We start from the raw sequence: 72,089 nt of genomic DNA, 5'->3' as shown, positions 1-72,089 counted from the left end.
AGACGGAACAGAGTTCCACAGGCGTGCAGTTCTAAGAAAGAAGCTTTGTTCATGGAATCCGCGTTTTGATTTAGGCACAGATATAGAGTGGGGGAAATTTTTCACAGTGGATTCGGGTGTTTTTCGTGAAAGATTGGCGAGGGGGGGACCAGAGATTGGAGTTCAGACGAGCACCTGCCATGGAAATAACGATAAAACAAGGATAGGCTTGCAACGTCTCTTCTGTGGGAGAGAGGTTGCAGGGTAGAGAAAAGGGCATCCCCCACTAAGCCATGAAGTCTATTTTGTACTCTGAATGCACACTTCTGTTCAGGATCCTATTTGTTATTTGCCAAAACTGGTGGGAACCAAGCCGCTGATCAGCTACCTTAGATTTAACAGACTGGGCATATAGCTCTCTTGCATTTTTTATTACTCTTTTACAGTGGTTGCTGGCAGTCCTGAAAGCAGCTTTAGTCTCAGTGCATCTATTACGTTGGTAGCTATGGAAAAAGTGATTTCTGTGCGCGATAGCAACAGCACATTCTGGGGAGAACCATGGCTGGCTGTTGGGTTTTTGTTGGAATTTTTTAGATGGTATGAATTGGTCTATGCCTACAATTAACCATTCGGTCAGATCTGATACTATAGAGGACACTTCCTTTTTAAACATGGAGTGCAGAGGTAAATCAGATATGAATGTATGGAAGCTATCCCAGTCAGCCATAGAGTATCAGTATACAGTACGGTGGAGGGGTGCGTCTGGGGGCTTCTTACATTTCGTTTTTATCTTAACTGATGCAACAGAGTGGTCGGAGGATCCTAGAGGAGAATGAACGGAACATGAACATAGCTCAGGGGAAGTTGAGAGAAAAAGGTCTAGGAGGCTTGCATATTGACCGGGTGTATCGGGCATACGGGTGGGTTCGCGAACAATCTGAGTGAGGTCATAAGCAATGGCAAAATCATGACAAAACCTCCCCTCATCATCTGTCTTATTTGAATGGGTCAGCCATTCCACGTTATGGACGTTGAAGTCACCACAGATGTGGATGTTAGCCGAGGGATGTGAAGACAGTATGTGGTCTATTTTCTCAGATATGCTCTTAAAGATAGTATAGAGGGCAAATATAAATGCAGTGGTGTTAGCAAGTGCAACCCTGAAGCACATATAGGGTAAATTAGGATCTTCTCTAGAGATATCCCTGCCACACGGGAAGCCATCCTTAATGTAGGCACATATTCCATGCCCATGGCGATCTTGGGTGTCAGATTTAGCTGTTAAATTTGAGTATCCGTTAATTATGAACTCATCTAGGGAAGTGGTCGGCCCTATTCCAGTTTCACTTAGAAATAATATGTCCGGTTTCGTCTCCTGTAATTGGGTTTCAACCTCTGGAAGGTTGGAATGTAGACCCCTGATGTTGGAGAAGGAGACCTGGTAGTAGGGGTCTATGTTGGAAGATGGGGTTCTATGTTTAATCGAGTTTTTATTCTGGAGATATTTCATGTTGAGGTTTTGGGATTTGTGGAATAGGTCGGCATACTTGGTTAGAGCAGTACAGAGAGGGAAAGTAAGAGAGAAAAAGACAGAAAGATTTTTTTTTTTTTTTTTTTTGTAGCACATGAAAAGGTAAAGCCGTAACAATTACCCACTAGTATGGCATCGAGAGGCCCCACCAGAGACTACTGCATGGTCCAGATTCACTCACCAAATGGCAATACAGCAGTCCCAGTACTTTGCGCCTGCTGATAGGACAGCCTCGTTAGTGGTTAATCCAAGGTTCGGGTCCCTGACTATCAGGCGGATAACGTCAGCCCAGACAAAACATTTACTTCCAGCACCCTTACTAGTGACATGGCCACAAGGACAGACAGAGACAGAAAAATTTCCAACATCTCAGACTACTGGTCACCAAGTACTACCGACCTTTAAGTAGCTTTTTCTTTACCCTTTGTCAGAAAAATAACTCATTGAATGAGGACTGAATGACAAAATAAGAGAAGTGAGAGTTACTGGAGCTGCCAATAACACATCCACTGTATTATCTACTGTCCATAAACAAACACAGATAATGTATCAATATTGTTAAAAAAAATGAGTATTAACTAGTTTTTACAAGTTTATTGATTACTGTACTTGATCATAATAAAAATATTATCATATTAATTTATTACTTCTACTTGATCATAATGAAAAATATTAACATATAAATTTATAACTTCTACTTAATTATAATAAAAATATGGTAAATTTTACTTTTATTTTCCACCTTAACATTTACCTTTAAAATGACGACTTTTGAAGGCTTTCTGGTATGCTGAAAACTAATATCACATTTAAATTTTGTGCAAACAAGTAGTTTTCTGGATATTAAGACATTTTTTGTTATGAATTACTTAATAAATGTCAGTGGCATTCGCCATTCTTAACATGGGAAGGAGGGAGTTCTTTGTAACACACGTGCACATTAATAGTTTTCAGTTGAGGGAAAAACATGGCCACAAGTAGGATATTGGATAATAAATGTCTTAATATCCAATAAATTACTTGCCTGAGTAAATTATAAATGTGATATTCGTTTTCAGCATACACGAAAACTGATCAAAATCGTCCTTTTAAAGGTTAGTGTTGAGATGGAAAGAAAGTAAAAAATACTAAAAATATTAACATATTAAATTGTTACTTCTATCTGTTCATAATACTTGTACTTCATCACAGTAAAAAATATTAATATATTAATTTATTATAGCAGGATAGCAAAAAATATTAATGCACAAAAAATTTATTTTTAAATATTCCTATTAGCAGTGGAAAAAGAAGGAATGTTTTTCATTACTTGCGGCAGGAAGGAAGATAACTTTGTTGTCCATAATGACGAAGCATATTTTCTATTTATTTATTTTTTTTTTTGTTCTGAAATGAAAAAAGTTGTGGAAATTTTATTGTCCATCAAAACACTCGTGATTATTATGTTGACACAAATTTGAGGATTTGGAGTTCATTAAGAAGGACACACAAATAGGGCTGCCTTTTGCCTGCGACATCCTGGTTGAATACTTATCCCTCTCTTCCACCAAAATTAAATTCTAATTTTTGTTGATGCAATTAAGGCTAAGATGTATCACGGTATTCCTGCCTAAAATCTACAGGTTTGAGGTTTTCTTAAAATATCTCCTTGATTATTAAAGTTCCTCTGCCTTTTGGCAAAGAGCAAAGTATAATGTAAAATTTTATATTTTGTACGAATAGATAATGCAAACTTTAGTATGTGTTCTGACACTACACTTCTTTTCTGTCCTCAGACAATGGAGAAATCGTTCTAGACTGAGGCAATTAAAATTTTTTTGCAAACATCTAATTTGATCACTCTAAGAGATTATTTTTAATTTTGTTTTTTTTATTGTTTGCAAATATAATTTTGGATGTTAAAATCAACCCAAAGAAAAAAGTATAGGAAAACTTATTGCTTTAAAGAACTTATATGAAATGTGAATGCAATTAAAAAGAAAGCAAAAGAGTAAACTATACAGACCCGGTCACCGACGCCATTGTTAATGTTTACGAACTTAATACTAAAGTATTTGTTAATCGAAAACTATAGAATGATGAGTGATCAGAATGTAAATGTTTAACTGAAGTGTTGAAATTAAACCTTTAAACTGACGAATACCGTTTCATACAAAAAAGAAAATCTGTCTTTCTTTTCTCTCACTGACACGCAAATTGATTGTACAAAAAAAAATCCATCGTTCTTTTTTCCTCTGACACATAAATAAACCGTATGTGCAAAATAACTCCTAGTGAGCAAAAAACCTTCTCAATAAAAGAAATACCGACTTTTTATATGCTCAAACTCGACTGCGTCTTAATTTGCGTCTGTCACTTTTTCATTTCCTATCAGTCGGGTTTCGAGTTTGAGTGTTGCACATGCCAGCCTTGGATGCTTGTTTCCATGACTTGTCACACTCCTCCCTGATCACATGATGATCACACAGGCTGCAACCCAACTGTGATTGTCTTTGTCGGGTGCTTCTTCGCAATTGTGGGGCCTCTTCAAAACTGTGGGCTTCCTCAGGAGTACACACGTCTTCTACTCCTGCCTCATGACCATTTTCTGAGTGTTCCGTCTTCGGGTACCAGACTTTCCGACCTGCTTTTCAAAGATATTGTGCTGTTGGAATCTTCTTCGAATGAAAGTACATGGTACTGGGAGTGCAGGTCGTTCACAAGTCGGGGCATCCCATCCACCAAGACGGACTGTGGACTGATTATCTCTTAACAGCATAATCTCAAGTTCATGCCCCATTCATCTGCAAACATCCTGAATTCTTTGCTGCAAAAGGCTGTGTCATTATCTATCAGTAATTTGCGATGTGAGCCATGTTAAAAAAAGACCACTTCATTGGCGAATTATAGTTGCCAAGTTCTGCTGTGCTAACTGCCTCCACACTGAAAACCATGACGGCCCACAATCTGTAATAGTTAGGAAATGGTAAGCACCGTAGTGTGTAATGTCCATTCCCAACCATTGCCAATCGCTGCTCACCTCCAGCTTTCCTTTCTCCCAGTGAACTGGTGCTGAATCTATAGATTGGCATTCCACGCACATTCGTATTGCCAATCTGACTGCTGGTTTTATTGTTGCAGGACAAACTATTTGGGGGAAATAAGCAGTGTGTCGCACTCCTGGATATCCACTGTTTCTGTGAATGGACATGATCTGCGCTGCATCCAGCTCAGCGACATGCACTACATCAAATAGTGGCTTGGGTCCTGCATCTTTCTTCATGGCATTGAGGTACATGCATCAACTGATCAGCCATGTTGTGAATTGATGCAACCAATGTCACGTCTACTAAGAGCTCATATTCCTTCATCAATTCTTTGAGGGTATTCAGTCATCTTCTCATAAGCATCTCACTGGCAGCCTTAGTGTAAACTCATGCTTTCCTGCTGAGAGTGTCTGACACTCAGTTGTATACATACACAGAGTCAGTCTTTATGTGCAACACCTTGTCCTGCCACTGGAGTGACAAGTTAATTCCTCTCAACATGGCATCCAATTCAGCCAAATTAATATTTCACAATCAACAAGCGTCTTCCACCACAGTTCTATCTCTTTTTAATGCCACTCTGGTTGCATCAACCCATACGTTCAGTTCCCGGCTATCCATGCACCAGTCCCCACAAACTGGATCATTCCGCTTTACTGCATCCACAGGCTCATACATCATATGCCGGATTAGGAAGTCTGTCACCTTGTCATTCCAGCTGTTTGTGATTGAACAGGCTCTTCTTTTTATTACTCCACATGCACACACAGCCATGTTCATACTGGGAGGTGGCCTACGAGCTTTCCACATAAGGAAAATGCAATCCATCGTGTTATGACATTGAAAATTTCTGGGATTGAGTTCCCTCATTTCCAGTGTAGGACACCATGCTCTCTTAAAACTGTCAGTCGCTAAGCCATGATTAAGTTGTTCCAGGTCCTACACTCTAGTTTGAATCAAACGAAATGTTCCTGGATTTGAGATGCAGGCACAACGTATTCGTCAACAAAGATATCATCAATGTAAGCTGACATTGCGCAGTACACAGGTCCCGCCTGTGATAGCATCCTGCTAATGATAGCCTTTATAATGAGGGGAGCCACATTCAAGCCAAACCCTAAACGTGTCAGATAGTATCTATTTCAATCGCCCTCTACCGTCTGGTATGACCACAATGTCTCATGGACTCATACATGGAGATATGCTCTTCGGAGGTCAAGCAGTGATACGTTTGGCCCTTTTTGCAAACATCTGCATTCACTGTGAATGTATCTATATGATTGTTGAGTTCACAGTAGTCCATCACTGGTCACACCTTTACCTTATTCCGCTGCATCATAGCCATCAATAGAATTAATTTCTTGGGAGGTCCCAGTTTGTATTCCAGGTATGGTACAAGCCAACCCTTGTCCATCCATGCCCAGAATTCTTGATCATAATCTGGTCAAATCTCCACAGCAACTGGATATTCTGGCACTCCATTACGCAGCCCTTCAGGTGGGCAGTTATCTGCCCATTTCCATGCTGCTATTCATGCTCGTTTCTGATGGTCAAACGTAACTAAAGTCCTGTTCACTGATGGAGATGGCCACATACGTGGAAACTGACACCGATCTGGACTGCACCCATAGATCCAACAATGATGCCTCCCACTGCTTTTATCGCATCGATCCCTAACAACAGATCAAATCCCAGAGGTTTACCACGCGTCACCAGAGCATCAATCCTAACATAGTCACTATTGTTTGTTGAAATAATGACTACTCCTCTTCCGCATGCTGCGGAAGAGGAGTAGTCATTATTTCAATAGTCAATAGTCAGGCTGTCCACTTTTGCTGTCTTCCAGGATCAACATATCCGGGATATAGCCTTAAACTATATCCGATGGTGAGGCCCCAGCTTGCGGGCTTTGGGGAGTGTGGAGCCACCCCTTAATTGCCATTACTTCCAGGTCCAATCTGATCCAGAGTGGTAGTACCTGTTAGGGTCCCAACTATGGGTTAAATAGAAACTGATTTGAAAAAAAACAAAAACAAATATAATCTATTAAAACATTTTTCTTCAAAATCACTGGATTCGGCATTAAATAACCTGAAAAGGGTTGATATGCCGTAAAACAAAAACAACCAACCAAATCCAGGATCGACGTCAATTTGCATCTATTATTGTATGAGCACCCTATGTCAATTAATGCTAAACACCGCATTCCATCAACGTAGATGACAATCTTGGTGGGGAAGTAGGCTGGCGCTTATGCTTCCTCCCCTTATTTGTTTTCCTAACAGTGCTGAATCCAGTGTCTAACCTTGCTGCATTGGTAGCAATGGGTTCAACGTCTTCGGCAATTTCTCGCTATGTGACCCTTGCGGCCACATTTCAAGCAGTTTACTCCTGTGCCAGGGCTATTCCTGGTAGGAACAGCAGATTTAGCATTTGATTGACTCATAGCTGCAACTACGTGAAGGCTTTGGTCCCTTTGACATCAACATCCTTGCTTTTGCTATTAAGTCTCCCATGGGTAGGGTCTCAATTTTTGGTGCCTGCTGGAGTTTGATGGAAATGGCATCAGGGAACCCTGTGACAAACACCAGTTGACAAGTTGTTCTAGTCCAACTCCCTCAAAACCAGCCAGTCCAATCCACTGTCTGATATTGTTTGCGTAAACATCCACCAGCTCACCAATCCATTTTATCATGGTTAACTTCCTGTAGACTGTGAATGCATCATCCATGATGTCTTCTTTAATTAAGTCTCTATCCGCTCAACATTCAGTTGGTCAATCTTGCTCATTTTTAAGTAGAGGGCCAATGCATCCACCTCCAGATATAATGGCAGCAGGCTTGCCATATCATCTATCTTTTGGAGTTTGGCTACCAACCTTAACTTCAGCCATGGCACAAAGTCTCCTTCGTTAGTAAATGACTTTATCATGTCACTGCTTAGTCGTACTTTCACCATGATGATTGCCGAAATAGCTTGAAGTGTGGAAATTGAAGTTTTAAACTGCCGAATAGAGTTTCATGCACAAAAAAAAATCTGTCGTTCTTTTCTCCCACTAATACGTGAATTAACCGTACGAGAGCTGAGCAGCAAGATGCCTGTTTACATTACACTTGAACTTCTGCATATCAGTACAGTCAGGGAAATAGGAACCCGGAGAGAATTCCAAATTCTAGCAGTCCTAGGGAAGAAACTATTAGACTAAAAGGTTTTCTTATATCTAGGGATCTCTACTTTGAAGGGGGGGGATTTTGCTGCTTGTTGGGTTTGTCGGGGGTATTTACGTCGAGGGAGCACAAGGGCTTGAAGTTCGTTGGAGCACCCACCATTAAAGTACTTGTAAAACAGGCAGAAGGATGCAACATTTCATCGATGGTAAGTCTATTAGGTTGGTAACTCTCTAAGAGGGAGAGACTAGTAGCAGATGCACCAGCCTAAATGTGGCAACAGTACTCCTTACATCGTCGAATGGTGGCCTTTTAAAATAAAATACAGGATACTCTTAGGTGTAAGTAACTTTCTAGCATGGTAGAGAAAGAGCCCACCTTTGAAGCAGCCATAGCAATGCAGTCAATGTATTTTTTTTTTCATGGACGTCACCACTTATCAAGGCCCGGAAGCCACTCAGGGATAAGGGTTATTGCGTGTGCAGTAATCAATGGGATAGTATCGTAGTAATCGTTAGTATTGGAGATTTGATAAAGTGTCTTACTTAAGGGGGCGGTTCATCAGGAATTTGTTTATGTTGGACTTGAAGACATCCAGGTTGTAGTCAGGTGGGAAACAGGTAAACGGAAGAGAGTTCTACAGGCATGCAGTTCTAAGAAAGAAGCTTTATTCATGGAATCTACGTTTTGATTTAGGCACAGATAAAGAGTGGGGAAAATTATTGACAGTGGCTTCAGCTAAATGGGTGTCTATCATGAAAGATTGGCGAGGGAGGGGCAGAGATTGGAGCTCAGACGAGCACTTGCCATGGAAATAACGCTAAAACAAAGACAGGCTCGCAATGTCTCTTCTGTGGGAGAGAGGTTGCAGGGAAGAGAAAAGACACAAAGTCTATTTTGTACTCTGTCAAAGCAGGATAGGCTGTTTTTAGCAGCTCCTGCTCAGATGTGGCAACAGTACTTCATCCTTGGATGTACTTGGCTTTTATATAGATAGAGAATTGCATCAGTAGTGAGATATTCCAACTTATGTTCCCCATGAACGTTAAGTCGAGGAGTTTGAACAAAGTACTTTCAGGCAAAGTATCATTAGCCATAGCTAATTGTGGTTGGGAAGGTTTAGTTATTAAACAAAAGGAGCTTAGTCTTGGCACCATTGAATGTGACCATCCATTTTTGTCCCCATTCCATCACAGATCAGAGGTCTTGCTCTAGGGTTTCCGCTATTTCTTTGGATACATGTTCATTCATTTTCCCCTCATGTCTGTTATAGAGTGTAGTCTTGTCAGCAAATACACCCATCTCAGAGACAATTTTATCAGGAAGGTCATTTATGAATATCAGGAGTAATAAAGGTCCAAGGACCGACCCCTGAGGTACACCCACATTTATATCATATTGTTTTGACGTGCGACCATTGAGAACAACCTGGATTCTTCTCTTACCTAAGAAGAATTTAATTATGTTAAGTATTCGTCCAGTAATACCATAGAATCTGATTTTCATGAGAAGACCATCATGCCATACCCTGTCAAGAGCCTTAGATATATCAAGGACTACTGCCCTAGCTTCTTCTGCTTTATCCAGTACATTGTATATATGTTCAGAGATTACAGTTAGGATATCTGCTGCAGAACAGGCTTGTCTAAACCCATACTGTTGGTCAAACAGAAGTTTAGTAGCTGTGAGGTAGTAAATTAGAGCTTGATTAATTATGGACTCAAATATTTTGGCAAAAAGAGGGCGGAGGCTAGCCCCAGTCTTAACTGGGATAGTAACAGTAGAAAATATTTAGGGAGTGAGCCATCCACAGTTTGCTATAGCTTGCATTGAATAGTTACTCTCTTCAGAAATAATGTAGCAATTTGTGATAGCAACTAAAATTGAATGATAATAGCTGGAGAACATACATTGAGAGTGGCAGGTAGTGTGACCATTTTTGATTTATATGTAGAAGCAGCATTTGTAAAGCTATACTGCCATTTTGTAAAGGGGAAATAACTTACCTATTTTATTAAGTATATAAGATAATGTGATAATTTTTAGTTATGTTTTATTTAAAACTAGCCTGGGTGCCCGGCATTGTCCAGGTGTTTGGAGGTGTATGTTGAGCAAAAAAAGTGTTAATAGGCAGGCAGGCTTGAACCCATACTGCGAAGGAGGAAAAGAACATGAAAAAAAGAACCTAATGTATTTGCTCTTGCGTCCATCGCCGAACCGGAAGTGACATAGGTTTAAATTAAGACTAGTCAATTGAAAAGAGAGAACGACTTTCGAAAATATTGGTGAAAAAAGCGACCCTGTAGAAAAGTGCCCAGTTAAAGGTGAAGGAATTAATGAACTTCAATCTCTCTTGTGAAAATCCGTCACCTCTGTTGAAAATTTTAGGCAGACATACATACATTTAAACAGACAGGTGAGATTTATATTATAGATAAGAATAGAAAGTCGATAATACAAAAAATATGGTATATAAAACGAAAACGTATTCTGAATTTTTTAGATGAGGACCAATAATATGTATAATTTGGATTTTTCAGACTACTGTTCTCATCTCAAGTTATTATAACTTTCTTTATGTGTATCTTGACAATGACTTATTGGTGAAAAGAATATTTTTGTTTATTTTTTCAGTAAACAATAGTTGGTTATAGTCAGCTAACATACTTCCTAACTTCTGGCATGGCTGCTACCGGAAGTGGTGATAAGGCAAATTAGTTCCTTCACTTTTATTGTTCTTCAGTATTTCTATTGTTAAGCAATTTATTGAAATAAAATAAGAAAAGGACAATATTGAAAAATATGAAATTAACAAATACAGTAAAAAATAACACAATTAGTCTTTATTTGCACTTTTAATAAAAATATTTAAACATAAGTTTTTTTTATTTTATTTGAAATTTTATAAATATGTTTAAGAAATTATCAAAATATGTTTTTGACTTTATATAATAAATATATGTTTATGAAAGTAATAATAAAATAATATAAAATAATAATAAAATTATTGAAATTAAAATAAAATTTCAAACAACATAAAAAAACATATCCAACACATAATATTCCCGAAATAGTTTAAAAAGATTTTAAAGTATTTTCAATAATTCTCTTTTAAAAAACGAGCACAAAAAGTGTTTTCATTAATTCTTTAAAAAATAAAACTTATTTCAATAATTCTAAATCAAAATAAGACCAAAAAGAATTTTCAAGGATTATTAAATAAGAACATAATGATAGGAAAAATGTAATAATAATAATAATAATAATAATAATAATAATAATAATAATAATAATAATAAAAACAGTATATGCACAGGGGACATATAGGTGGGAGAGAAAAAAAAACAAAGAAACTGATTTGCTTTGTCACCACTTCTGGTAACAGCCACGCTGGAAGTTCTGAAGGACAGCTGATTATATAACCCCATAGTCATTAAAATTCAAAATGTTTTTCATACAAACATCACACATTTTGAATTTTAATGATTATGCTTTGTTGAAAGAAAAAACAAAGCATTCTTCCTAACATTCAGCAATAAGAACCATTGTTAAGATATACCTGAAAAAGGTCAGAGGTTGTCAGAATAACTTCCAAGATGAGAACAGTACCTCAAACAGTTATGATATATTTATTTATATTTTTTTTTAAATAATTTTTAAACGGTGATTATTACAAATGGAATAACAAACACATTTTGATGCATTGCAATAATTTATTATAACTAGCAAATAAATAAATTCCCCATTTTTTTATACCAAAGATAAATAATCTCCAGAAGAGAGGACAAGTGTAAAATCTTGGTCAAGACGGAAATGAAGGATGGAATCCTGGTTTGCTTAAATAATGAATAAAATGAAAATTCCAACGAAAAATGTTTTTTATGGCAGACATCAGAATTTCACCAAGTGAAAATCAACAAATTTATTTAAAAAAGGAAATTAAATTTTCTTTAAATTAATTACCTAATTTAAAAAATATGCATATTGATTAGAGTATGAGAGACTTCAGGGTACAATTATAGTGATCATGTCACTTGACAGTTTTGTCACTATGTGACAAATTTCTTATTTGCTTTGTTGTTGTATTGGCATAGTTTTCTAACCAACGAAAATAAGCTGGCATGAATCAAGACAGCTTTTCCAAAAAACTAGAAAACAAAATTTAATTTCTCCACAATGGGAATTTAATATCAATTTTCTCCCAGGTTACAATAAATAAACATCTTGGAATGTTTTAGATAATTAGTATCAAACTCATCTTGGCAATCATATTATCCAACTCAACCAACCATGACAATCATACATATAATTACATTTCTCACTTTCAATAAATAATGAACACACATGACAAAACCTAAATGTCATACACAATGGCTGAAGTATATTTCTAAGATAAAATAAGTTATTAAAATAAAAATGTAGGTATACTGTGTATGTCCTTATTATGGATGAGGTAAAAATCTCCCAGAACAACTATGAATATGACTACATAAAGTTCACTGATAGAAAATTTTTTTTTATCAGTATGATGCCCCAAATTCCTTTATTACAACAAATTCTCTGAACAGTGGCTCATCATGTAGACAGGCAATGTTGCATTGTTTTGATGTTAGTTCTTTTCTTTCTCTTTTTTTTTTTTTTTAAAACATTTCAGTTCTTTTCTACTTTTTAGAAACAGCAATTGTAAAAGTTATTAAAAACTAGCGGGGGTACCCGGCGTTGCCCGAGTGTTTGTTTCCGGGACGGGGTGGGGGGTGGAGTTTTAAAAAATGTTATGGTAGGTAAGTAGGAAGGATCAAACCCGGAGTCATGAGTAAAAGTAGGAAAATAAAGTGTGGAAAAAAACAAACATCTGCAACGTTAACAGTTCGGCCACCAAGAAAAGTCCATTCCAGTTGTTTAGGAAAAAAAAAAAAAAAAAAAACGACTACGGTAGGTCGGCGCGAACGTGAAAATATAATGTGAATTGTCCAGCATGCTAACCACTACGCCACGGAGCACTGCAGCTTAGTTTAGTGATTTTAAATAACTTCACATGAAAAAACTACGAAGCCAAATCGGTGTTCTCTTCTCAACTGTTCCTTGTGAACGATCCCCAAACGGTGTTAAGTGGTGGCAGGGGGAGGAGGAATTTATTAGAGAGAAAATATTTTACCACTTCCATTGATCTTAACCGATTTTGGCCGTGATTTCTCAGCAGAAAAAGTATAGAAATCTAAGATTATCGAGGAATTTGAGAAATAATAAGCCTATAACACACCTCAGATATTGTTCTGCCGTTTGTGCATATTATATTTGCATGAAATATCTTGATTTTTAATCCTATTAAGGTCAAAATCAGACGGGAAAAAATGAGTTCATTTTATTTATATAGAGATGATAACAGAAAATAATTGTAAAAGTTATTAAAAATGATAACAAAATAATTGTAAAAGTTATTAAAAACAATAACAGAAAATAATTGTAAAAGTTATTAAAAATGATAACAGAAAATAATTGTAAAAGTTATTAAAAATGATAACAGAAAATAATTGTAAAAGTTATTAAAAATGATAACAAAATTATTGTAAAAAGTTATTAAAAATGATAACAAAATAATTGTAAAAGTTATTAAAAATGATAACAAAATAATTGTAAAAGTTATTAAAAATGATAACAGAAAATAATTAGGGTAAAAAAATACTCCTTTTTAATCCCTCTCTTCTAGCATATGATATACACAGACATGACAGAAAAAAAAAATAGACACTAAGATAAATATTTCTCCTAAGATTAATATATGCTTATTTAACTTTACAGATAAGAATAGTGCTGAAATATCTTCAAGTATCTCATTAAAATTGCATCTAACAATATTGAAGCATGGCATTTCACGAGCCAGGAACATCAACCTATCAGAATTTCTGTGATGAATCGTGGGTCAACATGAAGGTGGTCATAGTCAATACAAAATAGAAGGAAATCTTTTAATACCCCTTTCTACTGTTAATAGAGTGATCGTACAATTCACAAGAGAGGGCAAAAAACCTCATCCAGGTCGCCCCGGGCCCTTCGAATATAGAGCCTTTTTTCAGAATAGGATTGAATCTGTATATAATCATATTTTTATATTACTATTTTCAATATATATATATGTGTGTGCAAAATCGAACTATGAAGAAATAAAATACATTGAAATACAGAAATCTGACTCGCTTTTTTATAATTCATCTCAGACCAACTATCTCTCTCTCTCTCTATATATATATATATATATATAAATTTGTTTTTTAATGTCTTCGTTTTGTCATCATTTCAGTAGAAAATTCAGCCAATTCAAATATTTTTTAATTTCTGATTTTACTCAATGAAATTTCTTGAGTCTGTCTTTCTTTTGTAGGAAAAAAAAAATTTCTAAAAAATATAAATAAAAATAAAAAGTGATTTTGTTTATTTTTTGTCTTAAAAAAAATCATAAGTTGCTCCCATTCCAATGGAGAGGTTTTCCAGCTCCTTTGAAGGGAAGTATTCCATTTCCCACAGGAAGGACATGACCAACACTGAAAAAAAGAAAAGATGGAAATAAAACCCCAGGTAAACATTAATAGAGGTAAAGCATTTTAAATCTATACTGATATGAGGAATGCCTGTATGTTTATTATATATTAAATTGTGGAACATGAAATTTGCTAAGATTTCTCAACTATGCAGGTTGTCATCAATGACATCATGAGCCGGGATTCCATCACTTTTATACTAGCTAACTGGAATAGGATAGAGACAAGAGTGGAAATTAATAAGTGCACGAGAGAGAGAGAGAGAGAGAGAGAGAAAATAGGTGAGAAAAAGAACAAGAAAGAGTCAGAGAATGAGAACAAGAAAAAACGAGAAAGAGTTCAAAACCAAGAATGAGAAAGAGTAAATGTGAGAAATTGTTTGAAAAAAAAAACAAAAAAAAAACACTTACATATTTCTCCTTCGTGTAAAGTTCCTTTCAGTTCTGTGCACAAAGTTGTACATGGCTCTCTTGGTCGAAGAATAAAGTTGATCTCACCTTTCATTTGAGAAAAAATTACTAAAGGTGCTATCATATCAATCTGATGATTAAAAAAAATATATTATATATATCTGTATATATAAAAGAATAAATTTATTTATCATGCACACATATATAAATATATACACACAAAAGAGTAAGTCTGTTTGTTTATCTGTTATTAAAAATCAATATAGTAACAGAAGATCCATATTAAGAATTAATGGTATGAAAATTTTATGAAGTTAATATTATTTGGATTCTTCGAATTACTGTTTTGATCTTGAGTGTTAGTAGTCCGAAGAATCCAAATAATCAATCCTTATCCCAAAAATTCAAAAACGAAGCTAATACTGTCAGCAACTTTAGGAACACTAGAGTGCAACCCCACATTTTGGAGAAAGTTAAAACAAAATGGCAGTAACTATTTTATGAATAAAATATTAAAAAGATTAAGATAAACTGAGTGATTTTGAATTAAATTAATAAAGAACAAAAATAAAATAAATTACTTAAAGCTAAAGAAAACAGCCACACATTAAGTGCATATATGTGTTTGTCGGACATCATTATTAAAAAGAAAATTATTTTGGTAATATGCCCATTCTAAACTCATCACAGCTTGAAGTTCTATCAGAAGAGCCATTTAAAAGATCAGAACAGCATGTTCTTTTCACTTGTTTTACTGGGTGTTAAACTATTGATAATGTGTTGCAGTGTCTGTTACCCCATAATGCTGCCCGTTACTTCATAACATTGTCTGTTACCCCATAATGCTGCCCGTTACTTCATAACATTGTCTGTTACCTCATCACATTGTTCATCTATTCATCACTCTGTCCATCTTAATGTCTGTTACAATGACTCTTGAAAGATCAGTTACTATTGGTACTATGATCCATTTCCAATTCTTATTAAAAATTTGCAACTGAGCCAGGGTGTGTTATCAGAGGTGCAAATATTAAAATAAATACTGGGTACTTTTAAAGCTGTTGGTCCATGTTCAATTGCATTCATTTGGATGATTAACAAGATTGTAACTTGGTTAAAGAATGAGATGTAGGAATGAAACATATTGCCGATTACATAGGAAAATTATGACTCTTTGATTGATGTGAGAGAGTAATGGAAAGTTGGTAATGGCAGACATCTCAAGCTTAACATTCATCAAAATGAAGAATATCGGTAGTATTCAGATACATATAACTTATTAGTGCTTCACCAGAATTCTCTGCCATGAAAAACAAAAATAAAGAAAAATCTGGATGATGTACATCCCCATGATGGAAAGAACATATCATATACCAAAAATTATGCAAATTGATCAAGTAATTTAATTTTTAAATAAGAAAATCAAATTTTATGAGCAATGATCTTGCGATACCTTCTTGTAAACAGCATAAAGGAGACAAATTCAAATAATTAAAACTTGCGAGATTATAGAAAGCCATTTTTAACATGGGGAGGTGGTAAACATTGGAAAATTTGAATTTGTTTAAAAATGATCTTTATCAAAATAAAACTAATTCATCATTTTTGGTGTATGATATTTTCATACATATTTTTCTTTATCTTTTGTCATGGGACCAGGAGTTTTAGACAAGCTTCAGCCTAATGCTAGAGAAGTGTCACTAACTGTAAATAAGAACTCTGTATAATGTTGTGTTTGCAGCTTGTTTAAATTTTATTTTATGAACTGTAGTAAATGCATAATCATTTCCTCCTGTTATTATAGATATGTTTTCCAGTTGAAGAACTGTTTTTTTGCTTGGCCTTCGGGACAAGATCAAAGTGTAGTATCTGTTCTCTGATACATACACAGCGATAGGCAGTGTTGTTCTGGCGACACATTCTCGTGGCCGGCGAGCTTGTTGGGTAGCGTTCTGTCCGCACCCCCACTTTGTCTGTCTTTCTCTGCTCTCCCCCCTCCCCCACGGGGGGGGGATCCGAGCTGATAATTTACGACCTTCCCGCGAGGGAGGGTCGGAAACACTTTCTCTCTTCCCTCCACTAACTTCCCACTCCCTCTCTCAGTTCTATCTCCCCTCTTGCCGCCTTTGGCGCCACTTCTTTTTGGCGCCAAAGTCGGCTCCCAATTTGGACGTCGACTCCACGTCACTCATTTTGGTGAATTTATACAGGGAAGAGAGAGCTTTTATTCAAAAATGGACACCCCCAGCCCGGGGACCACCAATACAGATACCCCCAGCCAGGAGGCTACCACAAGAAAAACTGCTCCCCAAGAGGACGGCTCCCCAACAGGGGAAGCAAAAAGCAACGGGGCATACCGCCCGGACACTAAACCAAAGGACGCCCCTCAGAAGGGAGAAAACTCACCAGCAGCTCCCCAAGAGGGCGACTCCCCAAAAAGGGGAGAAAAAACAATGTTGGACGGGGCATCCCGTTCCGGCAACAAAAATCAAGAGGCAGTAGCCCCAAAGGACGATAAGGGAGACAGTGCTCCCCAAGAGGGCGACTCCCCACAAAGGGGAGCAAATCAAGAAAACGAGGGGGCATACAGCCTAGACCTCCCCAAAACAAAAGGGGCAAAAGCTCCCAAGGACAATAAAGAGGACAACGCTCCCCAGGAGGCCGACTCCCCAAAAAGGGAAGTATTTCCTGGAAGAAGTATAGAGCAGGGAGAGTCGGTCCCAAAGGAAAGCGGAAAGGGAAATGCGCCTCAAAATAGCAACCCTTCCGCCAAGGAACAGCAAAAACAGTCCAACCTCACCAAAGATCCAACACCAACAAGAGGGTCGGCATGGGGGAAGACTGTAGAGAAGCAACTGTCCCCTCAAGAGTATAGAGACTTGTACTTGACCAAGTACAGACAATACATAGAGGGGGCAGAAATTAAACCAGTGCCAGGCGCTTGGGAGGCAATCGAAGACAGAGTGCTCTCCCTCATCATCTCGGATATGCCGGAAAACCGCCTCCTAGGGATGAAAAAGGAAGACATGGCAGGGCTCCTACACAAGCTAAACATCCCGGTATTATACCTGTACCAGAGGAGCTACGCCATGTGGGACATCCTCCTACCCACCAAGGAAGATGCGGAGAGACTCTCCCTACAGGAAATTAAGTATGGGAGAACAAAACTAAAGCCCGAATACCAGGGCAGGACAAGGACCCGGGTGCAGGTATTCAATGTACCTATGCAAATATCAGCAGAAATCCTGGGATCCTTCTTCACACAGTTCGGCGAGGTGGAAAAAATAACCCCAGTGCGGTCGAAAACCGGCATGCACTTGGGCAGCTACACTGTGGCCATGAGGCTAAAGAAAGAAGGCTTCCAGGCGATACCAGCACAGCTGACATTTAAGGAGGCAACTATGACAGTAGTAGTGGAGGGGCGTCGTCCGCACTGCTGGTTTTGCCAAAAACAGGGTCACATGGCCAAGAGCTGCCCTCAAAGGTCAAATCCTACTCAAGTGACACTAAAGGCGGTCCCAACCTCTGAGACAGCACCAGTGTCCAAACAGGCTGTCACAACTCCTGCAACCAGAGCACCAACCCCAGCACCGAGGAAACCCAAAACTGTGCAGGAGCCCAAAGGGGAGGAATGGATCACGGTAATGAGGCGGAAACGGAAGCCCACAATCCCATCTGCCACCGTCCCACAACCAACCCAACAACCGAGGCAGCAACAACAACAGCAGCCTCCACAACAGCCGCAGCAACAGCCATGGCAGCAGACACAGCAGCAGCAGCCAAACCAGCCGTTGAACCAGCCGCAGCAACAACATCAGCTGCCGCGGCCAATTCCACAACCAATGCCACGAAAACAGCAGCAATAACAAAAACAGCAGCAGCAGCAACAACCAGAACAGCAGCAACAAAAACGGCTGCAGCAACCAGAAAAGCAACAGCATCAACCGGAGAAACAACAATTAGAGGAGCAGCAACAACCAACGGTCCCCACACCAATTGAGACGGGGATCAAGCGAAGAAAACACTGCTCCTCTGAGGATGAATCTGCTAGTGAGAGGGAGAGGAACTCAACCTCACCACTCCCCGGTTCATTCAAAAGAATAAAAAAGAAAAGGAAAGGGGAAGAAAAGGCAGCCCCCACTCCCTGTGAGCATACACCACCTCTAACAACAACACAACCCACTTCCACCCCCATACCACATACTGCACCAACACTAGACACCGCACTAACACCAACACCAACATCAGACACCGCACCAACACCAACACCAACATCAGACACCGCACCAACATCAGACACTGCACCAACACCAGACACTGCACCAACACCAGACACTGCACCAACACCAGACACTGCACCAACACCAACACCAGACACCGCACCAACACCAACACCAGACATCACACCAACACCAGACACCGCACCAACACCAACACCAGACACCACACAGACACTCGTCCCCACACCAATGCAAATTGAGCCGCCATCCCAGAAAGAAAAGAATGAACCCGGGAGGGGGAAAGACCCTTCAGATTCTCCCACTTACGGACTCACTCCAACAGGGACTCTCGCCCTCGAAACGAGAGAGGAACTTTGTTCTGTAGACCCCCTGTCTGTGGCAATGGGCGTACCACACCGGCAGAGAAAAAATTTAAAACCTCTGCTGGACTGCCAACAGATAGGGGGAAAAGACGTTAATGTCCCCTCTAATTTCCCGGACGCCCCACGGCTAACAACTTTCGTCAGGCTTCCTGAGGCCTGCAAAACCAACGTGTGGACAATGCTGGAAGCCGCTGAAGGGGCTGGTCCGGGAATTGAACTGATTAGGAAAAATGACCCTTCCCTTGAGGAACTCGCAAAACAATGCAAGGGAAGGGTCCCAGTGTTGGTCCATCCGTCACTCTATAGGGCCCTTAAATTGACTTACCCTTTGGATGTCGGCGGCATTGTGAGAGAAGGTCAGGACATGAAAAACCTGACCACCTTGAGCATTGCACACAACGTCGGTGTCCTTTCCCCGGCTGACTTCGGAGCTGAGTGTAACACACCTTAAGGTAGGTACCATGGCTTTGAATTTGGCTAGTCTGAATGCGAGGGGCTTGAGATCATCGGGCCGGGCGGCTCGCCTCCGGCACGACCTCTTGTCCCTGGGAGTGGATGTCGCTGCGATTCAGGAGACGCATTTCGTCTCCTCTGTGGACTGTCAGGTGCTGGCCCGAGACTTTGAGGTTTTCTCAGCATATGGCAGCCCGCGGGGGAAGGGAGTTTCCGTGCTGGTTAAACGTACCCTGTCGGCGACGGTCGACGTTGTCCATAGAGATGCAGTGGGTAGGCTGGTTGTGGCCGATGTTGCCGTAAAAGATTCTGTGTTTCGGGTGATTGCGGTTCATGCGCCCAGCACCGCTCGTGAGAGGGTCTCATTCTTCAGTCAGCTTGACGCGTTTGTAGATTGTCGGAAGCGGGTAGTGCTAATGGGGGATTGGAATTCCATCTTAGACCCCGACATAGATAAGGTAGGAGGCGGAGCTAGAGGATCGGAGAGGTGCGAGTCCAGCCTGGCTGATCTGATGGCTAGATGCGGTCTGGTCGACAGGTTTCGGGTCGAGCATCCAGGGCGGGAGATGTGGACGTGGACCAATAGTGTTTCCTCCTATCCAAATACTTATTTGGACAGGATGTTAGTTAGGAGAGGCGAAGTAGACTTCTTATCTTGTCCCACGTTCACTTGGCTAGGCCAGACGGACCATAAATTAGTTATGGCCCGGCTGAAGCTAGGAAATAGGCCTAAGTTAGCGGGGTACTGGAAGTTAAACACCTCCCTTCTGGAGATACAAGACTTCCAAGATCAGTTAAGAGAATTGATTAAGAAGGCACTAGTGGGGGCGGTTACCGGGAGTAAGTGGTGGTTAGGTCTCAAAGCCAAGATCAGAAGCTTCTCCGTCAAGTATGCCCAGCGCCTCGCACTAGATAAGGCCAAGACGAAGAAGAAGCTAGAGCAGAAACTAGCCCAGGCTACGGGGGAGGGTGATAGGGTTAGTCAGGAACTAGCTAAGCAGGACCTTCTACGCGAGACTAGCGAGCGTTACGAAGGCCAAGTAGTTAGAGCTAGGCTTAGAAAGATAGGCAACGAAGCAGTCAATTCTGATGCAGACGTGCGCCGTGAGGTTTCTAGGCGTGGCTCGGACAAATACATTGCAAAAATCAAACATCCGAATGGACGCACCCTGGAATCGACTCGGGAGATCTGCGAGGGGTTTCGAGAACATTTCGAGGAGCGTTTTACGCAGCAGCCCGATCTTCCGGTCCTTGAGTTTAGCGACTATTTGGCCGACTCTCCCCGCCTCGAGGTGGCTAGAGCGGCTAGTTGCGAGGGCCGGGTGACGGAGCGGGAGGTCTTTACTGCGCTGAAGCAGGTCAGCTGTGACAGATCGCCAGGACTTGATGGTCTGCCATACGAACTGTACTTGAGGCTGTCGCCCATGTTTCTGCCTCTTCTGACGGATATGTTCAACCATTGGTTTGCTCAGGGATCCATCCCAGGGCAGGTGACCAAGGGAGTGATCACATTGCTGAAGAAAGGTGACGGGCATGGAGGGGAAGAGTTAGACGACTACAGGCCCATAACTCTGCTAAACACAGAGTTGAAGATTTTGGCCAAGGTCCTGTCGAATCGGCTGCAGGTTGTTATCGACGAGTTGGTTGAACCGGAACAGAACTACGCTGTGAAGGGGAGATCGATTCAGAACAACTTGCACCTGATCCGCATGATCCTAGAGGGGGGAATAGATGACGACACGGAAGCCGCGCTGATAAACTTAGATCAGTCCAAAGCTTTCGATAGGGTCGACCATCGTTTCCTGGCATCTGTCTTAGAGGCCGCCGGTTTTAAACCGGACTTTTGCAAGTGGATCTCCATAATGTATCAACAGCCCATGGCTGTCGTGCAAGTGAACGGAAAGCGCTCGAAACCCTTTGTTATCTCTCGGTCGGTTCGTCAGGGTTGTCCGCTGTCGCCCCTGCTTTATGTCCTGGCTTTGGAGCCTCTTCTCCGCAAGCTGAGACATGGGGAGGCAAATTCGGCCCTGCGCGGAATGGCTCTGCCTGGCGGCACAGCTGCCAAGGTATCCGCGTTCGCCGATGATGTCACGATCTTCATGTCGGGCTTCAGAGACATTGAGGTCGTGTCGGAGGCACTCACACAGTACGAAAGAATTACAGGGGCCAAGATAAACCGCAACAAGTCGGTAGGACTGCGGTTGGGCGCATGGAGTGGCAACGCAAACCTCCCTGCGCCCTTCAGCTGGACAGATGGCCCGGTCCGGATCCTCGGCATGTGGTTCGGACCGGGTCTCCAGCTTGACAAGAATTGGTTGGAGGTACGGTCAAAGGTGGAGGCTGCAGTCAATTCGTGGCTTCCTAGGAAACTTTCCTTAAAGGGTAGAGCTGAGGCGTGCGCCACTTACGTCTTTCCTCTCATCCTTTACCGACTGGCCGTACTTCCCCTGCCTGCACAACACCTAAAAGCTCTTGTCGAACTCTTGTCCTCGCTCCTTTGGGACAGAGGAAGACACTGGGTGAGCAGACAGGTCTGTATTCAACGTCCGTGTGAGGGAGGCTTGGGAATGCCGGACTTGAAGTGTCATCGAGATGCTGAGAGGCTGGCCTTCCTGAGCCACTATATGCAGGAGGACCAACCGTGGCACCCCGTGGTTACTGCCGCCTTCCCCGACCTCGTTCTCGACCCTTCCATCGAGAGCCGTCGCAGGCCGCGGGGAGAATCTGCCTACATGAAAGAGTGCCGAGCCGCGCTAAAACGACTACCAAGGTCCAGTGACCTTGTGACTGCTACCCGTAGGGAACTCCACAGGGATCTAGTGAAGGGGGCCGCTGACGACCCGCTATGCGCGCGTTTGGGGTGGCAGCAGAGTGAGATCCGCTCCGCGTGGAGCTGGGCGCCAGGTTCGAGTCATCTGAACAATTCGGAGTTCTCTCTGACCTGGCGATTGGCCCGAAATGCACTTCCACTCAACAACATACAATGCAGTTCTGGGTTTCTGGAGTCGCCTGATTGTCCCCGTTGTGGGACAACGGCTGTGGAAACTACGGATCACGCTTTCTTCGATTGCCGCGAACTCCGCCAGTACTGGTCGTATGTCAGTGGGGTGACGGCTCGCATCGATCCTGAGCATCCTCGCCCAATTACTGTATCCAATGTTGTGGACAACGTGAGGCCGCCGTGGGACCGGGAAAGACAAATGGTCTACGTTACGATTCTGGCCGTGGCGAGAATGGTGATTTGGACGTCGCGTCTGCAAGGTTGCTGGGGGGTGTTGTCTTTTTCTGATCAAGATCTGATCGCGTTCTTTAAACACCAACTACGGGTGAAGATCAGATGTGATAGAAGAAGGCTGCATCGCGCGGCATTTGACAGAAGATGGATACATGTGGCAAGTCTGTGTGTACGAAGAGGAGCCAAATTTGAATACGTGTTCCCCGCCTAGGTGTGGAACGCGCAGTTCTGTAAAGTTAAATTAAACAAGTAGTCTCTCAGCTAGCTGAGTGTGTGTTCCATCCCTCCCCGATTAGGAAGCCTCCAAGATCCCCATCCCCTCTTACCTGCAATTTTTGTTTTCACCCCTTCCTCTAAATTTTACCCATCTTGGAGAAAAAGAAATACAAACTAACCTCCATCCCTTACCCACAAAATTTTCTTTTCTCCATTCACCCCCATCTAGAGGGCATCCCCACCTAGAGACTGACCCGCAGAAGCGAGGTTCCTTTTACAAACCTAGTGGAACGGGCAGTCTATCAACTAGACGGGGTTGGGAGGGTCCTACTAATCACCTTTTGTTTTTTCTTCCCCCTCCCTCGACACAAATGAATTATTGTTACCATTTTATTGTTATCTTTTTTGTTTTTACACGTCAATAAAAAATGTTTTAAAAATTGGGAGTTACTAGGACGTCCCCCAATATGAAAGGGTGAATGCGGTATTATGGTGAAAGAAGATACTAGCTGGGAGAAACTTTTGACTTTGTTTAGTTCTGGAGTGACAAGGATGACCAACGACCCCCAAAATCCCCCCTTTTGAGTTGGCCATGTGCCTAAGTTTTTTGTTCATCGTTGATTTTTTTCTGTATTTTTTTAACATGAATAAAAGATTTAATATCTCAAAGTGTAGTATCTGTTCCGGCAGATACTGCACTTAAGATAATTTGTACCAGTCAATGGAGGGGAAACCCTCTATACTGGGACAATTATTATTTTTGGTAACCAGAGTGACCCCTTTTAGGGGAGCTGGTTTTTACCTCACATTAAAAACGGCCTTGTGCCTAATTTGCTCAGTGGGGGAGCAAATAAATACCATCTGTTCCGGCAGATACTACACTTAAGATAATTTGTACCAGTCAATGGAGGGGAAACCCTCTATACTGGGACAATTATTATTTTTGGTAACCAGAGTGACCCCTTTTAGGGGAGCTGGTTTTTACCTCACATTAAAAACGGCCTTGTGCCTAATTTGCTCAGTGGGGGAGCAAATAAACACCATCTGTTCTGCAGATTCTGCACTTAAGGTAATTTGTACCAGTCAATGAAGGGGAAACCTGGGACAATTATTATTTTTGGTAACCAGAGTGCCCCCTTTTTGCCTACTTTTAGGAGAGCTGGTTTTTACCCCACATTAAAAACGGCCTTGTGCCTAATTTGCTTTGGTGGGGAAGCAAATAAATACATTAAGAACTGTTTTTTTTTTTGTTTTGTTTTGGTTGTTTTTTTTTAAAAAGCATATCAAACTTTTCAAGTGTAATCCGATAATTTTGGAAAAATATCTTTATCATTCAAGTTGTTCATATCTTCAAATACTTATTTGTGATGGTTAGTATGGTTGTTTTATTTTATGGAATATCAAACTTTTTCAGGTTATTTAATGCCGAATCCGGTAATTCGAAATAAATGTTTTTATGCTTCAATATCTTCAAATACTTGTGTTTTGTTCATTTTTATGGCATCTCAATCCTTTTCAGGTTCAGTCATTTTGGCAAAAATCAGTGCTTAGTTTAGTTATTTTGTAGAGAAAAACTGTTGTTTTTGGCATTGCAGAACATGATTGAGATTTGCAAAGGTAAAGAAAAAAAACAAACAATAACATCAATGTTTAGTGTATTTAAGCCAGGAAACTGACATCTTGAGATATCCTGATCTGATAGTAAAATACACAGAGTTATGAATAGATTAACAACAGAGTAACAGACAATACAGCAAAGCAACGGACACTGCAATAAAATATTAATCATCAATGAATAGTTTGACACCCAGTGAAACATACTTTTCTGTCCCCTAAAATATTTCTTCTTATATAGAACTTCTGGCTGTGATGAGTTTATAATGTGCATCTGTATTACCAAAATAATTATTTTCTTTTTAGTAATGGAGTTTGACAGACACATACGTGCACTCATTCTAATATTTATGTTTGGTACATTGATATTAATTAAATACTTTTTCAACAGAACTGTCCGAAATGGAGTAGCTATTATAACATGTTTCACTGATGGTGCTGTGAGATAATTTTCTTATTGTTGCTAGGCAAAAATAAAATTGTCTTGGCTTTAATAAAAATTTAGTCTATATACTATTAAAAATTTATAGTGTTTTTGGAATTTGTCCATACATACACAAACAGAAGCAAGTGCTTGGTTGAAACAAAAAAAAAAAAAAAAAAAAATAGGCAGAGTACACATTTCTAAGGCAGTAGTTTTTACGTCAATACGCAAAGTTTGAATGTCATGTAAGTTTAAAGGATTTAAAGAAATTAACATAATAATCTACAAAAAGTTATTCAGAATTGGTTTGAAACAAATTATTTTTGCTTGGAAACATAATTTTTAATGTGTTTTTCTAATAAAAATAATATACAAATGCATTCATTATAGTTACTTGTCCTTTCATATAAATACTAAGTAGCATGATTTTTTTCCACAAAATGTCACAAATATTTATTTATGTATTTATTATTAAGCAGCAGAAGATAAATAAAGAGGAAATTGACATATCCTGTTACTGTACCAACATCCACAAAGGAGCAGATGTAATATAGCAAATATTGAAAAAAAAAAAAAATGATTTTTTAAAATTGTTGTAATATTTTTTTTAATATTTTATCAACCACTCTCAGGCTATTTATGCATTTTCACTTACTGGTTTGTATGTTTTGCTGTTAAAACCTGATGAAATGTACACCCAATTTGTGTTATCCATTTGCACGACGGGTGGAAGGAATTCAGGCCTCGTATATTGTTCTCTTAAAACTTTGGCAGCAGAAAGAAAACAATTTTCCCTAAAAAAAGAAACAAGCACAAAATCAATTCATTATTTAGACTGAATCAAGGACAACATACTAATTTGGATAGATCTTATTTAGAAGCTCCTCAGTAGAGCACATGATTTGGTAAAACAATGAGTTGAACAAGGGAATGAAGGGAGGTAATATGTCTTTGATATCTAGCCTAGTTCTTTTACCAGATTTATCTCTTATTTTAAAATGGCAGCTTTCTATGAAAACGCAGCTTTACAAAATAGGTTATTTGAAATATACATAACTAGAATACCCGTCCCAGAACGGGTAAAATTAATTCCCTGAATAGAACAAGTTTGCACCACTTTTAACAAGATTGAAACATTATGCTTTTTCATTCCAAATTCATGACATCATTTTGTTTGTTTTGTTTTGTTGGGTTTTATGGCATATCAACCCTGTGGATTATTTTATGCCGAGAGTCTATGAGTTCAGGGAGACTTTGTCCCTGCTTTGGCTGTTGTATAAGTGAGTTCTTATTAAATTTTTTGATAAAGACCAATTTTTTTAAGATATGAAAGTATGATGTGGGGATGGTTTTGAATAAATCCTTAATATTTTTTTCTTTGTAGAAATTATTCCTTTTTGTTACAAAATCATTGCATTCAATTAGTATGTGTTTTATTGTGAGTGATGTTTGACAAGGCATACAGATGGGTTGGCTTTCTTTTTGGTAGGAGATATGAGTGGGTTAAATGTGTATGGCCTATTTTTATTTTTGCTAGTTTAACTTCTTTTCTGATGTTTTGTATTTTCTTCTTGTTTTTTTTTTTTAATTTTTGGCATTATTTTGTGAAGTTTATTGTTAGAGTATTCATTCCAGTAAATTTACCATTTCTCGATGGTGTATATATTGATATGTCTTTTGAGACCCGTGTATGGGATTTTAAAATCTATATCAATTGAGAGATTTATGGCAATTTTTGCTACTGAATCTGCTGATTCATTACCTTTGATACCAAAATGGCTCGGTATCCAGGAGAGGATAATTTCTTTTTGAATTTTTAATTCTGTTAATTTGTGGTGTAATTTTGTGATTAGAAAGTTGTCCATCTTTTTATTTTTGATAGCTTTTAAAGTAGATTGGTAGTCTGAAAAGATTATAAATTTGGATTCTTTGTTGTTGGAGGCTAGGATTAGAGCATGTATTTCAGCACTGAAAATTGATGTTTCTTTTGGGAGGTTTGCTTGTTTTTTGGTCATTGGCTGTTGTGTTATTTTGTTTAGTCCCATCTATAGATCTGTGTGTGGTTTGGATACTTTTCTTTGATTTTATTGAGATCATCATGGTAAGTTAATGGATGGGCATGTTTCTTCTCATGTTTACTTAAACTTAGATTGATATTGGGGAGGGGTATGATTTTCTAGGGAGGGGTTTTGAGTAGGACAGTTTCACAGATTTTGGTTATGGGTAGATTTGCTTCTTTGGAGATTGGTTTTATTCAGAGTCCAAAAGTTTTAATTGTATTTTCTTTTTAGTCGAAAAGGTGTTTATGATTTGGGTTTCAAGTGCTATTGTGTGCTGGGTTTGTGGGGTTGGCTGTTAATTTTGTGTAGTACTTTTGACCAAGATTTTGGTTTCTGAACATTGGAGGGGTTTCATGCACTTCTGCATATAAAGGCTTTTTACAGGGTAGATTTGAAATGCTCCCAGTACTATCTTAGTCTGGAGTGACATATTGTGTTGAGAGTTTTTAGATATGACTTTCTGGTGGATTGATATACAAAGCTGCCAGTCCATTTTAAAACTGATTAGTGTTCTATATAGTTTGGGTAGTATGTTCTTGTCAGCTCCCCAATCTGTATGGGCGATGACTCATAGGAGTTGTTTTATTGCATTTGGTTTTAATGTAATTGATGTGTGGAATGAAGTTAAGTTTTTATCAAAAATGATTCCTAGGTGCATATGTTCGTTTATGAATGGAATTTTTTCACGTTCAATCTGTAGGGTTGGGTCAGGGTGGAATTTGTGTTGGTTACAGAAATGGATACTTTTTGTTTTATTTTGGGAAAATTTGAAACCATTTTTTGTTGCCCATTTATTAATTTTATTTGTGTTGTAATTTTATTTTGATGGTGTGAATGTATTTTGATCTGTGGCTGATTGAGCAGTCATCTACGTATAAGGTGGGTCTGATAAACTAGAGTCTATGTGAACTTGGAAAGATCTGTCTGTTAGGAAGTTTTTTATGAATTCAAGTAGTCTGCCTCTTAGTCCAATGTTGTGAAGATCTTTTATGATGTCATATTTCTAAGTAGTTTCGTATGCTTTCTCAACATCGTAAAAAACAGATGTTACATGTTCTTTCTTAATGAAAGCTTTTCTGATGTAATTTTCAAGGCTAGTGACGTGGTCTATACATCCTCGATTTTTTGGTATCCACATTGAGTTTTTGAAATTATTTTGTTGCTATCTAAATACCATATAAGACAGTAATTGATTATTCTTTCAAATGTTTTGCATAGGCAGCTTGTAAGACCTATTAGATTATAGTTTTCTGAGTTTTATGTATCTTTTCCCAATTTGGGTATTGGTATTACTGCTGCTTGTTTCCATAAACTTGGGAAATCTTGTTTCCCATATCTTATAAATTTTAGGAGTTTTAATAATACAGGCAGGGTTTGTTTAAGGAAGCTGTAGTGCACTTCATCTGATCCTACAGCTAAGTTGTGAGATTTTTTTTTTTGGTGGTTTATAGTTCATTGAGCGAGAAGATTTCATTGTAAGGCTCTTGGTTTTTGGAGTTAAAGTTTATTTTGTATTTTTCTTCATGTTTCTTAAGTATTTGAAATTGTTTATTGTAGTGTTTTGATGATGAATTTTAGCAAGGGTTTTAGCTAGTGTGTTGACAATATCTTTTTTTCAGTTATTTTTAAAAAAATTTTTTTTTGTGTGGAGATGTTTGATTATATTTTCCGGATATTTTCTTAATCCTTTTCCAGATGGTTTTGGGTTTAGTGGCGGTGTTGATATTGTTAATAAATTGTTGCCAGCAAATTCTTTTGGATTCTTCAATTGTTTTTCGAGTTTTAACTCTTTGGTGTTTGTATTCTATCGAGTTGTTAGTAGTTGATTGTTTTTTTTTTTTTTAATTTTCTGAAAGCTACCTTTCTCTGTGTGATAGCTGTTTTACATTCTGGATTGACCCATGGTTTGTTTTTTTTTATTTCAGAAGGAGAATTTTTGGGAATGTATTTTTTTTTGCTATTTTTATGAGTACTTTGGTAAATTCTTCCATTGTTTGGATTTGGTGTTCTATTAATTATAGTGAACAGAGTTCTTTGAATTTGGTCCAGTTGGCTTTGATTGTGTTCCATCTGAGTATGTGATTTTGGATGGAGTTATTGTAATTGATTATAATAGGGTAGTGACCACTTCCATATGGTTCTTCGTAGATGCTCCATGTGTATTCCAATAAACTTGATGGAGTGCATATGGTAAGGTCAATGGCACTAGTTGATCCGTTTGTTGGATTTAAGTATGTGGGACTTTTTTTTAATGGCATAGTTCATTTTTGTAAATTAGTTGTTCAACTTTATATCCTTTTGCATTTCTGACTTTACATCTCCATAGTGTACTGTGGCAGTTTAAGTCTCCTAGGAGGATGAATGGTGAAGGTAGTTGTTTTATTAAGTTTTCTAGTTAATTTTCATTTATTGGTTCATGAGGAGGGAGGTATATTGAGCAGATTGTGATTGTTTTGTGTAATGTGAGTTGAGTTGTAATTGCTTGGAGATTTGTTTTGACAGAGAAATTGCTTTGAGGTATGTCATTCTTTACAAGAATTGAGGTGCCTCCATTAGCATGAAGACCTGCGTTATGGAAATAGTTGTATTTTTTCTTGTAAGCAGACACTCGCTGGGTTGAATACTGAAATAAGTATAAGAACTTTGTTATAATTAGATTTTATTCCATGCCAATTCCATTGGATGATATTTTATTTATTTTTTTTTTTATTTCTACCCATGAGGTTATTTAATTTTTCTCTATTTCCATCTCTTTAGAGGCAGAGGATTTGTCTTTCGTGGGAGTTTGTGTCTTTGGTGAAGTGTTTTGCCGAGTTTTTTTTTTCTTGCTTAGATCTGAATGTTGATCTTGGTCTTGCCTGGGATGTTATTGCTTTGGCTCCTTGTTCATTATTTCCATCTTGATTACTTGTAGTTTGTTTTCTTTTTTTTTATCCATGGTGTTTTCGGTTTCCATTTAATCTAGTATTTGGAATCTGTTTCGAGTATCTATTGTTTGGTTTTCTTCTTTTCTGGAGCATTATTTATTTGCTGTTTTATCATTGCTTATATTTTTTATTAGTTTCTGGTGGTTGTTTTGTTGGTTTCTGTGATATTTTTTTTAAATGTTTCTGTTTTAGATGGAATCTTAGTTTCTTTGTTTTAATCTATTATTTATATTGTTTTGTTATCCAGATTTGAGTACTTTTCTTTTAGGCAGTTTTGAAATTCTGGCCATTCTTTAATGTTTAATAGAATTAGTTTCTTTATCAGTTCCTTACATTGATCATGTATTTCATTATCTTGGCATGGTTTAGTTGTCTTTTTTGTCGTCTCAGCATATGTGTTGTCTTTCAAGTATGTATCAACTATTTTTCTGGCTTCTGGGAAAGTTACATGTTTTGTGTACTTTAATTCCATAATTTCTTTTTCTTTTTTATATGTTTTACATATTTTAGAGAAAACGGGCGATCTTCTTGGCAGTTAGCGCATTTCACCTCATTTATGCATTCTTCCTCGGTGTAGTCTGGCTCTCGGTTACAGCATTTTCCACATACTCTTTTTACTTTACAGACTTCTTTATGATGTCCATATTTTTGGCAGTTGAAATACCTTAACGGAACTGGAATATATTCATCTAATTTTACGATTAAGTAACCGATCTTGATTACTTTGTGTATTGTTGGTGTGTTGAAAGTTAATATATATATGTATTCGTAGTTATTATTTTATTGTCTTTTTATGTTGATACGGATGTGGCTGACCATTCCTTGTTTTTTCAATTCGGTTTTACTTCTTCCTCTGTTGCTAATGATAGCTCGTAGCTTTGAATCACTCCTTTGGAAGTGTTTAGTCTTTCATGTGGAAAGACTTTACATTTATATTCATGAAAATTCTCCATTTTAAGTAGAGATTGGACTTCTTTATAATTAGTTACTTCGACTAGTAAATTTCTGTCTTTTATTTATTTTTTTTTTCATTGTTTTTGGCTTGCTTTTTGTTGATAATAGAAAAGGTGATAAGTCTCCAATCTTTTTCTTTTCTATTAACTCAATAATTAGGAATCTCGAAAAGTTCCTTTGGTATGGTTTTCCTAGTTTTGGATCTTTTTTTAATTATCTGAGTTAGAGAATGGTTTCTTTTAAGGGTTTTGAGGGGGAAGTATTTATTTTTTTCAGCCATGTATTTTAGGGTTTATTTTTCATTAACCATGCTCCCTACAGAGACAAAATTGGAGCATAGTAAGGAGGGGGGGACTCATTCGCCTTGATCATGTTGGGGCTACGTGGAGGATATACTCTTTTGGTAAGGGAGTTCTCAAGCACTTTCTATTTCCTGTTCATTATGTCCTCAAAAATATATATATTTAGATGGAGTGTTGAGTTCTGACTTTCCAATTGATTGACCCTTGCCACCATCTTCTAGCACTTATTTGATTGGTAGCGAGGAAAAAAAAAGGTGAAGAAGTATGTTTGAGTTTTGTTCTTTGTTATGGTAGTTGGCATTTTGAGTGTAAATGCTAGGGTTTGGTGTGACTGGCCGATTGGTCAGATCGGGCCTCTTGACCGCCTACTTAGCCAAAGTAAGAGCCAAAGTGATATGTTGTGGTGCTTAGACTTCTATGCATCCAGGTCTAGGTCAGCTCAATCAACAGGATCACATACTAAAGCATTATGGGTAGCAACCCACAGCTAACTGGTTGTCCCATTGAGGGATTTTTAACCCTCTGCAGGAAGGCAGTCACCTTATTCTGATGCCCTACTGACAGAGTGAAGAAATAAAAAAAAAAAAGAAATGTGTAAAGGTTTTATACTTCAAGTTGTTTACATATTTCCTATATTGATCCATGGGTTCGAGTTTACTGATTTTGTAGAGTAAGGTAGAGTTTAAATAAAGGCTTGTAGTGGATTTTGTTGTTTTTATTCCTACCTCTAAAGAACATGATTTAGCTCTGCAAAGGGAAAGGGTTTATAATATTCTTGGTTGGTGTGTTTTAAGTTAGGAAGTCAGTAGGGAAGGGGGCAGGGAGGGGAGGAGGACTGTTATTTCTGTTTTGGGCTTTTCAGAACATGATTTAGGTGTTTAAAGAATTTAAAAAAAGCAAAAACAAACACGTGTTAATGTGGATGACATCATTTTGATTCTAGAAAATGTCTAAAATGTTAGTGTTAAGCCTAAGAGGTATTAAGAAGAAATTGAAATTCAATCAATATTAATTGGTATCTAATGAGTATGGATCAAATTCAATTCAAATCTTGAGTATTTTAATCTTGAAATAAATGTGTAAATATGTCCTCTAAAATACCCGAATCTGATATTTGGAGAATATTTATTAATTGATGTCTAATACTTATTAAAACTTCACAGAAATCTGAAATTTGAATTTTCACAAAGGATCCCATCTCCTCTTTACCTCTTTGTATAATGCTAAATTGAACTGACTATAGCCAACATTATGCCTAGCAAGTGCATCCCTAAATTCATGATAATGAATTAATTAGTTTAGACTTGAATCCTGTACATACAAATATATAAACATATATACAGACAAGGTCACTTATATATACACTAGCAGGCTGCCTGATCATAAAATACGCTTAAATATGATGTTTTAAGAGACTACACACATATACGGTTACTTTTCCTAGCAATGGTGACTTTGACACTAGATTCAAATACCTCAACCAGCAGTAATTACCTTTTCTGCACTGATGATTGTGCAAATATGAAAAACTAGTGTTTGTAGGTGTAAAAATAATAATTAACATTTATAATTATAAACTCCTTTAAGATTGGTAAAGTCTAAGAAATAAAACAAAAATGCAATCAACTAGTGATATGCAATGTTCATGACTTCCAATCATTAGGATACTCTCTGACAGCTTTACTGTTATGCTCGAATTTGGCATTTATAGGTGTTTAATTTCCCTTAATTTTTGTGTTAATTGATGCTGGCCCAGGGATAACGTCTTAGCAAATAAAATCAAAGGTGACTTTGTAACGGGTTCGAATCCCTTGACAAGCAGTAATTATCACTGTGTACTGATAATTATGAAAGCATGAAACACTAGTGTCTGTAGGCATAAAAATAATTATATATATACTAGAGGAAGAGAAAAAGAGATAAAAATTAAAAAAAAAAAGTTTGATCCAAAAATTAACAGACCAATGACCATAATAATTGGAGATATCCCCAGCTGCAGCTTTTTTCAAGAATACTTTTGGCTCTTCAAACTTGGTCCGAAGATTGCTACGGAAGGAGCAGGGAGAGTACATTCTCATGATTGGATGGTTTCTGTAGAGCTGAAAAACAGGAAGTTTCCAGGTGAGGAGAATAAAGCAAGACAAATCCATGCCTTCAATAAAATTCTTGAAAAAAATGGTAAACAAAAATGTATGGAAAACAAATTGCAAATAATGTATAATTAAGAAACAGGAATGAAAGATTGAAAACAGAAAAATAATTTTAAATAAGAAAATCAATAAATTAAAACTTGGTTTGGCCTTCGTGCTAGGATCTGTGAATGAATTGCATAAGGATATATTTATGAAAAAAAAAAAAAATTTTCAAATAATTTGAGGATGTTTTTTTAAAGTAAGATGTGCCTTAGAATAAATGTGGTATTATTGTGATTGCTATGATTCTAGCTAAGAATAGAATGGCCAATTTTGTTATATTAAACCATGAATGAACAACAACCCCCATTTATCCCACCACTTTTTATGACCTTGTGCCTAATTTTTCATATTCTACTGTAATTTTATTATATGGAGAATAAATAATTCAAAGTGTAATATCTGTTTTATTCTTGGTCAATGTAGAGATCTTTCTAGACCGAGGCAATTTATATTTTTGTCCCAATTCAAAGTGCTACATTTTTAGAGGGAATTGGATATTCTTCACATTAAAAAAAACAATCTTGTGTCTAACTTTGTTCTCATGGTGAAGCAAATAAATAGGGATCTTTCATTAAAAGAGTGATTTAACTGAAATTAAACATGACAAAATTATTCATCAGTGTAATGCTACATGCCCTTAATAAGTCATTTGTAACGTTTCGTGGAGGAACCCTTTTTACACCACTGTATAGCTTATCACGTTTATGTTGACAAAAAAACAGAAAAGATTTAAAAGATGCACTTTGAATCTTGAGAATAAATCAATTATTGGTCAAGATATGTCAAACTTATCCTGAAAACAATGTGGATGTGTAAAAATCATGTTAAAAATAAGATTTATGCATTCATCCCAGCATAAAACTAAACTGCATTTGGACGCCCCTAATCACAAAATCACTGAACAAGAAAACAGGTCATACGTCCAGCCCAAGGGAGGTAACTTCACAAAAACAAAAAACTCTTTTTCTTGGTGTTACTCGGCCTGGCATTGTGGTTAAAAAAAAAAAAAAAAAAATGCATGGGTGTCGATGCTCTGTTTTGTAAAACATTTTTTCACTAATATTAACAATGAGTATAGATGTCCTGAAAAATTGAGTCATAGGAAAGCTTTTAAAAAATATCTTAGTGGCCTCTGAAGATTGAATCTTCTTTATGATTTATGGACCCACCCTCAAACCCACAGTTTGAATTCTTGTAATGCAGAGCCAACCCACTTTTCCTTAGTAGAGAAAAAAAAGCAGGTTTTCAACACCCGAAGAAGGTCGCAGGTTGCAGCGACTGAAGCATTGTGCTAATAACACACAAGATGAGAATAATAGTCTGATTAAACAAAATAACACAAGATTTATGCATATCTGGTTAAACATGGTTGAGTTTGTCTTTTTTCCAATTTTGTTGGTTATCTTTTCTATTCGCTAAGTGGTCTTTCTTGTTTCGGCTGGTAGGTTATATAGTATGGCACCCAGTGGTTGTTGTTCTATTCTCTCTCTAGTGCTTTCCATCAGTACTTTAGATCGTCTTCAGGAGTGATTGTTGTTACACACACACACACATATATATATAGTGTTATAATGGAATAATTCCAGGAGGAAATCCGGGTATGAGAGCTCAATGTGGTAAACAGAGCAATAACATAAAAATATAACACGGAAATTACATAATTACAATTATGTAATTTCCGTGTTATATTTATATATATATATTTTTTATTGAGGCTTAGGTGTATTGCACCCAAAGTATACAAATATGAAAATAAGATTTCCAACATAAGGTTAATGTTAAAATTAAATGGAGAATGAAAAATCTTATTTAACAGTTTGTTTTAGAACTAGCAGTACTACCTGGCATTGCCTGAGACATTAAAACTTCTATTTCTCTAACTCACTTTATCTTTCTCTTTTTTCCCTTCCCCCACTTCACTTTTCTTCTCCACCCAGTCCATTCCTCTCTCTAGACACACACACGCACACACATACAACTTGTTTCAAGGAATGAGTCAGTATATGGAAATTAACTCCTTGATTAAAAAGTCAGAATTATTTCCCTTTAATTAGTACATAAATTTGCACCAGTTTTGGATTAAAGAACAAATAATTATTTTCCAAGTTTTAGGTATTATTCATCCAGGGGAACATCGATCAAGAAAATATCCAATTTGTGAATTTTTGTTTTATTGTCTTCGAATTTCACACACAGACAACTACCTACACACAGACAACTACCTACCTATATCTATATTATAGATTAGAATTATGTGGCAGGAAGAACTAGAGAGTTCCTGCCTGCAGGAATTAGACATTGAATTAATCAACTATGAATTTTGAGTCCTCCATCCGCCTGACAGAGTTTAAGAAAAGATGCAGTTCATCTTGATGTATATGCTGTAAATTACTGTAAGAAAAAATAAAATCTTAGAACAATTAATAGAGTTATTGTATTTTTTTAATCACTTCTATTATTCCAGTTATAAAAAGAAGAAAGAAGGAAAGTGTTACTCTTCAACCTTGTGCCAAACATGCAGAAAATCAAATTTTATCTTTCTCTTCATTTTAAATTACTGACCAGTTGAGCGGGAGAAGAAAGATCAATAAGAACTATTTAATCATATTGCACAGTTTTTTAAAACTACATATTCATAGTTCTGGTGTTTCCCAGGAACATTCGACCTCTAACTTTGGAGCAGGTGACATCAAATCTGTTTCTATTAATTCCCAGAGGCCCTGTAATCTCCAGCCCAGCAAGTTGATCATGATTGAACTTTCATTTGCTGTTATTCTTAACTGTCATATATTAGTGTGTTGTTCAATATACCAATATTTAACAAGAGATCAACATCTGCTCAACTGCTACGTCACCACTGTAACCATTTTTACAGCTAGACGTTGCCAATTACTTCAGAGAGAGATCAATAGCCGATTTTGTCAACAAAAAGATCTGTGGGGATCAAAGAATTCTCCCGTGCTATGCGATAGCAGATCAACTATTTAAAGATGAAATCATTTGTGAATATCATACGATTAATATTGACTTCTTCCTTTCAGGAGGTGTGAAGAATAAATTAGCAGCGAGTGAAGAAAAGGAATGCAGACATGTTACTCACATGATCAAGGTATTTAATGGTGATATTTTGAGACAACATTTCAGGTGAAATTGCATCGGTGACAATAAATGGTCGATCATGATTTAGAAAGTTTTCCACAACTTCAGATGAGTTGATGTTTTTCACCCGAGAGATAGTGTCATAACTCTCGCACACCTGAAAAAAAAAAAAAATGCAGTAAATAATAGAAACAAAGATAGATTTCAAAATAAATTGATTATAACATTGGATTATTAAGACTAGTATTTATATATTGGTTGTAATTTTGACAAAATTCTGCTTCAGGTGCAACTCTTTGAACTTTGGAATTTTTATGTTGAACACAAGAACCTATACAGAATTTCAAACTGAAACTTTTATTCAATCCATTAATTTGGAGAGTGGATTGTTCTTGGCCCATCATGATATGACTGACTAGAATTAATTATTAAGTTATTCTTAGTTATTATCACCTGCAGTAAAGATTGAACCTTCAAAAAACTACCACTTCAGATTTTTAATCAACACGTTTATCTGTTATGCCATGATCCCAATTTTATTTAATAAGTTCAACAAAAAATTATTTTCTGTTTATGATTGACTAAGAATTTGTAATTGCAATTTTAAAAAAAGATTACTAATTAAATATCCGTCCTATGTTTATGGAGAGTAGAAAGTGGACGTTGGGTTTACTTTCGACAGATTCGTAACTCCCATTTCCCTTATTTTCTCCTTTAGTTCTCACATTCGATGAATTCTTGTAATGCAGAGCCAACCCTCTTTTCCTTAGTAGAGAAAAAAAAGGCAGGTTTTCAACACCCAAAGAAGGTCGCAGGTACAAAAATGCAACCTTGCAGCAATGGGGCAGGAGCTTAGTTGATAAAGTGGGACCTTTTAGATTAAAAACTCTTTTTTAAACCCTATCCAAAAGGGAGAGGCTAGTGTTAGATGTACCAGCCCAGATGTGACAAATGGTGGCTTTGGTACAGGAGTCTTAAGTGTGAGTAGTCTTCTAGCTCAATAGAGGAAACCTGCCTTCTTTGTTCCAGTTCATATTGCCTGTGAATGTTAGACCGAAGAATTTGAAGGAAAAATTCTCAGGTAGTGTGTTATTTGTCATGGATATCGGTGGTTGCAGAGGCTTCTGGTAATTGTTAAAGGAGAGCAGCTTAGTCTTAAATGTTACCGTCCATTTGTGGCTCCATTCCACTATGGTCTGGAGGTTGTTTTCTACGGATTCTGCCATTGTCTTAAATTTATGTACAGCCGTTCTTCCCTCGTGCATGTTATAGTGTTATATCAGCAGTAAATATACCCATCTCGGACACAATATTATCACCGAGGTCATTTATGACTATCAAGGATAATAGTGGCCAAAGGATCGATCCCTGAGGCACTCCCGTATTAATGATATGCTGCTTGGATGTACGTCAATCAATGACAACCTGGATGGTCCTATTGTCTAAGAATGATCTAATTATATTTAGTATATGTTCAGTTATACCGTACAATTTAATTTTTATTAGCAGCTCTTCATGCCAGACTTTGTCAAAGGCCTTGGATATATCAAGAGCTTCAGCCCTGGCTTTTCCCGCCTTATTCAGATTCAGTGCATGGTATATGCGTTCAGAGATAACTGTTAAAATATTTACAGTAGAACAACATTGCCTACATTCATACTGTTTGTCAGAGAGAGGATTAGCTTTTGCAAGGCGGTGAACTAATTAAGGTCTCAAAGACTTTAGCGAAGAGGGAGAGGAGACTGATAGCGCAATAATTGAGAGTGTCAGTCCTTTCATCAGAATTCGTGTATATTGGTACAGAGGCCATCTTCTCGCTATTAGGGAAGCAAGATTCAGCAAGGCGTTTATTGTAAAGCTTGTACAAGAAAGTATAGGGGCTAGTTCAGCTTAGCATTTCTTAATTAATTGGAGGTGTCTAAGTTTTTTATGATATCACACTCATGTGAAGGGATGATATTCACATCATCTAGTGTGACTTTAGTCCGCATAGGGAAATTTGGGAGGGAGTTGTTTGTTGGCTATAAAATGAACTTAGAGGCGAATTACCAGACAAGCAGTTCCACCTTCTCGGTTGCCATGTATGCAACCTTCTGTGTGTTGGATAGTGGGGGAATTACTGATTTTCTTTTATTCACTGCACTATTATAGATTTCCCAGAAATCACAAATTCCTATCTTTTGCGATTTTATGTGTTCCCTGGTTATTTCAGCATGTTTTCTTTTGATTGTCGCTATTTCTCTCTTACAATGATTTATAGCATTTATGAATTTTTACCTATTTATATTTGACTTATGACGTACAAACCAGTGGAATGCATGTTGTCTTTGTGCAATGGCAGCTTACTGCTTGTGTGGTGATAATGGCTTGAATCAAAGTTTAAAATGCAAAAATCAAATATTGTGAAATTGTGCTTTTAACAGAAACATTGATTTCCAACACGCCCCTGTCATCTTAAAGAACCTACTGTTGATTTTACATGTAAAGTGGCTAAAATCGCCTGTTCCTTCTTTCATCGAATTATTTTGATTACCGATACAAAGCCTAACACTGCCAGGCATACAAAGTACCTGTGTGAAATTTCATAAAAATCGGTCCAGCTATTTTCGAGTCCATAGAGAACTCTCTCTCTTACACACACACAAAATTCCTTTTATATTATGATAGATAGATTTTACAAATTTCAATTTCTTTAGAGCATTTTAAAGAGTGTTTAGGTGGCATAATACAAGCATAACTTCTAATCTGAAAATGCATTAAATTTAATCCATAATTATCAGACACCAATGAAAAAACATATGCTGAATTTCAATTTCTTCTTAAGACCTCTTAAAGCTTAAATTTCGGACATTTTCTAGAATATACTGTAATAATGTAACAAATTTTGATCAAAAGTAGAATATAGACAGACAAGTTGAGAAGTCTTTGACCAAGCCAGATTGAAGAAGGTCTCAAAAAGTACTCGATGTCACCTCCTGAAAGAAGTGGCAAAGTCTGTTAAGCCTGTGACAAAGCCTCCATTAAAGCAACATCACATACAAAACCGATTGAAATGGGCAGAGGACAACATGAAAACGGATTTTTCCAAAGTTTTGTACATGGATGAAGTGCGTGTCACTCTTGATGGCCCAGATAGCTGGAGCAAGGGATGTGTCCTAGATGGACGACATCGTCATCAGCGTTTAAGGCGCCAACAAGATGGTGGTGGGATAATGATTTGGGCTGGGATTATTAGAGGTACTTTAGTTGGTCCATGGAGAGTCCCAGAAGGCATAAAAATGATGTCAAATGCTTACATAGCTTTTCTGAAGGAGCACTTTGAACCATGGCTGAAGAAGCAGAGGTTGATGTTCAGAAGAACCATTTTTATGCAGGATAATGCTCCCTCGCATGCAGCAAACAAAAGCAAAGAGTATTTGCAACAACTGGGATTCTCTGGGCTACAGAAGATGGAGTGGCCTGCGAATTCACCACATTTGAACCCAATTGAGAACCTTTGGAGTATCATGAAGCGACGCTTTTATGCAAGTGGACGCCAATTTAAGAGCAAAGATGAGTTGTGGGATGCTCTCCAAGAGGTATCGTGAGGAATAACTGTTGACGAAATCACAAATTTGACTAATTCTGTGGACCAACATCTTTTACAAGTCATTCAAAAAAAAGGATCGCATATGCTCTAATAATTATGTTAACGTAGAAATTGCTATGTAGTTATTGTGTTCTAAGGATTTTTCCTAGTTCATTTAATGTTTGGAATTTTTTTCAATAAAGAATTTATGGGTATATTGTGTTTTTTTTCTCAACCTCGTTAATAACTTGACACACTGAAATCAACAGATATTCCTATCTTCTGCCATAGTTTCGCTCAGACTGCTTTAAATACTTTTATTTTCTGACTGGAGTAGCTGAATAGTATTGTAAGCACTTTCTCACAGTTTCATGGATTTTTATTCACTCGTTCCTTAAATATTTAAAAAAATGTAAGCTCGTTAATAATTTGATACGCAGTGTAGTGTAACAAGTTTGCAAAGAAAGATATGCTCCTCCCATGTGCTTTTATCTCTTTTACTTTGAAACTTTGGAGGATATAATGTAGAATGAACATATTTCTCTTGTAGATTATTTCAAAAATATTACGCTGTTGAGGAATTACTTTCACACCAAATTTAAATTCACAAAACTGAATGCATTAAATGTAGACAAATAATTTCTAAAAATTTTTTTAACATGTAATCTTCCCAAGCCATTTCAATTATTCTGATTGAGAAAGTCTATGATAGCTGCGTAAGAAGCGTGACGTTGTATGGCAGTGAGTGTTGGGTCCTCACTCGCCCGACTCCACACAACAACAAGGCAATGGTTAAGTGGACATGCAACACAAAGCCAAACCAGATCTAGAACATTAGGTCAAACCATCCCAAAACTTGATGTCCTGATAAAGACAAACCGTTTTTGCTGGTTTGAGTATGTTGAAAAAAGCAAGTAATATAATAGCACTTGCAGAAACTGAAGACAGGACAGAAAAAAGAAAGATAGGTGCCTTAAGAAAACATAGAAAGAAACCATCAGGCATGACTGTAAACAGTGGCAAATGGACACAGTCAATCATCACAATTGTGATCATTAGAGACTTAGCATAAGGACAGGCAGACTGTGTTGAACCATTTGTCGAAGGTAATGTAGACAATAAGCCTGGATAGTGAATGAGTGAATCTTTAGTTGTTAATATATAACTTAGGAAATAGATGAGAACCAGCAAGTTAAAATTTAAGGAAATACCATTATTTTGACAAATTTACAGTTAAACTAGAGTGGTTTGGAATACCTTCCACTTTAATTATTTTTAAGTTTTGCACTCTTCAATAATTTTGGCTAACATAAAAATAAAATGATCAAAAGGACATGGTTAAACATTAAAAAAAAAAATCTATATTTATATAAGGTATATAGTGGTAATACTAACCTCACAATCTTCTTCTTTAAGTTCCTGGCTTTTAAAATATGGATTCACTACAAGACATTCGCGGTCATATAGTGTAGTCCAGTCCCACAATGGCAGCAGCTACAAAAGAAAAAAAAAAAAAATAAGCAGACATAAAAGACAAGTTGATGTTTTTAAATAACTCTTAACTCTGGAAGTAGGTGCTCTTCCATAGAACAAGTAGAGCTAAGTAGTAAGTTGTGAAAATATGGCAATTAAGCTACACAGAAATTTCTGCATTTCATCCTCATGAGGATACATCAAGCTATTATTTATGTATGTTTTATGTGCTTTTATTCATTTATGTATTTTTTATGTGTTGTTATCCTAAGTTAAAATTTATTTTATGTATACTAAAGTTTGTTATTTCCTTTATGCAGCTTAATAAAAGTTTTAAAGAAACCGAACAGTAGTGAAATATCAAATGTAAATATACAAAATAAATTTTACCTGAGGATAACAATACATAAAAAATACATAAATAAATAAAAACTTGAAAAATACATAAATAAAAATATGAAAAATACATAAACATGAAAAATACATAGATGAAAACACATAAAAATACATAAATAAAAACACATAAAAATACATAAATAAATAAAAGCACATAAAATACATAAATAAATAAAAGCACATAAAAATACATAAATAAAAGCACATAAAAATACATAAATAAAAGCACATAAAAATACATAAATAAAAGCACATAAAAATACATAAATAAAAACACATAAAAATACATAAATAAAAACACATAAAAATACATAAATAAAAACACATAAAAAATACATAAATAAAAACACATAAAAAATACATAAATAAAAACACATAAAAAATACATAAATAAAAACACATAAAAAATACATAAATAAAAACACATAAAAGATACATAAATAAATAAAAACACATAAAAATACATAAAAAAATAAAAACACATAAAAATACATAAAAATACATAAACAACACACAAAACAGTAAACGAGGCATAAAAAAAATGACTAAGTTCAGTATTTGCCCTCCCACCATTTAGCCCCCCAAATCTCCAGAGAATGTCAAATCCTGATGAAAATGAACAAACGGTGTAGTTTTAGGCCTTATCATCTGTATATTTGAGTTCTGCACCATGCAAAAAGAAAAAAAGAAAAAAGTCCATCCCCCATTTAGCCCCAAAAGTCCGCAAGGCCTTAACATATTTAAATTTTAAATTTGAGTTCAGCACCATGCAAAACTGCTAAATAGACATACACAGAAAATTTTGAACAAATATAGTAAAATAGTTAAAAAAAAAAAAAAAAAAAAAATGGAGCGTTTTTATTACCGCTGAGTATAGACAAACAAAATTATATAGAAATCAGTTAGTTACAATTTTTCAGAAAGTTTTATAAAAATCCAAGGCATCAATTTTTTTTAATAAGCACAAAAGTGTAAATTTTAGCCATTTTAACCTGAAAGGCATCTCTAGGAGTTCTCCCGGAAAATCCTTTCTGTTACTTTTTTACTCATATCATGTTTAATGTTTGTGCAAAATTTTTAAAAATTCGAAGGCATAGTTATTGAGAAAAGTGCATACAGACAAATGGACGAATGGACTAGGGTGAATTTACAGGTCCACCCTCCTTTTGTCAGGGGGACCAAAAATACATAAATAACACATAAAAAATACATCAGACCGGTGTCAGTAAGCGTACTTTGGGGGTGGGGGGTGGAGAGAGAGGCACTGTCTCCCATGAGAACAGAAAACTAAAGAAAATTATATCACACGAGATAGGAGAAGCACAAAGAACAGAGATTCATAGTTGGAAATAAGAAACGATGAGATGTGATAAAAAAATGGCTTAAAAATGGCTTTATAAATTAACAGAGAAGAAGACAGAACCAACAGCCTAATAAAATTGTCGTTCTCCTAAAAGTTTGGGATCTAATTCTTTTCTTCCAGTGTGTGAAAATGTAGCTCCATGGAGAGATAGTCATCAGGAGATGACAGAAGACGATCTTGCATGAAGTGTCCTCAGTCTTAGAGGATTGCTGTGATTGAATGTTAAAGACATGAGGTATGATTTAGTTGTATTGTTTATGATTTGTTGATTTGCGTTTGATAAATGTATTTTATTTGATTGTAACAAGAAAAATAAATGCATTACTTCCTCTTGACGGGGAAGTAATGCATCTATTAACCTCAGTTCAAGGATGTGAGTGGCCGATGACAAAAAAAGTTGACCTCCCCTCATCGCACAATACAAATGACAAAGTTTATCTATTATAAGAATCAATATGGTGGCAGAAGATCTTAGTTGATATTGCAGAATAAAAAATGAAAGAAGAAGAGGGATAACAAGAGAGAACAACTGTAAAAACAAAAAAAAAATTAAACCATATTTTTGAGAAATCTGGAGCAAATATGACATTAATTTCTTTAGGAATATTTTTTTTCTGTTTTCTTTTTTGCATTTTAGTGTTCAATCCAAGACAGCATTAGTCAATCCTATACTGACTACATAAAATTGTATAAAATGCAATATATAAAATTAAGTGCCTTTGAGTTGCTAATTCAGACCTAAACAGCTTTCATCCTAAAATATCAATATTTCATTCTGAATAGTAACTTTTCTTTAGCATTTCAAAATCATCCAAGGAGATGGTATTATTATTGATATTGACAAGTTTATTAATTGGATAAAGTCCATCTCTCCCTTTTAGGCCACATCAACAGCAAGAACTGGGTTTTGTTGATCACAAGCGCCAGAGAAAGTCTTTCAAAAGCCATTAGTGCACCATGTTAAGTTACCTCTTGAAACATGGCATAATCGGACCGTTTTAGTTGGAGTATGATTTGGGGAAGATAGTGACGGTCAATAAAGTATGCCATTAATGCCAAAGTACACATTTAGAATATGTCCTGCAAGTCTATACTGTATAAGCACTTATTTTAATTGCTATCATTCATTTCACCTTTAGGGAATCATATGTTTTTGTTATCTGGTTGATAGATGGGTGACCACGTGGTTTTTTGTTATCTGGTTGTAGATGGGTGACCACGTTTATAAGGAAACCTTGTATATATAAAGAAATGTACGTTTAACATATTTGACACTTGGGTAACAGTAGGTAAGTCAGTAGATAAAATTAATATCTAATAATAATGATAATAATCTATAATAAAAACCAATGTGCATATATATATATATATATATATATGCACACACACACACACATAGTAAATAATTATTTATATATAATTTTTAAATACCTACAGACACTAGTGTTTCATCCTTTCAGGAATCATCAATGCAGGGTGTCACGATTAACACTGATTGATATATACAGATATATATATATATATATATATATATGATGCAAATGTTATGTCCCTTTTGTATATAAACAAATAAAGTTCTGTGGGAATGGTGATCAATGTTTGTATAAAGGCGTTATAGATATCATTCATTAGCAATGTCTGTCTGTGACCTGGTAGTTAGAGCTACTGTCTATTGATTCGATGGTTCTATACACCGCTTAGGATGGGTGCTGATCTAGCCACATTCAAGAGTTGAGATTCAGTGAAACAGCTAGTCTGCAGATTATATATCTCTATCTCTACTATTATATAAAAGTAACTTTGTCTGTGTGTGAGTTGTTCCTATGAACTCAAAAACAGCTGGACTGATTTTTAAAAATTTAACACAAAAGTACTTGATATCTCAGAGCGTTCTCATGTAGGTTTTATATCAGAATGCGTTTAATAAGTACTGAAAATTGATAATCGAAAAAATCCAATTGAAGAAATCAGATTTTGACCAAAGTTACACTTTTATATAATCTAATATTACAAGTGGCATTTGAGAAGTTTTATCACTGTACAAGCAGAAAGGGCCAGCATATAAAATCAACAGTATATGTTTTTATAAGGCAGGGTCCATTTGAAATGAATGTTTCTTTTTAGAGCACAACTGAACCATGATACTTGACTTTTGAATTTTAAACTTAAAGTGAAGCCATCATTTGCAGATAATTTTATAAAATCAAGAGTAAATTCACTACAGTGCAATGTAGACTTCAATGTATTGTGAACTAAGTAACTGTGGAGAGGCATGTGAAGCTTCCTATCTGTACATTGTGGGGGGGGGGTCCCTAACTAGAGCAATCAATCAATCATTTCATTAAAATATAGGCGATTTTATTGATTTCGATGACAATAAAAATATAGGAGGGTGGAACATTTGTTAATCATCATTCAAGGTATGGATTCCTGGGGAGATTTCAGAGAATTTACATGAAATGACTAACAAAAGATTCACAAAGTATGTATAAAGACCTAATTGGTGTGATGGAGAATAGAGTGAGATGGCTTGAGAGTTAAGATCTGTGACACAACTAGGCGAAATAATGATGATACTAATGATTAGCATGAACACTGGCAAAGCAAGATTTTCTTTTCTTTGTTATTTGTTAAAGAAGATGCACACTCATAATTAAATAATGATAATATCCAACTAACTACTGTATGCATGTAAATTATGATCTTATTAATCTTTTGTAAAAGCCAAGTACGTCCAAGGATGGAGTACTGCTGCCACATCTGGGCAAGAGCTGCTAAAAGCAGCCTATCCTGCCTTGACAGAGTACAAAATAGGCTTTGTGGCTTAGTGGGGGATGCCCTTTTCTCTTCCCTGCAGCCTCTCTCCCATAGAAGAGATGTTGCGAGCCTGTCTTAGTTTTATCGTTATTTCCATGGTAAGTGCTCGTCTGAGCTCCATTCTCTGGTCCCCCCTGGCCAATCTTTCATGATAAACACCCATCTAGCTGAAACACCTGTCAAAAATTTTCCCCACTCTTTATCTGTGCCAAAACCAAAACATAGATTCCATGAACAAAGGTTCTTTCTTAGAAGTGCACGCCTGTGGAACTCTGTTCCGTTTGCCTGTTTCCCACCTGACTGCAACCTGGATGTCTTCAAGTCCAACATAAACAAATTCCTGATGAACCGCCCCCTTAAGCAAGACACTTTATCAAATCTCCAATACTAACGTACTGTACACGCAATAATCCTTATTCCTTATCCCCAAGTGGCTTCCGGGCCTTGATAAGTGGTGACTACCTTGTAAATATATATATATATATATATATATATATATATATATATATATATATATATATATATATCAGCTATACATTATTAAAAAAATAAAAATTTTTTAAAAGTCTTTAATAGAATTTAAGATAAAACTGCAGTACAGTTAACAGTTGGAAGATCGCATCCCTCTCAAAAAAACAACAACAAAAAAAAAACAACTTAGACCATTTCATTATCAATCAACCTATATATTTTGAATGTGCTGAAACTAAGTTTTCTTTTGTTTTAGAATTTGTTTTCAATGTTTTGTGGCTTATCATCACAAAGACCAAAATGGTTGACCATGTAAGGAGTTAGTTCTGTAGTGGTGTGGCAAAATAGGGAAAATGAATTGAATTGAGAAAGAGACAACAAACATGTTAAATTGAATTAAACAAACTAGAATTTATTTTGTGAAGAAACAAATGAAAGAAAAGGGTACAGCACGTGTTTAGTTTGGCGTGTGTCTCTTGCTGTTAACTGGTGAGAAGGAAAGTCTATTGTTGTAGAGAGAGAGAGAGTGAGAAAGTCAATCCAGTTTGGCGTGCGTCTCTCGCTGTTAGCTGGTGAGAGGGAAAGTCTATTGTTGTAGAGAGAGAGAGAAAGAGAAAGTCAATCCAGGCCATGGAGATAGAAAATGTGTAAAGTGTACGTACTGTCTGTTGGCTCTTGCCCCACGCATAGTAGAAGGTGATGTGAGGCGCGCGGGTGGGCGTGCCCCGAAAGGGGCCGGTCGACTTCTCAGGTCGGAAGTCAAATTGAAAAGGGGGAAACAGCTTATGTTTCTTGCTTTTATAGTTGTTTCCGGTGGTCTTTTGCGCATGTGTGGATTTCCTTTAAAGGGGAAGTGACGTTGCCCATGTGTGCGCGTATGTGTGTGTACATGTGTGTACGTTAGCATGTGTATGTATGCACATGAATATGAGCATGTATGTGGACATGAATATATCTACGTGTGTGTACGTGCGCGCGAATGTTTGTGTGCGTATGTGTATGACAAGAAAAATGGCTTGAAATGTGAAAGCGTGTTTGTGTGCGAGACTAGAAGGGCTCGTACAGTTCAACTAAATTCAGGATGAAAAGATATTACAAATTACTTACCCTAAGTGATAAGCCTCTCCCCCTCTCAAAAAATAAAAACACACCTAATCGCCTAACTTTAATAAAGTAAACTATTACTTTAATTACCATGTTATTTTTCATAAAAGTAAAATTCTGAAATAAAAAAAAACAAACTTAGTTTCCACACATTAAAAGTATACAAGTCGATAGAGAGTTTAATTGTTTTTTTCTTTGTGATTTCTTGAATGTTAACTATTCTGTAATTTTACTGAATTTAAAACATGGTTGATGAAATGACGTTGCAATTTTTTTTTTAGAAATATTTTTGAATTTTGAATTTTCTATAATCATGTTCTTTTCAATATTTCTCTCTTTCCTTTTCCTACTCCCTTTATCCTCCTACTTTCTCTTCACTATAAAGACAAAAACGGTACACATTAGTAATATGTAATTATTTATTGAAGAAAAAAGAAAAATCTTTTGAAAGAAATTGACAAAAAACGTTTTGATGACCTGATAGTTTTTAGTGTTGAATGTACGTGACCAACTGTGAATTTGTATGTTTGTATTTGTTTAATAATAGAATTTTGTTTTTAAATGAGAATATTGACACTTGCGTGAAAAAGGGAAGAATATAAAAAAGTATAAAGAAAAAGGAGACATAAAAAAAGGAAATAATGAAAGAAAGAAAAAAGAGAAAAGGAAATAATAAAAGAGAAAAGTGAGAAAATAGACGTGAAAGAAAAATGAAAGAAAAATGAAAAAGAAACGGAGGAAAAGGAACATAAAAATGGAGGGTAGTATGTGAAAAAAGGAAAGAGAAAGATAAAAAGGAAAGAGAAAGATAAAAAGGAAAGAGAAAGAGAAAAAGGAAAAAAAGAAAAAAGGAAAAGAGAAAAAGGAAAGATAAAAGCAAAAAAAGAGAAAAAGAAAATAATGAAAAGAGATAAACGAAGAAGAAAACATTTAAAAAGTAAAGAAAAGAAAAAAGGAAAGAAAAGATGAAAAAAATCTAAAACAAAAAAGGAAAACAGATAGAATAAAGTATGAAAAAATACAAGAATGGGAAAAAGAAAGAGAAAAAGAAAAATGTAAAAGCAGAAAGGGAAAGGAAGAAAAAGCAAATAAAAGGGAACGAAAAAGTTAGAAACAAGAAATGAATGAATATAAGAAGCGAGTGAAAAGGAAAAAAGTAAATTAAAAAGAAAAATAGAAAAAAAGAACATAAAAGAGAACAAAAAGTATGAAAAAGGTAAGAAAATAGGAAAGAGAAAAACGAAAAATTAAAAAGAAAATGGAACAAAGAAAAAAAAGAAAAAGGAAAATAAAAGAAAGTAAAAGAAACGAAGCTAGAATAAAGAAGAAATGAAAGAATAAAAGAAGCAGAGAAAGAAAAGAAATTAAAAATTGAAGAAGAAAAAAGGTAAAAGAAAATGAAAAAAATAAAGGAAAAATAGAAAAGAAAAAAGGAAAAGTAAATAAAGTAAAAGAAACAAGGAAGCTAAAAAAAAAAATGAAATAAAAGAATAAAAAAGTGAGGGAAGGAAAAAAAAAAAGGAAAAAAACAAAAGTAATAAAGAAAAAATTTAAAACACCAAATTCTATAAGAAGGAATGATGTATCTTGTAGTGAACGGCAACAACCATAGAAATGCATCGGCATTATCTGCAGCCAAGTGAGAAGTGTTCAAGAAGATCATTATGTCCACTGAAGCACGTGAGCACAAAACGAAATTAGATTTGCAAGAAAATCGATAATTTTTCATTACCTGTTAATAACAAGTCTTTTGAAAAGGCGCCTAAGCTATGAATGTAGGCACTCTTTGCGAATGATTTATATACACAACGCTGACCATATTGGGCAGAGGAAGGGAAAACTGCATTTATTGCATTTTGAAAAAAAATTTGATTCAAGACTAGCAATAAAAATGGATCTGTCTATTTGGACTGCATGTTTAACCACGAAAATACTCTTTTAAACTTTAGTGTTTGGATTATTCAGCCTACTATTCTCATGAAAGTTCTGATTTTTTTAGATGAGGGCTGATTGTTTATATTACTTGTATTGATTAGACTATTGTTCTCATCTTGATTGTTTTTTGTGCAACGTTTTGAAGATCAATCTGACCAAAACATTGCACAAATAACAATCAAGAACAATAGTTGGATCAATGCAAGTAATTGAATGTTATTTGTATAATGTTTTGGCTGATGTAACTTCCAACCTTTTTCAGGTATATCTTGTCGAACTTTGGAATCTTTCTGTAGAACTATGGAAATGGCATGGAATTTCAACTAGAACCCCTCATTTAATCCACAGGAATAGCATACTCTTATTCCATCAGCCATGGCTGGGTAGAAGTCTTCAACCCCCCCCCCCAGAAGAAGGTCACTTACAAGTGAATTTTACCTAGTACTGTATCTAAATAATACAAATTATCAAAGCTCATCAAAAAATTCAGAAACAAGACAATTTTATTGTTGCGTAGACGGATGAAAAAGAAAATGCTATTTAGTATTTGCAATAAAAGAGTAAGTAACTATGATGAATGCATTTACATGTTTGTTTTTTTTTCTTGGCGAAAACATTACAAATGTTTTTCAGCATAAATAATTCACTTTGAACTAAGACTGAATATCCTTTATCTTTACATGTTTTGCAGATTATCAAAAAAAGAAAGTTATATTCATCAGATATTCAGTTTAATGCCTCTTTTATATGCTGGCATGTGTTGGACGGCTTTAAGAAATTGACTTCCAAACTAACCTATCTCTGATCAGAGTTTTATTTATACATCTTTTTATCAAGTTCACTTTATTTCATGTTTTTCTTGGCTTTTCCCTGTGAACTAAACTTACTACCTTGACTGTTGTACATCTATTAAAGAACGCTCATCCATTCTTTAAATGTGGCCATACCATCAAAGTCTTCTGAAAGCACATATCCAGTTAAAAAGAAATCCTTTAGATTTACATGAGATTTGAACTCAGATAATGACATTGTAAAAACTACTCTCTTAGTAATGTGTACTGTCTATTCCTTTTTTTTTTTTTTTGTCAACCAATCACGTTTCGATTTGTATACAAACTCCCAAAACACCATAACTTTTCAATAGTTTAAAGATTGTGAGATATTTTCAAACTTGACTTGAGAATATTGATGAAAAGTAGAGATGCTCAAAGATGCATAAACTATTTTATAAAGGGTAGTTGTCTGTGTATATATCCAGATAAAAAAACAAAAACTACAAAACAAAGATTCACACTACAAAACAAAGATTCACAAAGTTGGTATATTCTTGCCTGAAATGAATGATATCTAAAAATTTAGAAAAAATTTCCTTTTTGATCCTAAACTTAAACAGATTTGATGGAGGGGGAAGCTGTTTTCCAGTTATTAACTTAAGGGGAAAAACTGATTTTTTTTTTTTCACAGAGTATATTCCCTTATATCAAGGAATCTATTTAAGGGAGAGTTGTCTGTATGTGTATGTTCAGAGAAAGAGGAATTAGCTGAATGGAGAAGAGAGGAAGGGGGGAATGGAGGAGGGTTGGTTGGTTGTTTTTGTTTTATGGCATATCAACCCTTTTCAGGTTATTTAATGCAGAATTCAGTGATTTTGAAGAAAAGTTTTTTAATAGAATATATTTGTTTTTTGTTTTAAGTCAGTTTCTATTTAACCCATAGTTGGGACCCTAACAGGTACTACCACTCCGGGTTAGAGTGGACCTGGGAGCAATGGCAATTAAAGAGTGGCTCCACACTCTCCAAAACTCGCAAGCTGGGGCCTCACCATCGGATATAGTTTAAGGTCATATCCAGGACCTGGAGGAGGGGGAAAGAAAGATATAAAAGCCTTGGGCAATGCTGGATAACTCTGCTAGTATAGAAAGAAAGAAATCGCCACGACTGTGATACCACTAGTATCAGAAGTTTTAGCTTCTATATCTTAATGAAATATCAAAGATGATGAAAGATTAATAATTTTTCTTTTTCTACACTTGATAAGATTGATTAACATCAATAATAAAAGTTAATAATAAGTTAACAGAAAAAGATAAGCATTAATTCCTGGACTAGATGGATGTTATTTGTAGCTTCTCTCTGATAAAGAAAAAAAAAAAAAAAAAAGAATCCATTGTAGAACCAGTTCGTGAGTGGCAGGTTTTCTAAATAAATAAATATGAATATTGGGTGAACATTTATTGCACTAACTCAAAATTAAAAAAAAAAAAAAAAAAATCAAACAGATTTGAAATTTATGCAATTGCAATACCCAATCTGGCTTATATAGTACTTATGTATGAAAAAAGGCAAAAGGACAAAACAAAAAAATTTAACACAAAAATAAATCAGCAAAAAAGAAAAAAAAAATGAAAAGAATTTGGCCGGTTTCATTTAAATTAACGAATGCCTTCAGAAAAAAATGAAGATTTTAAATTTAATGAAATAATGTCAAGAATATGGGAAAAGAGATGCAACAACAGGATGTTTTGCGCACAAAAGTAACTATTTGTAAAATAAAGAGAATAAATGCATCATGCACAATAAAGTCGTTAAAATGGGGGAAAGGGAGGTGGGAGAGGAAAAAAGAAACAAAAGGGTGAAATGCAGTAAAAAAAAGGCAATAGTTACATGCTATTTACCTCCCCTTAGAATCTCCATTGTTTTTTTTTTGTTTCTTTTGACCCAAACATTTTATCTTCATTAATTTTTGTCAAAAAAATTAATGTTTTAATAATTTTTTTTACCTTATCGTTTTTCGTAACTTTTGGATAGTCATTACTATGGAATGACAATTAAGTAGAAAGCAATGGTTTGCCTTGAAATTCAATATTAAAAATTTCGAATTTCACCATTATAGTGTAATAAATAAGCTGTTTTGTTTTTTACTTAAAAACCAGAAATACCTTTCCTTTAACGGTTCAAATTTTAATTTAGAATACAAGATTTAATTTAATTCCTGCCACCTCAAGAGGAAAACGTTAGAAATAAGGCAAATTAAATGTAGAGAAATCAGTTCCCCCAAATGAGGCACTCTAGATTGGGTACAAAAAATAACAGGTAGTCATGTTATCACTCCAACAAATTATGTTTCCTCAAACGACAGGCTATAAACTCATTTCTCTCTCCCTTCTGAGAGGAGAAGGTAATGCCAAAGAAGACAGCATATACAACAGACTTTAAAAAGTTTATTTAATTTCCTTTTTTTTTTTTTTTTTTTTTTTTTAAATATCTCCGATTAAGAACCAAATGTTCAGAGAATAAATATTGCTTCCTTTTTAATCAACTTGTTCAATTTTTAGGTGGAAGTTCAGCTTGCTATATAAATTTAACATAAATTATTCCTTTGAAGTTGTAACCTTGTCAGGGGATATTACTTCTACAAAAATAGAATCTGTACTTTTGTATAAGTCAATATCGCCTGAAGAGGTCTCTAGTTACTTGTAACTGGCTGACCGAAACATACTCATGAATATGTCGCACGACGTATAAATGCTTATGCAAAATAAATAAAAAGTATGACGTATCTGAAATTTTGAGATGAGGATTAGTTATCCATATTATTTGGATTCATTGGATTACTGTTCTCATCTTGAGTGTGATTTTCACAACGTTTTGGTTGATGTAACCTCCGGTGTATCTTGTCGAACTCGAAAATGTTTTTGTCAAACTCTCCTGAAGGTTGAAGGTTCAATCCTCAGTGCGGACAATCGAAATATACAATTGTGAATTACTTTGGACCTCTATCCAGTCATGGCTGATGGAACAAGAGCATGCTACACACGTGAAGTAAGTAAAAGGTTCTGTTCGAAATTCTGTCCAAATTCTTAGGTTCGACAAGATACACCTGAAGAAGGTCGGAGGTTACTTCGATCGAAACGTTGTGAAAATTACACTCAAGATGAGAACAGTAGTCCAAATAATACAAATAAAAAGTATATCTTTGGTATTGAGCATTCTTGTTAAAATTTATTGGTTGTTTCACCTCAAGAAAATATTAATTTGGAATTTAGAAATGTAATAATAGGAAATCCACCGTTTGAAAAGCACTCAATATCAAGAATTTTAGACTTAACTGTTGAAAAGACCAGACAAGCGAAAAATTGATTTTAATAAACATTTCTATTTATTACAATTACATTGAATTTATTTTTTCCAATAGTAAAATATTCTTCTTCAGGAAATACAGACAGCTTTTTTTTCTTTTTTCGTGTCGTGGTGGAGAAGGTAACACCTGACATGCCTTCAGAGGTTGAAAATTGAGGCTGAATGAGATTTAAATGTTTGATAACAGTGTGAACGTTGGTCGAACGCATGGGACAAATAAATAGGAAATCCACTGTTTGAAAAGCGCTCGATATTAAGAATTTAAGACTTAACAGTTGAAAAAAGCCAGACAAGGGCAAAACTGATTTTAATAAATATTTCAGACATCTTTTCAGTCATTAAATCTTAAATTCTTAATATTGAGTGCTTTTCAAGCAAAGTGGATTTTATATTATTGACCCATGCGTTCAACCAACGTTCACACTTATCGGACATTTAAATCTCATTCAGCTTCAATTTTCCAACCTTTGAGGACGTGCCAGGTGTTACCTCCTCCACCATGACATAAAAGAAAAAAAAAAAACTATCTGTATTTCCTAAAGTAAAATAATTTGCTATTCGAAAATTTGAGGGGGAAAAAAAAAAAAAAAAAAAAAAAAAAATCAATTTAATTTTAATAAATAGAAATATTTATTAAAATAAATTTTGCACTGGTCTAGTCTTTTTAACTGTTAAATCTTAAATTATATATATATGTGTGTGTGTATGAATTTAGGTAAAAATGGCACCGGTAAAAACGGCAAAAGTGAATAAATAGGTAAAAATGGCACTTTGACAATGGAAAATTAGGACTGTTTGAAAAGTGCAGATTAAGTTCCCATTCCTCTAGTTCAAAATAGAGCTATCCTTCCACTAAAAACTTGTTAAAAAATTAAATATTTTTTTAATAGAAATTTACACTGATAGGGGTGGGGGCTAGGATATTTTTTCTAAAATAGGGAGTAATCATGGTCAACATAAAAATTAAAATGCTTCCTGATAGTTTGAGAGATTCTTTTAGCAAGCCAGTGTGAAAAGTCATTCGAGAGGTACAGATAAGAAATACAAAACTTAATTGCTTATATATTCACTCTCTTTCTTTCATCATAATTTATAACCTTAGCCAAGCCAGGAGTTACTATAAAAACAAAAAATCTAGAGTTACCTCTCTTTTCATCTTATTTCCCTTTCCTTGCAATTTGTCAAAGGTGCCGCTCATCGACCAATCACGGCAATCCATTTATTAACCGGGAGTAGAGACTCCCTTTAAATGCCCTCTTTCGTACGAACATCAGTGGAGAACAGACGTATTATTCCATCTCTCTACTTTTTAACTTAAAAGGAGCCGTCACTCAAGACGTTAAAATAACTTTTTTTGACTTCTTAAAAAGCCGCAAATGCAATTGTTTTGCCACTTACTTATTTTACGTTTGTGTTAAATACTCTTTTATTGTTCTCAGACTTGTATACGCGTTTCTTTTTCATGTGAGTCCAAAGTGTCGGGCTGAAACACAACATCACACTACAGAAAAACTGAAAACAAAATCCATAACAAGTGAACTACACCACCACATTGGACTGATATTTATTATACTCGTCCTTTTTTATGCTGTTCCTAGCCAGAAAATTTGTCATTTTTACCAGCTGCTAAGAGGACCCTCATCAATACTGAATCTAAACTATGTAGTTCAGTTGGGGGTTGGAGGTTCTCAACAGACAATTATTTTCAAAATAATAACATCATTATTTCAGCACGTTCCGTTCATTCCGTACTATTCTGTATAAGTACCCAAAGTTCTAATAAGTAATTTTCTTTCACAACAAAAACGTTATAATTGCGAATAGTGGAAAAACATAAACAAAAGCAACGATAATTTAAAAAATATTGGCAAACCAGAAGAATATCTGATTCAAAGTTAGCAGCAAATGATGCTTGATCAGATTCTGTCCCTGATATTAAAGTTCATCAGTAATATAACTTTAGGTGAGAGTTTCAATTTCCCAAGTTTATTTATCAAATTGTTTGGTGAAAGTACAGAATAGTTAACAAAGAACTTTCCCCTCTTCATATTAAGGATGTCTTTCTAAATAATAACATTATTATTTCAGCACGATCAGTAAGATGCAAATTATTTAGAAAGCCATCCTTAAATTTTAATTTTACGTCATAATCGAGATTCCAAAAAATATTACCTAACATGTTGGTCACTTTTTCTTGTTCTCATGTAACGCTAGACGCTTGTAATTTGTAAATAAATTTTGCCAATTTACTGTAGTATAATATTTTTTTTTTTAAGAAAAAATCTCTTTGATGCAAGAAAATTAAACTCAGTGACCACAAGTGATTAAGTCATTAAATTTAGCTTCCATTTTCAAGACTTACAAAATAAATTGAATTTAGGTAAATATAGCAGCGGTAAAATTTTACTTAGACTTTTTTTCAGATTATTATAAATATTTGCAATAAAATAATTATTAAAAGGTTATAATTATTTTGTCGGTGCTTCTTTAAAATTTAAACCTAACCACACCGATTTTTTTCCAAACTAAAGCTTAGGGACTTAGCCCTATTTTAAACAAAGGAACAAGAGCTTAGCTCGCACTTCTCGAATGATCCTATTTTTGGTAACATCCATTGAAAGCGTACGGTGGTTATATGAGAAAATAAAGCTGTGTACGCATTATAAATGTTTCTTTTCTGGGTACTTGTGCATGTAACGAACCAGACGTAACTCAGCATTTGCTCGGCTTTGTCCGGCGCATGACGTCAACAGCCGGATATAACTGAGCGTTGCCGATTAAGCAGACGGGAATTTCGCTATCAATTGGAAGAGTGTTACAACTCAAGAAACGCTTATTTGAAGAGTTAAAAAAAAAAAAAATTGTTTTAAAAAGATAACTGACGAAATAATGAATATTACAAACCTTGCAGACTAGCTCCAGACCCCAGAGGCTGCACTAAACTTTTGCCAGCAACGGAAATTGTTGGCAGATGAGAAAAGGTGTTTACATTTTGGCCAGGATTGTTTACTTGCAAAGAGAACAAGCCTTTCCGACGGTTACGGTTGGAGGTGTAGAAGTGTAACATGTCGTCGATGGACCTCCATTAGGATTGGGACCTTCTTCTCAAAATCCCGACTAACCATCGCATGTATAATAAAAATAATATACTTATGGGCGTTCGAGATGGCATCTACAAAAAATCTCCATCGCGAATGTGGGTTACGTTCTCGCCACACAATTGTGGATTGGAAAATTTTCCTGCGTGATTTATACAGGGACTATTTTCTTAGGAATCCCCGGCAGATTGGAGGCCCAGGCCATACGGTAGAAATCAACGAGTCCGTTTTTAACCGCAGAAAACACAACGTCGGCAGACTTGTGACACTGGTCTGGGTCTTCGGTGGATACGACCCCGCCGAAAAGGAGGGTTTCTTGGTCACTGTACCAAATAGGAACGCCGAAACCCTCCTTCCACTAATAAATAAAAAGAAATCCTTGTTTCTGGCAAAAAAAAAAAAAAAAAAAAAAAATGTACAAATAACCCTTGTTCCTGCCCCCCCCCCAATGCTTTTTTATTGACCTTTTTTAGGCTTTTTCTATTTATTTGACTTAAAGAGCTGCAAAAAAATAAATATATAAAAATAACTTGTTTAAGACATAGACAATGTTTTTTACGTTAAAAATTGAAAAAAAAAAACAGTTCAGACAAAAAAGTTTCCTATTATTTAACAAAAAAAAAACTTGTTTTATATGTATTTATTTTGAAAACAGAAAACAATTCCAAACAATAATAATAAAAAACAAATGAACGGTAGGTTTTTGCTTTTTACTTATTTAATTTTTTTGTTTCTACATTTTACAATTTCATTGTACAGTTATTTTGTTGTAGCGTTGTTTTTATTTTATCGCCAACGCTCGGTTTTATCCGGCTGTTGGCGTCATGCGCCGGACAAAGCCAAACAAATGCTGAGTTACGTCTGGTTCGTTAAATGCACAAGTACCCTTTTCTGTGTCTTATGTTATACATTAGGGGTCATTTTGAGTTAAAAGTTTATTTACTGCACCCATCTGAACTAGAGAAAATCATGAAAAAGTCATTAAAAGAAGAAGGGCAAAATAAACTAGTAATAATAGTGTATGTCTCGTCTAAATAACTAACGATAAATATCTAATATGGCCGACCAGACGGGTGATCAAAAAGTCAGATCGAGCGTACCAGAAAACAAAATGAGACCAAATTGACAACTGGCCCATTTTTTTTTTTTGCTTGAACTTTGCGCTTTTCGGATTATTTGATTATGCTTTATTTTCTTGGTGGATATATATATTTTTTTTTTTGGCCCTTTTTCTTGGGGGGGGGGGTTATCAGAGATTATAGTTATAGGTAAAAACATTAGAAACACTTCAAACATTGGGGAAGGCACTTAAACCATAAAAAATAACGGTAACATAATGCATAAGCACCAAAATTGGTTTTTTGTTTTGTTTGTTAGTTAAATCCGGCTAAAAAAAAACAATAATAAAAATAAAAAATAATCCGAAAACCGCAAAGTGCAAGTCAAATTGAAATTTTTATTTGTTACGTTTGAATAAAAAATAATTATTAAAGCAAAAACAGTAGTGTTCTCGTCGAGTAAGTTTTTTTTATTCAAGAAAATAAAAGGTACTCATTTTTGTTTACAAGTGCTACTAATCTGGACTTGCACCAATTTTGTTGTTAATAATTACCTATAACTATAATTTCTGCCCCCCCCCCCAAAAAAAAACGGCAAAAAAAAAAAACGGCAAAAAAAAAAAAAAAAATCCACCAAGAAAATAAAACATAACCAAATAATCCGAAAAGTGCAAAGTTCAAGCAAAAAAAAAAAAAAAAAAGGCCAGTTGTCAATTTGGTCTCATTTCGTTTTCCGGTACGCTCGATCTGACTTTTTGATCACCCGTTTGGTCGGCTGTATTAGATATTTATCGTTAGCTATTTAGAGGAGACATCTATCTTCTATCTATCTATCTATATAATAGCGAAAATATATGTATGTATGTATGTATGTGTGTATGTTTGTGTGTCTGCTAAAAACTTTCGACAGACACAGCAAAAATTCACAAACTCGGTATCATATTGAAGCTCCATCCTTCACTCAAAAAATATCGAAAAATTGACCAAAAACGTTCATCTTTTCACCCCGAAATTGACAATTTTCGACAGGGGAGGGGGTCAACAAAAACGGTCTTCTCGTGATGACGAGCAGTTCTACGCATGCGCCAGATGACATCATGACCTGATTTACTTTAAATAGTTGAAAAACTGAACAAATTTCATGTATGTTGCGTTAGCTCAGTTGGTTAGAGCGTTGGTTCATTATCTAAATGTTTTGGGTTCGAATCGTGGTGTGAGATGTCTTTTTTTTTTTTTTCGATTTTTTAAATTTAAATATTGAACCAGTGTTATTTAAGCCATTTTTCACGTAACGTTCGTTTTTCTGTTTTTTTTTTTTTACTTCGCTTATCCACCCCTGACCACACACCCAAAAACACCTAGGTACCCACCAATTTTTTAAATTTTAATATCGAAACAGGCTTATTTAAGCCATTTTTCACGTGTTCGTTTTTCTGTTTTCATCGTTCGTTTACCTTACGTTAGTTTTTTTGTGTTTTTTTTCCCCCGCTTAAGTGTTAACGTTGTTTTCTTTGTTTACTTCGCTTATAACAAACAAACCTATGTCGTCATAACGCTCGACGACTTCCGGGCGCGCACCTGTCAATTTCGTTCTTACTTAAATAAATTCAAATCACTAACTCATTCTGGCTGGCCGATTTTATTTTCAAACTTCGCCTCAGGGCTTCGGGTTTGATCCTAACCCCCTCCCCCCGGCTTCTTTTTTTATTCAACACCACACACACCTCCAAACACCCGGGCATCACCAGGTAACCCCCGCTAGTACACATTTAAATCATGATTTTCTCTAGTTCAGATGGGTGCAGTAAAAAAACTTTTAACTCGAGATGACCCCTAATGTACTAATGTATAACATAAGACACAGAAAAAAAACATTCATAATGCGTATGCAGCTTTATTTTCTCATATAACCACCGTACGCTTTCAATGGATATTACCGATATTCCTACAATAACGTATATGTATATGTGTTTTAAATATATTTAAAATAGCGCTTTTTTTTCATTTCAATAAAGCGGGGAGGGGGGGAGATGAAATCTAGGCATGACTTCGATAAAAATAAACTGATCTTATAATGATTTCAAGACAAAAAAAAAAACACCTTCGGAATGTCTACTACATGGGAACGTTATTTTAAAGCGCCAATTATGTAAACACGATTTTCGTCTCGCAATTTCATTATTTTCGTATGATGAAAAAACTAAAAAAAATTATTACTAATTTATTTTGCCCTTCTTTTAAATGGTACAAAAGTTATATTGATAATATTAATTTATAATAAAGTTATATCGTTTCACATAAGGAGGGGTAATTATGTGGTGACTAGTGAACACTGGAAAAAAATTATGAAAGAAAAAGTTAAAGAGAAAACACGATCTTTCACTTACTGTCCAATTTAATTTTTCGGTGCAAGTCTATAAATGGGCCACAACAAATCTTTTATACAATAAAAATCTGAAAAAAATCTTTATAATGTACGTACTTGTCACTGCATGAAAATGTCATATTTCAAAAATCACGTAAATCGATCAAGTAGTTTTTTTTTATTTAAGAAAATCAAATATTATCGGTCGATTCATTGAAGAAAAAGCCACGCGCCATGTTGTTTGAGAGATAACGCAACTAACGACCCCTGGCGGAAATATGGGTCAACAAGGGCAGTACATGCAGACCATCGAATATTTTATCAATCAAGTACTTTTATTTATTATTTTTTAAGAAAATCAATTTTTACAATTTCTAGGGATAATAAATAAATAAATTGACTTCTTTTAATAAAGAGAATGTGGAAAACACTATTTTTTTTTGTTCGTCTGAAAACAGACTTTAGTAAGCGAAGTACTTTTTTTTCTTTTTTTTTTTAAGAAAAATAAATTTTACGATTTTTAGGGATAATAAATAAATAAATTGACTTCTTTTAATAAAGAATGTGTCTTTTAATAAAATCGACTATTTTTTTTTTTGAATGTCGAAAACCCTTTTTGGGTTTGTATTACTGTACACATAGATTCGAAAAAGTTGTCAAAAAACAAATATATAATAAATAAATGTTATCAAAGGCAAGATAAGTTACTTTTCTACCTAACTGGATAATTTTCTAGCGTTTTTATTTAATGTAACATGTTTATTCAGCTCGGAAACATACATTGTTTACCGATGTATTGGAAAATCTAAAATGGCGCCCGACTCTTTCATACGGTAAGTTTGGGAAAAGGGGTTATAAATAAATAAAAAAAAAACTAGACAAAATACTGTTAGAAAGTCGCTCAATATGTTACCGTGACATAGGCTAACATATATTCGGTGGGTTTTTAACAGTATTTGTATATTTTTTTAATTTTTAACTCATTTTCCCAAACATACCATGTTCAACAGAGAAGTCGGCGCCATTTTAAATTTTCCAATACATCGGTAAATACTGTATGTATTTCGAACTGAATAAACATGTTACATTGAATAAAAACACTAAAAAATTATTCAGTTAGGTAGAAAAGTAACTTATCTTGCCTTTGATAACATTTATTTGTTTTTTGACAACTTTTTCAAATCTATGTGTACAGTAATACAAACCCAAAGACACCTTCTCTTTATTAGAAGTCAATTTATTTATTTATTATCCCTAGAAATCGTAAAAATTGATTTTCTTAAAAAAAAAAATAAATAAATAAAAGTACTTGATTGATAAAATATTCGATGGTCTGCATGTACTGCCCTTGTTGACCCATACTTCCGCCAGGGGTCGTTAGTTGCGTTATCTCTCAGACAACATGGCGCGTGGCTTTTTCTTCAATGAATCGACCGATAATATTTGATTTTCTTAAATAAAAAAAAACTACTTGATCGATTTACGTGATTTTTGAAATATGACATTTTCATGCAGTGACAAGTACGTACATTATAAAGATTTTTTTCAGATTTTTATTGTATAAAAGATTTGTTGTGGCCCATTTATAGACTTGCACCAATTTTTCTTGCCAATTAGCCATTTATGAATTTAGGAAAACTCGACCCCGGAAAACTCGTCCCCTTTCGCTAGGTAGGAAAACTGGTCCCTTATTAAATAAATATCGATTGAAAACACATTTTATGATCGTTCTTGAAGGAGATATTGTTTTTTAAAGATTATAGCCCCCCTCATAATATTAAAAAAAAAATATTTTTACTTGTTTAATGTTTTTTTTTTTTTTTTTTTTTTTTTTTTTTAAATAAAATCATTTTTCTAAGTGTCCGTTTTCTACCAAACTGGCTAATTTGAATTTAGGTAAACTCGTCCCGGGAAAACTCGTCTCCGGAAAACTCGACCCCTTCGCTAGGTAGGAAAACTGGTCCCTTATTGAATAAATATCGATTGAAAACACATTTTATGATCGTTCTTGAAGGAGATATTGTTTTTTAAAATAGACTATAGCCCCCGCCCCATAATATTAAAAAAAAAAATTTTTTACTTGTTTAATGGTACTTTTTTTTTTTTTTTTTTTTTTTTAAATAAAATCGATTTTCTAAGTGTCCGTTTCCTACCTAAGTTCTTAGTGGTTTCACTTATTTTAAGCGTTTATTATGTTCATAAACGAGACCGCATATTTTTTTTTTATATTAATATAAAAAGAATTTACGGTTATCCTGACGCTCCGCACTCCTTTGTTTATATCGGAAGTGACGTCACACAAATCTTATAATACGGATGGCTACAATTGTAAAAATAATTTGTTTTATTTTTCTTTCATTTTGAGCTCCTTTTTTATCCCGTTTATTTTTGTTTTCTACAATTCTTTTGGTCAAGATCAAAGTGTAGTATCTGTTCTTCAGATGCTGCACTTCATTTTCTTGTTCTCTTTCGGTGGAGGAGAAATCCTTCACGACTGAGACAATTTTTATTTTTGTACCTTTTCTCCACGTTAAAAAACGACCCTGGTGTCTAACTCTGTCCCGTGGGGAGGCATAGTAAATAGGTACAATTAATAAACCAGTTTACAAGTAAAAAATAATTTGTTTTACTTTTTTAATTACCAACACAGTAGCGAATTTAATTTTTTTTTTTCTCTCCCATTTGTTATATTGGTATTTGAGCGGAGAATCTAACATTTCTTTTCATTTTGAGAATTTGTTTTAGTTTTTAATTACTAACACAGAGCGGAGAATTTAACTTTTTTTTTTCTCTCTCATTTCTTATTTTGAACGGAGAATTTATTTTATTTTCATTTTGAACTCTTTTTCCGATCCGGCGTTACCTTTTATAGGTACTCCTGCAGTCCTGCACCTGCACTTTACGACCTGAGCTATTTTTAACGCTATTATTTAGAAACCTATTATTTAACATGGGGAAGGGAGGGTGTATTGTAACTATTCTGTACTTTCACCTAACAATTCAATTAAAAAAAGGTAAATATAAAGAATTACTCCACCCTCGAAAATTCCTTTCAAATTGCCACTCTTAAAGGTTTACCAAACTTTTATATTATAAAAGAGTGCTTCTGCATTTTACGACCCGCGCTATTTTTTAATAGTATTTTCAAGTTAAATTCAAGTTTCACGATATTTTTTTTTAATTAAAAAAAAAAAAAATTAAATTCGCTACTGTGTTGGTAATTAAAAAAGTAAAACAAATTATTTTTTACTTGTAAACTAAACTGGTTTATTAATTGTAGAAAACAAAAACAAACGGGAGAAAAAAGGAGCTCAAAATGAAAGAAAAATAAAACAAATTATTTTTACAATTGTAGCCATCCGTATTATGAGATTTGTGTGACGTCACTTCTGATGTAAACAAAGGAGTGCGGAGCGTCAGGATAACCGAATTTACTTATTTACTGTTGTTTATAAAAGGGTAAAATCGATTTTTCTACCTCGCCGACTATGTTGTTTGTTGTTTAATTTATTTGGAATCGTTGGGTGAATCGTTTATTCGGTAAAGAAAAAAAAAAAAAAAAAAAAAAAAAAAACAGAAAAAAAAAAAAAAAACTTTCAGAATTTTTGTAGGAATTTTTGACCCCCCTAACACGAAATTGCGAATAAAATATAAAAATCTCGTAATTTCTCTGTTAAAAGTGGGTTATTTATTTTCTTTATGGATTATACTTCCAAAATAAACTATTAAAGTTGATTTAAAAGTAATAGAAATAATTTTTTTTTTTTTAAAACAGTAATGAATTTTCCGAACTCAATATTTTTCAATTTTTAAACTTTCAAAATCTATCAAAATTTTTCTATTGATTCTATTTTTACGATATTTTCAGGGTCAATGTGAAATTTTATGTTCTTTCCAATAAACTGAATATAATATTTTAGACAAACGTTTTTTTTTAATTCACGCCCCCCCCATTTTCAAGTGTCTATTAAAAAGTAAATAATTAATTTACTCACCGAAAAGTAAATAATTAATTTATTCACAAATTGAAGAGAAAAGGTCAATAAATAATGTATTCAAATTTAAAACAAACAACAAAAAAAAACGTAGTGTTTTTTAGAATTTTACCTGTAAAGTTTGAAGTTTCAAACTTTTTTTTTTTTTAAACCACGTTATTTGTTTTTTCTTTTTTTTAATGGAACCTTGGTCCTTGCTCCTTTAATTGAAAAAAAAATTAGGGCTTGAATTACATTTTTCGAGGAGTTATAAGCTTGGAAAGACAGTGGGTCGAATAATTCACGCCTCCCATTTTGAAATGTCTATTAAAAAGTACATAATTAATTTATGTACCAAAGTCTTATATATCACAAATTGAAGAGAAAAGGTCAATAAATAATATATTCAAATTTAAAACAAAAAAAAGAAGTTTTTTTAGAAATTTACCTGTAAAGTCCGAAGTTTAAAACCTTTAAAAAAAAAAACAAAAAAAAAACACTTTTTTTTTTTTTTTTTTTTTTTAAATGAAACCTTGGTCCTTGCTCCTTTAATTGAAAAAAAAAAAAAGGGGCTTGAATTACATTTTTCGAGGAGTTATAAGCTTGGAAAAATGGGGTGGAATTATTCACTATTTTCACGAAATTTTTGACTCACCTACAAATGCACTCATGCGTTATTTAAAATTATAATTTTTCAAAATTTGACAGGACAATAAATGTTGATAACTGATAAAATTATAATTTTAAATAACGCATGAGTGCATTTGGTATGAGAAACAAAAACATAACAGCAACAAAAAAAAAACTATCAGAATTAAAAAACCAAAACAAAAAAGTAACGAAGAATCGAATCGCTACCTGTTTTTTTAATTTTTTTTGTTTTGTTTTTATCATTGTTTTTATTACTCCAAAAAACATCGTTAAAATAAGAACAAAAATTTTTTTTGTAACTTACTAATAAATTAAAAGCGAAATATTTTTTGGGCGCGAGAGATGCCATGTGCTAACAATCTCTCATTAACTCATTTTTAATTTTTTTAATTTTTACTTCAAAATTCTAAAATCAATCATTAAGAGAAAAAGTAATTACTAAATAAATTTATTAATCAATTTTATTGAAAACTCCGCTATCGTTTATCAAGAATCTTTTTCATTTAATTTTTTGTTGGTTGTTTTTCGGAGGGAGATATAGTTTTTACCCCCCCCCCCCTCTCTAAAAATTATATTTAAAAAAATATTAAAATTTACTATTTTCTTTTTAAAACCAAATCTCCCTCAGTAATTTCTTTAATTTTCTATTTTTTAGCGATTATCAAGACCCCTAAGATGTGATATACTCTCATGTCGGACATTATTTCTCGTTCTCACGTAACACTCGACATGTTTTTTGTTTGTTTTCTGTGTTTTTTATCTTTACCGAATAAACGATTCCAAATAAATTAAACAAACAACATAGTCGGCGAGGTAGAAAAATCGATTTTACCCTTTTATAAACAACAGTAAATAAGTAAATTCTTTTTATATTGATATTAAAAAAATATGCGGTCTCGTTTATGAACATAATAAACGCTTTAAAATAAGTGAAACCACTAAGAACTTGGCCAGTTAGGTAGAAAACGGACACTTAGAAAATCGATTTTATTAAAAAAAACAAAACATTAAACAAGTAAAAATATTTTTAAAAAAACAATATCTCCTTCAAGAACGATCATAAAATGTGTTTTCAATCGATATTTATTCAATAAGGGACCAGTTTTCCTTCCTAGCGAAAGGGGACGAGTTTTCCGGGGTCGAGTTTTCCGGACACCGGCTAAGTTCTTAGTGGTTTCACTTATTTTAAAGCGTTTATTATGTTAATTACAATTTTTTTTTGTTCTTATTTTAACGATGTTTTTTGGAGTCATAAAAACAATAAAAAACAAAACAAATTAAAAAACGGAGCGATTCGATTCTTCGATACTTTTTTTTTTTTTTTTTTATTATGATAGTTTTTTTTTTTGTTTTTGTTTTCTCTCATACCAAATGCACTCATGCATTATTTAAAATTATAATTTTATCAATTATCAACATTTATTGTCGTCCTGTCAAATTTTGCAAAAATTAACTAATAAATTAAAAGCGAAATATTTTTTGGCGCGAGAGATGCCCGATGCCGTGTGCTAACTAACAATCTCTTGTTAACTCATTTTTAATTTTTTTACTTTTTACTTCGAAATTCTAAAATCAATCATTAAGAGAAAAAGTAATCACTAAATAAGTTTATTAATCAATTTTATTGAAAACTCCGCTATTGTTTATCAAGAATCTTTTTAATTTCATTTTTTGTTGGTTGTTTTTCGGAGAGAGATATAGTTTTTGGTGCCCGGAAAACTCGTCCCAAGAAAATTCGTCTCCGGAAAACTTGTTCCCTTTCGCTAGGTAGGAAAACTGGTCCCTTATTGAATAAATATCAATGGAAAACACGTTTTATGATCGTTCTTTAAGGAGATATTGTTTTTTAAAATAGACTATAGCCCCCCCCCCATAATATTTAAAAAAAATATTTTACTTGTTTAATGTTTTCTTGTTTTTTTTTTTTTTAAATAAAATCGATTTTCTAAGTGTCCGTTTTCTACCTAACTGGCTAAGTTCTTAGTGGTTTCACTTATTTTAAAGCGTTTATTATGTTCATAAACGAGACCGCATATTTTTTTATATCAATATAAAAAGAATTTAATTATTTACTGTTGTTTATAAAAGGGTAAAACGGACACTTAGAAAATCGATTTTATTTAAAAAACAAAAAAAACATTAAACAAGTAAAAATATTTTTTTTAAAATATTATGGGGGGGGGCTATAGTCTATTTTAAAAAACAATATCTCCTTCAAGAACGATCATAAAATTTGTTACCTAGCGAAAGGGGACGAGTTTTCCGGAGACGAGTTTTCCGGGCACCACAGAAAAGGTGTACTAGCACTGCTAGCAGTTAACAAACTATTTACTATAAGCGGATCAATTGCCGGTGCCAAAGTGATTCGGCCACACTGATCAATCAGTTGCAGGGCGCATTGATTTGAGTTGTCCCCTTAAGGACTATTTTTTAGCCCTTTGGGATCTCAGCTACGATCGCCAGAGAGACGCCAGCAAGCGACCTATGCAGACCTCTCTCACTCACCCCTCCCACTGTTACTTGCTGACGACTGCAATATGATGGCAGACGACACGTGTAAATGTCTATTTGACACGTCTAAATGTCTGTTTGACACGTCTAAATGTCAGTTTGAAAGTGTCGTCATGACACCTTCAAACTGACATTTACACTTTCTTTCTTTGAAATACTTTGTTTGAGATACAATCTCGCCTTTTCTAAATAAACCCTTTATTATTGTTTTGTTAAAAAAAAGCAATGTTGTTTGGCCTTGTGTTTATTTAAGTAATTATTAGGAGAGAAATGCACAACATTTCCCTCCTATAAAGATAACATGCTATTTTCTTTTTCAAAATTAAATTCAAGTTTTACCTAATCTTGTTTATCAAATTAAAGTACAGAATAATTAGAAAGCTTCCTCCTTATTTCCGTACGGTATCTTTGCATAAGTTAAGTACCAATTATTTGTTTATTTCTAAACAAATCTTGCGATTCCAACCCCCAATTATTTAAACTTCGTAATTGTCCATTACAAATCTAGACACGTTTACATTTTTTTAAAGAGACTTGTGTATATCCTAATCCAAACGACTCAATTTTTAAAATATAAGGAAAAACTTTGTTTTTGGCATTAATTGATTCTGGTTCCTCGATGACATTCAATTAGGTTCGGATATAAGTGTAGCAGCACTGACACTTATATCCGAACCTAATTGAATGTCATCGAGCAACCACTGAGGCTACACTGTAGCAGCATCTGTTTTGGCTTCAGTCAGGATGAGTAAAAAAACTTCCTCGACTGGGACAATTTTGGTGTCCCAATCCAAAATAATGCACCCTCTTTTTGAAATTGAACTTTCTCCACAGTAAAAACAAAATAAATCCTCTTTTATCAGCGCTTGTGGGAAATTTGAACCTGCCAAACAAACTTTTGCCAAACTAGACGTAAAAGTTAGGTTATGGGTTAAAAAGACACTTCTGTAGTGTAGAAGTGTCTTTATTTATTAAACTTGCCCTCGTGGGGAGGTTAGTAAATAAGGACACCCACTAATTCTTGTGTGTTAAAAAACACATACTTATTTGTAAAGAAAAAAAAATATTTGGTAAATATCCAGATCCGCTACAACAGAACACCGACCACTCTAATTTGTTTTTTTTGCAGGTAATTGAGGTCGCTGACAACGAATCTGATAGTCAAACTTGGGGCAAATTTACCGTTTGCATGGTATTAACCCCTGAACCCACAAACTACTTTCCACCATTTTGCAGCTTCCGTTTACGCTACGAGCATGCCCCCACCCCCCCAAAGCTCGTGCCCCAATGTAAACAGTAAAACTCCTATCCTTACATCATCAACGCTCTGATCCCCATCTGGCATCAATTGGGATGGATGGCTCTCGTCTGGGAGAGGCCCCGTGTTTTGACAAGCTTCTGGGTTTGACCTTTACTCCTGATCTGAAATGGAACACGTACATCAAGTCTGTTGCCAAGGTCGCTGGAAAGATGGTGGGATCCTTCTACCGCTCCAGAAGATATCTCACTACTGATGCAATTCTCTATCTATATAAAAACCAAGTACGTCCAAGGATGGAATACTGCTGCCATATCTGGGCAGGAGCTGCTAAAAACAGCCTATCCTGCCTTGACAGAGTACAAAATAGACTTCGTGGCTTAGTGGGGGATGCCCTTTTCTCTACCCTGCAACCTCTCTCCCACAGAAGAGACGTTGTGAGCCTATCCTTGTTTTATCGTTATTTCCATGGCAGGTGCTCGTCTGAACTCCAATCTTTCACGAAAAACACCCGTCTAGCTGAATCTACTGTGAAAAATTTCCCCCACTCTTTATCTGTGCCTAAATCAAATGTGGATTCCATGAACAAAGCTTCTTTCTTAGAACTGCAGTGCAGTTCAACTGCACGCCTGTGGAACTCTGTTCCTGCTTCCTACCCAACTACAACTTGGATGTCTTCAAGTCCAACGTTAAACTCTTAATGAACCGCCCCCTTAAGTAAACACTTCATCAAATCTCCACACTAACGTAATGTACTTGCAATAACCCTTATCCCTGAGTGGCTTCCGGGCCTTGATAAGTGGTGACCATTGTGTAAAAAAAGAAAAAAAAAAATCTTCGAAAAATGTTAAATGGTGTTCTAATTGGTAAATGTCGGTGCGTTATTTACGGAAAAACGGTTAACTAAACTGCAGAAGCACCTATTAAGCCACATAAGTTCTATAATTGAATCCCCCTCCCGCAAAAAAAAGAATGAAAAACAGATGTTTTTGTAAACCGCATTAAAAACTACGGGAGACAAAAAAAAAAAAGAAGAAGGTCCCCTAATTTGTTGTACTTTTCTTTAACCGTAAGCCATTAAAAAAATGTCAGTCCGTAATTTTTTGATTGGTACGCCATGTGAGAAGGCAGTTTGCTAGGTGAAGCAAGCCATCGTTGATGCTGCAGCGCATGCGCGTAGCGTAAACGGAAGCTGCAAAATGGTGGAAAGTAGTTCGTGGGTTCAGGGATTAATACCATGCAAACGGTAAATTTGCCCCAAGTTTGACTATCAGATTCGTTGTCAGCCACCTCAATTATCTATAAAAATACAAATTAGAGTGGTCGGTGTTCTGTTGTAGCGGATCTGGATATTTACCAAATATTTTATTCTTAATTGAGCAAAATACAATCAGCTTTACAAACTTGAAACGTAGATATTTTTTGACAATATTTCTGATAAATATTGCATTTTTCCCCCTAATATCTGTTAATTTCATTTTAGAGTTAGTCTAACCTCCATCCTATGTTAAGAATGGCTTTCTAAATTTGCACGGGATGTTAAAATGTATAAGCCCCCCCCCTCGATTTGTTTTTCTCTTAAATGTCCCGAGTGAAATATTCATTTTGTATTTTATCTGCAAGTGTGATCAATTCAAACTTCAAAATAATTCTCATGTAAATTTAAGATTGTGTCCATATCACTCCATCTGGTACCTCAAATCTCGGACAACGAAAAAATTTTTTTTCTAGGTTTGTTTCTAAAACAAATGTCCAATCATATTCAGTTTTATTACAAGGAATGACAAGCGCGATTAATTAAAACAAGTAATTCTGTACTTAGTTTAAAGCTAGGATTAAAATAAAAACGAAAAACGCTTCCTCTGTTCTCTATTGGCGTTATAATAATAATTTAACAGATCAAATGTGAAATTTCTTCAAATATCAACCAAATAAATTACTAACTTCTCCATTTTATTTTCTACTTTTTAAACCAACAATCCGGCCCCGTGAAAGATCTCACCATCTCCCAAATTGGTTACGTGTACACTGCCCAGCTGCGAAAAACACTGTAATCGACCCCCTTCCCTCTCGCTTAATTCCTACTTCTAGCTGTGAGTGTCCCCGCCTCTTTTTAAGAATAAGATGACAAAAATATTTTGTTGTTGTTGACAAGAACAAACACAACAAAGAATTCTATTCTCCTTTTCTTACAGCATCCCAATAGCAAACGTATATATCCAATATAAAGTGACGTATTTTTATACTTACGTTGATGCTGGTTTTTCGCCCATAAGCGCTCAGCACCTGATAGACAGGGTCGTAAGAAAAAAGTGCGAAAGCCATGAGGAAAAACAGGAAGCACTGAATGGCTCGTTGGATCCAATTCCTTCGTTTGGCCCTTTTGATGCTGGCCAAAAACGGCGATGCCGCTGTCTGGATTTGATCCCCCGTGTAACCTGATTGTAAACACATGTCACGAAGAAGACAGAACTCATTCTCCAAGAGTTCCAGTTTCTCTGCGATTGACAGCTTTTTTTCACCTTCTGTTACCAGGGAATCGCGTTCTTTTCCTGTTTTTTCCGAGTTTTGCGCCTTGGCCGATTGCTTCCCTGATCGTTTGCTTGTCATAATTATTGATAATTGTCGCTTAAAAGGGGAACAGAGTGAATAAATCAAAGAGAAAAATGCGTTGGAACGATGAGCGTCTGCAGTGAAACCAACAATATTGACTCTAATGAAGAATTGGGATAAAGGGAGATAACTTGTAACTAACTGGAGTGATGGGAGCTTAGTTTTGCTAAGTTCAAACCCAGTTCGTTCCACAGAAACACTTTCATCAAAATAACATATTATTTGTGTCTAATTTTCTGGAGCGGAGGAGGTAAATAAAATAACTAATTGGAAAAAAAGAAAGAAAGAAAGAAATTTCACTGGCGATTGAAGCAATCTAGAACCATTGATACAATTGTGATAACGGTTTAAAAATACCTTTTGGTTCATGAGCATAAATGAACTATAATACTGGATGATTGACTCTGAACGTTAAGTCCATGATTAAATACAAAATTATTATCATAGCAGTCTGAGATAGTGATTTATCCGTGTGTATTTTGTTGCGATATTCGGGAGTAACTTTGAAGCCTTTAAACTGTCAGTTCGAAAATAATTTAAGACTAGAGTGGAAGTCTCTCGGT

General features: G+C 35.2%; 1 protein-coding gene across 1 annotated transcript; it reads right to left on the bottom strand.

Moving 5' to 3' along the window:
• Positions 1 to 14,126: 14,126 nt before the first annotated feature.
• Positions 14,127 to 71,641, bottom strand: LOC145242653 (uncharacterized). Its single transcript, XM_080105807.1, has 7 exons — positions 71,164 to 71,641; positions 41,695 to 41,793; positions 36,733 to 36,888; positions 33,400 to 33,536; positions 25,850 to 25,988; positions 14,650 to 14,779; positions 14,127 to 14,242 (listed from the first exon to the last, which is right to left on the bottom strand). Exons 1-7 carry the CDS (start codon positions 71,521 to 71,523, stop codon positions 14,145 to 14,147), a joined length of 1,119 nt encoding a protein of 372 aa, XP_079961933.1. The 5' UTR covers positions 71,524 to 71,641; the 3' UTR covers positions 14,127 to 14,144.
• Positions 71,642 to 72,089: the final 448 nt, after the last annotated feature.

This window comes from Euprymna scolopes, chromosome 1 (assembly GCF_053919585.1).
Source record: "Euprymna scolopes isolate OS-2025 chromosome 1, ASM5391958v1, whole genome shotgun sequence".
In the NCBI taxonomy this organism is placed as follows: Eukaryota; Metazoa; Mollusca; class Cephalopoda; order Sepiida; family Sepiolidae; genus Euprymna; species Euprymna scolopes.
Note: the sequence above shows the minus strand (reverse complement) of the source record. Positions and strands in the feature narration are given on the sequence as shown.

Coding starts and splice junctions, on each gene's coding strand:
- LOC145242653 (XM_080105807.1), bottom strand. CDS start 71,523: ATGACAAGCAAACGATCAGGGAAGCAATCGGCCAAGGCGCAAAACTCG. Junction 41,794..71,163: donor GGCGAAAAACCAGCATCAAC/GTAAGTATAAAA, acceptor TTTCTTTTGTAG/CTGCTGCCATTGTGGGACTG. Junction 25,989..33,399: donor TCCAATTATTATGGTCATTG/GTCTGTTAATTT, acceptor TTCTTTTTTTAG/GGAAAATTGTTTTCTTTCTG.